This window comes from Prunus dulcis, chromosome 5, assembly GCF_902201215.1.
Source record: "Prunus dulcis chromosome 5, ALMONDv2, whole genome shotgun sequence".
In the NCBI taxonomy this organism is placed as follows: Eukaryota; Viridiplantae; Streptophyta; class Magnoliopsida; order Rosales; family Rosaceae; genus Prunus; species Prunus dulcis.
This window is the reverse complement of record NC_047654.1, coordinates 5,619,723-5,684,256: the sequence shown is the minus strand read 5'-3', so window position 1 is coordinate 5,684,256 and position 64,534 is coordinate 5,619,723. Positions and strand designations below refer to the sequence as shown.

Below are 64,534 nucleotides of genomic sequence, written 5' to 3'. Positions count from 1 at the left end.
GCGGTTTTCTATATAAACCGTCGTGGTTATTTCAATTCTTGTCATTAAGTAGATCTACCGACGTAGGATAAGAAAATCAAAGAAAAAAATTGTTAACAAAAATTCTTATTAAGACGACGGTTTAAATTAAATGTACGACGTATAAAATGAATAAATACGACGTTAAATTTTATAGTACGATTTAAAGATAACGTCGTAGAACTATACGAGAATGGCGTCGATATATTTATATTTTCCGTCGTTGTAAATTAATTTAATACGGCGATATTTTGTATTTTAAAGCCGTGGATTTGTTTGTAATTATACGGCGTCTTATACGAAAACCTCGTCGTGTTATTTTATGAGTAAAAACGGCGGCTTTTATTGAAATCGTCGTCTTTACTTTCTACGTCGGTCGATTCATAACTTCTGCCGTTCTTTGTTGGCTTTGATTTTACACTGCGGAAATCTGTTTCAAATAGACGTCGGTTGTTTAATTAGGTACGTCGTTGTTTTTGAACAGCCATTTGAATCTCCATTTTTTAGTTGTCTAAGGTGGAATTACACGACGGTGTTTTTAGAACCGTCGTCTTTTTAAAAACCACAACGGTTTTCACTTAGACCGTCATTGTTTTCTGGTCGTCTTTTTCACTTTTTATAGTAGTGGCCATACGAATCTTACCACATCTGTTTGGGTCACTGTCTTGTAAGCCTCGGCCTCCACCCATTTGGTGAAGTAGTCAGTGGCCAAAAGGACGAACTTCTTACCCCCCCCCCCCACTGCGGTGGGAAGTGGTCTCATGATGTCCTTCCCTCAGCGGGCGAATGGCCAAGGCCCTACAACAGGATTAAGTTCCTCGGCTGGTTGTCTAATAAGGGGTGCATGCCTTTGACATTTGTCGTATTTTTGTGAAAATTGTTCTGCATCGCGGGCCATGTAAGGCCAAAAATATCCATGGGTCAGCGCTTTGTGGGCTAAGCTCCTCCTACCCGTGTGGTTCCCACACCTCCCTTGGTGTATTTCTTTTAGCGCCCATTCGGCTTCACGTGGATCGAGGCATCTGAGATATGGCCATGAAAAAGACTTACGAAAAAGTGTGTCATCTATAATGGCATACCTTGCAGCCTTTATTCGTAATTTCTTTGCCTCGATTGGGTCATTGGGTTGGGTTCCCTTTGTGAGATAGTTCATGATTGGAGTCATCCACGTTTCTTCTTCGACATCAATCCGCATAACTCAAGGACCAGTTGGTATACTGGGGCTCGATAAGAGTTCCACCGGGGAGACCCTCATGTCTTCCACCGATGTTGATGCGGCGTGGGCCAAGCGATCTACTTGAACGTTCATTTCTCTTGGTATCTGTTCGAACTCTATTTTTTGAACGTTCATTTCTCTTGATATGCCCCCATTCGTTCATCCTTAGTCGCGTATTCATTAGTTATCTGGCCGACTATGAGGCGAGAGTCGCTATGGACAACTAAGCGTCCCACCTTCAGTGTCCTTGCTAGTTGGAGTCCCAACACTAGGGCTTCGTATTCCGCCACATTGTTTGAAGCGGGGAAGTCTAATCAGACAGAATACTCCACGAGAGGACGATTCCTACTCCGGCTCCTGCCTGATTAGATGATCCGTCTACATACAATTCCCATTGGGCCTTGTCCAGGTTTGTTGCTTCCTTGACTTCATCGTGATTTTCCTGTTGTTTGTCAGGTGGATAGCATTCTACTAAGAAATACTTGACCCTTCTGGGCTGTCTGAGGTTGATATCTAATGTCGAATGCTCCGAGCTCGATGGCCCACTTTGTAACTCTTCCTGAGAGGTCAGGCTTTGACATGACCGCTCTGATTGGTTGGGTCGTCAATACTATGATCGTGTGTGCCTCGAAGTATTGGCGAAGTTTCCGCTTGCCCGTCACTAAAGCTAAAACGAGTTTCTCAGCCAGTGTATATATTTTCTCGGCCTCAATTAAGCTCTTGCTCACATAAAATATGGGTTGCTGGATTGAATTTTCCTCCCTTAGCAGTACAGCACTTATAGCAATTTTAGTGACAGCCATGTATAGGTACAAAGGTTCACCTTGCTTTGGAATAGTCAGGGTCAGGGGACTGGCGAGGTACTTCTTCAGCTGCTCAAAGGCTTCTCTTTGTTCCGGGCCCCATATGCTTCTATCCTTATTTCGAATTGCCTGGAAGAATGGCTTACAACGATCCGACGATCTTGAAATGAATCGGCTGAGAGCCGCTATTCGCCCAGTCAGAACCTGCACATCTCTAGGCGTTCTTGGATCAGGCATATCCCGCAGCGCCTCCACCTTCGATGGATTGTGCTCGATGCCTCGCTTGTTCATTATTTGCCCAAGAATTGCCCCGATGAAACACCGAATGCACACTTCTTTGGGTTAAGTCGCATGCGATACCTCCTTAGTATGTTAAAGACTTCTTCCAGGTGCTTGATATGTTGGGATTTTTCCTGGCTCTTGACGACCATGTCGTCGATATAAACCTCCATCATTTTGCCGATCTGGCTTTTGAACATCTTGTTCACTAATCTTTGATACGTCAACCCTGCGTTCTTCAGCCCGAATGGCATCACTGTGTAACAATACAAGCCTCGCTCGGTGACGAATGCCGTCTTTTCCTAGTCCTCAATTGCCATTGGGATTTGATTATACCCCGAATAGGCGTCCAGGAATGAGAGAAGTTCATACCCGGCGGTGCCATCTACCATTTGATCGATCTTTGGTATCGGATAACAGTCTTTTGGGCACGCCTTATTCAGGTTAATGTAGTCTACGCACACACGCCATCTCCCATCCTTTTTACTTACTACCACGACATTCGAGACCCAGGTCGGACACTATACTTCTCGAATGAATCCTGTCTCAAGTAATCGGTCCACTTCATCGCTAATAATTTGGTTTCGCTGAGGTGCGAACCTCCTCTGCTTCTGTTGATACGGGGGTGGTTTGGATCAGCGTTCAGCCGATGACACGCGATCTCCGGGTCGATCCCCGGCATGTCTTTATGTGACCATGTGAACACATCCTTATTCTCTCTTAATAACTCCATTAGTTGGTCTACCTCATCTTTAGATAGGAGGGAGCCCACCAACACTTTTCTATCAGGGTAAGAGGGATCCAGAACTTCTTCCTTGAGTGGTTCGATCGTCGGAAGCTCTGAGTTATCCTCTTCCTCTTGTTCTGGTGGGTCCTCTATTAATTGCTATAAATCCTCGCCCTGCTGCGGAGTTGCAGCCTTAAGGTTAGTTGCTATGTTGTAGCATCGTCTGGCCTCCACTTGATCCCCCTTGATATCGATTATGGTTCTCCCATCTTCAGACATGCACCTCATCACCTGGCAACGTGTCGATGCTTCTCCATCCATTCGATGAATCCAGTTTCTTCTCATTATAGCGTTATACGTGCTCGGCGCGTCTACAACTACGAAAGTAACAAATAGGGTCTTACCTACGGCAATAACCGGTGGAGTCACGTCTCCAATCGGTTGAGCTTTTGTCCCTTCAAACGCGTAGATTGGTGTTGGGTTTGGCTGAATCTCCTTTTCATCCAGCTTCATTCTTTTGAAGGTGCTCCAGAATAACACGTCTGCGCTACTTCCCCCATCAACATCACTCTTTTTACCATCGAATTGGCAACGCAGAGGGTCACCACTAACGCGTCGTTGTGAGGGAACTCAATTTCCTCCATATCTTTCTGCGTGAATGAGATGACTTTAATCTTCTCCAAGGCTTTGGCAGATTCAGAAGCAGATGCGATCCTGTTTATGCGTTTCACCTTTTCGGCTCGTCTTTTTTCGAATCGGGATCGAGCCTCTTTTCCTTCCACGGGATTCGGTCGACCGTGGATGGTGTTGATCTCCAGCAGTTCTTCATTTACGATATTGCTGGTCATTGTTTTTGACCGACCCTATTCATTTGCCCTATTCTCAGGTTCAGTGCGGTACTGGGATAACATTCCTTTTCTCAACATTGCCTCTACCTGGTACCTGAGACTTCGACACTCATCAGTAGTATGTCCAAAGTCGTTATGATGGGCGCACATCTTGTTCCTGTCTCGCTTTTCTGGGGATTCGCGGATCGCAGACGGCGTTCGAAATATATCTTTGCCCTTGTTCTCGTGAAAAAGTTTGGCTAAACTCACCGTGAGCCTGGTGAAGGGTCGGCTTTGCCTAGGTCCGTTACTAGGCTCTTGTCTCAAGGAATATCGCTTCATCTCCACCTTTTTCTTCGATGGAGGCTTTGGGATCACAATGGTGGAAATGGCTCGTTTTGACTGGGTGAGCTCTTCTTCTTCTAGTCTGATGATTCCATCCGCTCGGGCCATTACTTCCCTCATATCCACCGGTGGGGTCTTCACTAGAGACCTGTGCATCTTTGTTCCAGGTATGACCCCCTCGCGAAATGCCAATGAAGCAGTATGAGAATCGCACTCCTCAAGAGTAGACATTTCCTCCGTAAAACACCTCAAGTAGTCTTTAAGGCTTTCTCCAGTACTTTGCTTTGTACTAAATAGGATCATGACATCTTTTCTCCTCTTTTGATTGCAAATGTACTGAGATATGAACATTTCACATAGTTGGGTGAAACCGCCAATAGACCTTGGTTTCAGCTGTCTAAACCAGATCAGGGCCGATCCTGACAAGCTTGAGGGGAACAACTAACATAACAGGGCCTCGTCATCTCCTTCGAGCACCATTTGTTGTTGGAAATGGTAGATATGCTCAATGGGATCGGTAGTACCCTCGAACAGCTTAAACTTAGGTTGGGTGAACTTAACTGGCTTCTTGGCTTTCAGGATGTCTTCCGTGAATGGCGACTTGCAAATTCGTTTCGCCGCCTCCAAAGCTAGTTCTGCGGGTGTTTGCGGCTTGTACCCTCTGACAATCTTCTCGATCTGATTGCGCAAATCAGTGTTCTTTGCCCTCTTCGCCATTTCATGAAGATCGCGATCTTTGTCTTAATCTTCTGCCATGGCCTTGTCCCGAACGATCTGATTGCGCAAATCAGTGTTCTTTGCCCTCTTCGCCATTTCATGCGCGATCTTTGTCTTGATCTTCTGCCATGGCCTTGTCCCGGACGCTCTGGAGGTGTCTCCCTCAGAGATCTCATGTCTCTGCTTCCTCTTGCCCTATTTTGGGCCCTCATGGCGAGCAGTGTTCTGCGCCTTCTCCAGAGCTTTCTCCGCTACCTTTCTCGTTTCACGCAGCTCTTTCATGATTTCCCTCAATTGGATAACAGCAAGGCTTGGTTCCCCATCCTGGGAGTTGGACCTTACGCTTCCAGTTCGGGGAGTGGACGTCGCATTCCCCGGGATGGAAGTGTTTGGAGTTCCCTGTGCAGGTTCAGTCATATTTATGATCAACTTTGCGAGATTCCCATAGACGGCGCCAACTGTTGGAGCAGGATTTCTTTCAAGAAGAAATACCTCCACAGGTTCTTCACTGAAGTCCGCACGCTTCCTTGGTCGAAAGAAAACTCCGGACTTTGTTCCCGAGGTCGAAAGATGGAAGAGGGGTGAGTACCTGCAAAAGTCACTCTGACACTCAAGTCAGTATTTGTACAGCGTACTCTTAGTGTTTAATTCAATTTTTGTCCCCTTTGGCTGGAGGTCTAGCCAGGTTTTTATAGCGTTTCGAGTTCTTGGGTTTGGCCATGCTTTCCTAGCCTTGCGCATCTCGTCCCCCACTTCATGGTAGTGGGTCAGATGAGTTGTAGTGGGATCAGATGAGTGATTTGCGTCATCCTCGTTCCGCACTTCTCTAGTGGGAGGGAAGCTCGATCATCCCACGTCTTTTGGTTGTGGCATATGGGTAAGCTACGTCAAATGAGATTTGGTCCCCACAGGACTTTTGCAGGTACTCACCCCTCTTCCATCGTTCGACCTCGGGAACAAAGTCCGGAGTTCTCTTTCGACTAAGGAAGCGTGCGGACTTCAGTCAAGAACCTGTGGAGGATAACATAGCATATCTACGAAATTTAGTTACAAACGAAAAGGAAGTTCAACGGAATAGAAATAAGTAGAAGTTTCCCCTACACAAGCTTGGGCTCGGAGTTCATGCCTTGATACGGGCGCTTTTATAACCTCATTAACCAATTATCCATTACCAAACAAATCAATTTTCCACCAATATCACTACTACACCCAATATCACAGCATCAAAACAAATCCAAGTTTTCAACAATATGCCATAAACACCATTCAAATCCCACATATTTATCATTGGCAAACAACGCCAGTAATACTATCCGGTGCTGTAAGGCCACAAGTAAAATATACACGCAAACCCATAATTCTTGGAAACTTAACGTGTACACACAACCTTGGAAAGGTCCTACAACCACTCTAGTACCTTCACAAAGGATGAGACGGTCCCAAAAGACACGTGGTCAACAGTTGGTCAAATTCTCCTTTTTTTTTCAATCGGGCCCTCGACCTCCGATTTCTTACCTGACAGTTCCTACAGGTTCAACAAAGTTCACTAAACACGTCTTGCAAGTTTGGTCCAGAACAAACTGTCGGATCACTCGCGATCGCACGATAGGACAGTCACAGTTTTACATAATCTTTGAATCAGTGATTCGGAGCATCTGGGACCCCGATTCCCGATCCGTGAATTCCTACACAATCCTAGAGGAACATAGATCAACATCTTTGTATGTGGAGCCGATCTGAGGGTCCGAACATATCGAACCAGGATAACGCCTAATGTGCGTAAATTCGACTGATCATCAAATGATATCCAAATTAGAATCCGAGCATACTGTCGTGCTCGGGACAACAAGTGGATCATTTCAGGACCATATGGGCGACCCAAATATGGCCCACGCACCTGCAGCGCGTGGGTGTCTTGAGAAAATTCCGGCAACATGAAATTTCTCAAAACACCTATCAATACCTATACCTACATGATCAGGACAACTAGTGGATCGAGCTTCAAAAACCCAAAATTGATCCAAATCACCTGGATAGACAGCTAGAGCTCATTGAGAGGATGATGCACTTATGTTAATCTTAACTTCTTCGTTAAAACTCCGATTTGAGCCCACTACGTGTTTAAAATTCGTATCGACGTGCTCTACGCAATAGTGCCATTCATTCCCCCAAATTCCTATCGGATTAAAAGTGATCAAAATAACCCTACCCCCAAGGGGCAAAATTGTAATTTTGCAATTAATTAAATTAAATTAATTGTAAAGTTGGGTCGGGATGTTACATATAGCTCTCTATCTCCCTTTTCCTTCTAACCTCGTTTAATATATTATAAAAACATTATAAAAGATAAAACAAAGGTTAATCTCTTGAATTGCCCCGTAAACTTGTACATAACTCTCAATTGACCTCCTGACCTTTTTTTTTTTTAGGGAATTAAGGGCTCGAATTAAATTTTATCATCAATGTTCCCCCAATGTCAAAATTCAAACATTTCATCCATTAATCCGTCCATTAGACTCACGTTGACTCTCTTTTGAGGGTTATTTTGGTCATTCAGCGCCCTTTTGAGGGTTATTTTGGTCATTCGGATAAGATTTTCGGTTTTAAATTTCAAATAAATTTCAAATTTCAGATGAATTTCAAATTTCAGATAAAATTTTCGCCCTCTAAAATTGCGCCACGTGTCATCTCTATTTGCCTAAAAAAGTAGTTGTAATTCATGTTTTTTATTTTATTAGTTGTATTGATTTTCTTGTAGCGAATAAAGAAAACATTCAATAAAATACATTTTTATTCAAAACATTCCATACATAAAAAGCAAACCACAACCAAAGCATAAAAAATAAACAAACCACAACCAAAGCATTAAAAAAAAAAAGTATAACTAAAAATACAACATAAACATAATAAATAAATAAAACATCTTCACTTCACTTCATTTACCTTCATTACCTTTCATCGCCCATAAATGCTCCATGAAGTCAACTTGACGTCATTCATGAATATACGACGATTGCATTTCCGTGTATCGATCAATCATACGGGGCATGAAACTACCGTCCCTAACCAACGGTTCATGCTGCACTGGTTCTCCATTTGGCCCCATGGGTTTTTCCTAAATTCGTGTCAAGGCCGTGTTCATGGGATCCGGTTCGTACACGTCTGCAGCATCGTAATCATACTCATCCTCCACAATCATGTTATGGAGGATGATGCATGTCATCATTATGCTCCTCAGCACCTCCTCATCAAACAGACGTTCTGCGCCCCTAATAATAGCCCACTGGGCTTGGAGGATACCAAAGCACCTCTACACATCTTTATTGTAACCCTCTTGATATGTAGCAAATAATTTTTGCTTCTGGGATCGGGGATGTAGAATTGATTTCATAAATGTGATCCACCTGGGGTAGATGCTGTCAGTTAGATAATACCCATTATGGTAGACGGTATTGTTGATTTCATAGATGATATTCAGGGCTTCACCTCTCAAAACATCATTGAACACGGGGGATTGACCCAGGACGTTCAAGTCGTTTTGAGATCCGGCAACTCCGAAGAAGGTGTGCCAAATCCATGTATCAAATCCAGCAACGGCTTCAAGGATGATATTTTTCTGCTCTTTTCTATTTCCATAATCTCATTGCCAAGCAGTTGGGTAATTCTTCCATTGCCAGTGCATGCAGTCGATGCTACCAATCATTCATGGAAATCCTCGAGCTTTGGCTTTTTGTAGAAACCGTTGGCGGCTACTATAGCGCTAGCATTCAATTTTTTTAAACGTTGGTAAAAAAAATTCAAACCGCAACAGCTGACGCCACTTCCTGCCTGGGCTAGCTTTTGTTGCTGGAATATAGTACCTACTGCACAAGTTGTGGTTATTGCTAAAGGATAGATGAAGCAGGAAAGCAGCCTCGCCGACCAATAAAAATCGCAATAACAAAACAAAACAGAAAGAAAAAAAAAAGAAGCAAACCCATTCTTCTCAAGAGCAAGCTTGGCAGCTCCAATGTTACCTTCACGAAGCATGGGAAGCTCAGATGGAGACCAAGCAAAGTAGAACCCATCATCTCCACCGTAACTTGCTTTATATTTTTATGCTGAGGAAGCCCCATCTGGTTTGTGAATTTTTTTATGTTTGAATTGATATTCTCATCAGCAAACTCATCTTGGTGAGTTTTGACAGAATCTGTTGTTACTGGCAAGCTGCTATGGTGGTGGTCTCTGCAAGGCTGAGGCTGCCAAATCGATGAAGACCCAAGGAATACATCGAAAAGCCTGGTGAGGTTGACAATGAAGAACCCGCTCTGAATGACCAAAATAACCTTCAAAAGAGAGTAAACGTGAGTTGAATGACAGATTAATTGATGAAATGTTCGAATTTTGATGGTGGAAGGAATATTGATAATAAAATTTAATTCGAGTCTTTAACTCGCTAAAAAAAAAGGTTATGGGGTAAATTGAGAGTTATGTACAAGTTCAAGGGCAATTCAACAGATTACCCTAAAACAAAAGCAAAAATAGAGTTACCAAACATGCACTTAGCTTATCAAAAGAACTTGGGCTTAGATGTGAATTAAAGAGAGGCCATGATCAGCAATGACTATTAAAAAGTTTATTAAGAAAAGGTTACTTTATGTTATAGTCTTTACAGATTGACCGGTAAAGTTGTTGTAGTTAGATTGTTGCTGTCAGAAGAAAGCCAAATAAGATTTCAAAAGCTCCAATCTGCTTTGGCAACTGGAAAATCCCAGACATGTTTGGATTTTTAACAAGTTCACAAGCTAAGAAAGACAGGAAGACAAGAAAGAAGCGTACTGGCTCTACTACCAGTAACAAAATAAAAGCTGTTAGAAAAAGCTTGAAGGTAATTGAAAACTTTAATTATATTTATTTGGTTTTTAGATCATTATTTATGTTGTTATAAGAGTCACATTTGCTAATTAGTTTGAAAATTCAATCTAAACTCAAATCCTTTCAGGTGCAAAAGCAACGAGGAGTTTTTTTCCAAGATGTACTCATCTACAAAACGAAAGTGAAACTTTAAGTTAACAACCTATGTAATTTATTTATTTTTACAAAGACCATTTTTTCTTGTAAACAAGCCAGTGATCTGCTTTTTGGCTCATCGCTCTTTCCTTAACAAGAATATTATCGTTTTTTTTCATTATGACAGTAAAATTAGGACGAGAAGCTGTGACGGAATCCCAAGTTCCGAATATCGTACAACAATTTAGAGGATATAAGAATCCACAATAAACTAAGTAATGATTTTTCAGGATTCACTTAAGGGTGTAAAGAACCTCATGGAATCCTCCATGGCAGAAAAATTTGGTACAAAGTGAGCAGCCGAAGAGCTACAGATTCATGCGTTTTAACACACCACATTCCTCCCATTCTAAACCACTCAAAATATAAGCAGGTCTTGACCATTTTCCATGCTAATTTGTCCCCCCTTTACATCCCGTCTTTGAATTCCTTTTTTCTTCCCATGAACAACATTTTTTTGTTGACAATGAGACAACTGCCTCTGAATTCTGTGTTGCAAAATTGACTGTTAAAAGCTGCTCACGTCTTGGGTTGAACAGGTTTTCCTTGTGTATAACCAAACAGAACACGTATGGCTTTTAGAAACAAAAACCTATTGGGATCTCTGCTGTCGAGTATACTCCCACAGAGCAATGGCGCCGCTGACATGAACGTTAAGAGATCTAACAACTCCCAACTGTGGAATCTCAAGGCAAGCATCCAGAACATGTATGATATCCACCGGTATACCTTCCTTTTCACGCCCAAGGACCAGTACCTGTCCAATGGATGCAAATGAGTAATGCAACAATGTCTCATGATGGAAACGAAACACCTTTTACAAATTCCATTGAATAAATAGCTGCCACGACCCTCGATATTACAATGCAACTGAGAAGAAGAAAAGAATAACAATAGAAAGAACAAATAGCTTTTGGGAAATTATATACACTATGGTTACTTGTAATATCCAATTATGGACACTATGGTTACTTGTAACATCCAGAATGCGGCAACTATGTTCTCTACAATTTTTTTTTCAGGTTAAAGGTATACAAGCACCACAATGATATTGTATATACACAGAAGAAAAAAAAGAAAAAGATTATATATATCATGCATTGCAATATGGTGAACTGGACTTTCCCAAATGCAATGCAATGACAGTCAGCAAATTAAAATGAAGGACTGGGTTCACAGAGTAACACACCGTCTTTTTAGGAAAGATATGCTGGTCCAGAGGTATGCTATTTGCAGTTTGCTCTAGTCCCAAAATTGAGAAGCCTTCTCGTTTCTTTCTCTCAAGGAAAACCTTCAAACTATCCACTGGGACTTCGATCATAGGAACCCACTTTTCTGCGGTCACACTGGGGAAAAAAATTGAGGAATTAATTTACTAAGACATTCATTTGAAAAATAGAACACACAAAAGTTTTATTGGGTAAACTAATAACCAAAATATACCATACTGTATCAGATGAGAGGGAGATCAGTTTGTGTCTCATAACAAAAATAGTAGACAAACAGAACCTAATTGGCAAGATATACATTTATATAATATATATTAGATAGTGGATAATTCTTAAATGAGGATCTAGAAGGTTACAATTATTGGACAACATCTCTATATGAGCCCCATATCTCAAGATTGGTCAGCGACCGTAATCTTACTTAAAAATAAACCAAAGTTTCAAGAAACATCTAGTTTATTGCCCACCAGAAATCCATATATTGTGCCACCAAGTGGACCACCAGAGTGGAAAATTTTGTTTTGCAAAGTAATGTGGGGGACAGTACAGATGTACCACCATTGGGAACCTCCAGGTTAGAAGGAGAACTTTAGCGAACAATTAACATTATTTTGGAATTTTTTGGGGGGTTACTGATGAAGGATCATGCTCCACATCTCAGGTGTTACTAAACCCTGAGTTTACCAAACATACCATTTTCCAGTTTACAGTACCAGACTAGATTTCAAGCCATTTTAAACTCCAGAGATCACCAAAACACAAAAAAACCAAAAAAGAAAAACACGAAGACTCCGTATGTGTATAGGTATATATATATATAATGTAAGTTACAAATGGATGGTACAGAATTATCAACAAACCTGATGAGTTGGAACTGTTTGTCATGTACTATGTTAGCATCTGCAACGACCAAACTTGATGCCTTGAATACCTGGCAAGAACATTGATGTATGAGAAACTGATCTGAAAAACTGTACACATAATACAACAAGCAGAAGAGTGGGAAAATGGCCTTTTTAGTCCCCATCACACACCTCACAAGTTCGTGCCAGGCCAGCAAGGTTAGGTATGCGATCAAGCAGAGATGCTACAAGGATAAGATGCTGTCTGCTTGCTCTCTCTCCCTCCGCTGCCAGACTTCTAGACTGCAGCACCTGAGCAAGAAGCTTATCGTCCTTCTCGATTTCTGTTGTATTGCACATGAGATTAAATTAATTTAAATTTTTTCTAGCAAAGCCTTTTAAGATAGATGGACAGTGCTATGGAACACAATATCTGTACAGTTTCCAAACCTATGTGCCATCTTCACATTGGGTTCTCTAGCATTGTCCCTTTCTTAGTATAATTATGTGATGTGGTTATAACATGTGCCATGTGGATCGGGAGAAAAAGTTGAGATAAGTAGGCATTTTCCATTAAAATTTTGACTTTTCACAAAACAATTAGCACCTTATAAGCTATCCGTCCAAGTTTGTACATACCCACGAGTTGTTTGTAAGTTTCCTGGTCGCCCAAGAAGGAATTAACAGCCTTGTCTTGCTTCTCACGTTTAGAGAGGGTAATCTTTTTTTGAAAATCCAGTGAAATATCTTTAGGCAGCTGGGTATGCAATTTTCCTTCCTTAGCATTAGACAGTATTTTTGTACAGTTTTCATCTTCATCAGATCTTAGGCTTTCATTCTTAATAGTCACGGCATCTTTTGCCATTGAACTCCGAAGTTCTTCTCTAGCATCCTGCAATACTGGAATCTGAGTTACCGAACATAGAAGAAAACTTCACGAGATAATGAAAATATACTTACATTTAAGAAGTTGAGCACTTGCTCCATAAAGGACATTGGTACACATTCAAACTCGAGTTCCTTTAATACAACAAAAGAAGATTTGATTCAGATACCCCTCAAGCAGAAACAAATACTGACTAGCAAACATAACGATTATACACACAGCTTGAACTGACAATAACTGTGAGGAGACAGCTTGTGTTGTTTTCTACATGAAAATGAAAGCATCTTATTCTATATGGAAAGAAGATATGTGTTCTCTTCTTGCTTCATATTTTGAGTCGATATCTCATATTTGATTATGCTTTAGATTCGTGTTTCTCTTCCCAGAAGGTTTCATTGTTACTTATTTCAATTGAAAAATACTTTTAAAAGAGGAAAAGATAGAAATGCAAAAGTAAAGGGAAGTTGATAAGAACTGCTATGCTAAAAGTATTACTTAATGCCAAACATATTATAACTTAACTATCACGAACCAAAGACCCACCTCAACCCGGTTAACAAAAATCCCCGCAGGAGTGGCAGAGCTATTCGGACTGTAGGCATCAAGATATCCTCCCATTGATGCTCGTAAGCTGAAATGAAAACAGATCAAATTAATGTCAGATCTCACTATAATCATATGTATAAGAGGCACAAACAAAAGTCTGTTTATTTAAGTTATGCTTGATCGCAAGCAAAACACATACATTTGTACATATGTTTTGCATTGAAGTTGATTGACTACCTTCTCTACTATTTTTAGTTGCTAAGTGTGTACGTGGCGTTCAAATAAAAATAGCTGTTGAAATATGATTTAAGTTCATAGAGGAATGGGACTAGGATTGTATATTGAATTTACATTTTCATTACATTTGCATTTGAAAAAATTATTTCTTAGAAAACAGTTTGTCTTTTAATGACCGATCAAAGTTACACTCAAACAGCATTGCTGGCTTTTACTGACCAAAACAACAAAAGAAAAAACAGATAAAAATTTTAAACAGGATTATTCTTCCAATTTAATGAAGTAATATGAAAAGATCTAAATATCATATTTGGAATAATTGACGTTTTGAATTCTTGTAATGGTAAATTTGTGAAAAAAGTGAAGGTGCTCTTTGGAAGGCTGCCCCTTTAGGCTTCCTGTGGTATATTCGGAGGGAAAGACACGTACTTTTGAAGGTATGGACAATTCCGTTATGGAGATCAAGGCATCCTTTTTTAGGTTTTTGCTTGCATGGATGCATAGTTCTTCAGTTTTTCTTTCACCTCTTTTCTGGATTTTATAGATTATTTCTCTTCATGATTAGCATTGTATATTTTTTGTATAACTGGAATTTTCTGTTCTCTTTTTAACAAATTACTATTATCAACAAAAAACAATCTCGCAGCAAATTCAATGTCATTATACCCCGAAAACAAGTATTGGACCCACAAACTCCCCATGAGTATCCCAGATTTATAATCAATTAACAAGTTATGTTTTGAGTAAGCAAACTTGGACCAATAGTTTATTTGAAGTTTTTGTAATGACAAGGAAACAAAACTTGACAAGGTTTATTTGATACCCTATTTTCAACACGTTTAATCATTCCAAACATTACCCCAAACATATAACGTAGGCACATAACAGCAGCCACTGCCGTCACTGCCACCACTGCCAGGTTAATTGATGAAATTGCACATCAGACATAACTACAGACTAGTATCAATTATTGAGAAAAGCTAGCTTAGGAGATAGATGTTTCAACTTTTTTGCTAGATAAAATGTTTGGAATAGATTATTTGTATTGCCTGTTTTATCACAATGAAATAATAAGAAAGAAGGTGAAGTACACTTTAGTGCGGAAAATCATGTTGAGATGTCATACCGCATACAATCAGAGTTCTTTTCCAGGTAGGATTTCAAATCTTCAAAGCACCTCTTCTCTAAAGTCATAGTTTCAGAGGCTTTAGAGTCTAATGGAGGAAAAAATTTGCAAAGAACTTGGTAAACCAGTAACTGCAAAGTGAATCAACTCACAATAAATGAAAAGGCATTACACACAGAATAGAAAGAATAGAAAGGATTCAGTATTCATCAACTTTGAATCAGCCAACCTGGGCAAAACCACGCAAGCTGTGGTGATGTGAGGTTAAAAGTGGAACTATGGGAGGAAGTAATTCATTCAAATGCTTGTATTGAACAGCTTGAGATGCATGGAGTATGACATTGGCTGCTATAAATACATAAGAAGAGAGCGCCTGCATTTAATGTCTAATAATTAGTAGAATAGAGATCTACCATACATCAAAGGATATTACCCTAAGGGGAGAGTATATGTAAAAAGTAAAATTCTCAAAATAAAGCTATAAACTGCTAATAGAACCAATGTCATGTCAATGGAAATGTAATGTTCTATCTATATGTACCCAAATACAAGGAATTAAAGAAAAGTTAACTCTTCTTAGTGAGAATTGGATACGTGCACTAACAACGATCAAGTGGAATGAGAGCCCATGAACTATGAATTTCTGCTCAATTTATGAGTTTATGATATTTCTTTTCTTTATTTTCAGTCTAGATGTCTTTTGTCCTAGCTTAGAGCAAATATTCTATAATTTTCAACAACTTGAATTTGCATAAAAGGGAGATTCTAAATTATGTCTACAAGAAACATTATGTGTATGTGGTCGACAGGCAACTGCAATCCCGAGAAGCTCTTCAGTAGGTATCATGAAAAATGTAGTTCTTAAGAAATAGTGTTCCCTTATAATATATCTCCTGCTCCTAAATATTAAGATTCCAAGAGGAACTAAAGGTAGCACTTTTCAACCATTAAGAATATCAGAAAACCGCAAGAAAAAGAGATTGAGAAGAAAGGTCATAAACTCATAACGACTCCAAAAGAATATATACCTGAGGCCGCATCTCATAATTTCTTAACACAGGAACTAGTTGCTCCCCAACCTGCAATCCAGCAATAATGTAGGAATTAATAAGTGTGGTTCTTCGATTTTTTAAATCCCAAAAGCTTGTTCAAAAACTTATGGAAGACAAAAATCAAGAATCCCAACAGCCTTGAAAGACCTCATCCTTGAGTTAAGGTTCTGGATCCTAACTCCACAAACATAGTACTCATGCTTAACACTATCAATTCATGACTTCCAGGCTGCATTTTGGACAACACCATTCAAAAGAAAAAGCCAATCCAAGTCTAACCACATGATTAACCAGTTAATTAACTACCTGCTTATCGCAAACCCAAGCCTGGTTACTTTGGACTGTTTACTTTTCAGTAAACTGTGACTTTTTCAGCAAATTAGGTACAAACGTACACATTCCATTTTTCTCGTTCCAGCTGTACACCACCCAAGTATAGTGTGGGTGTGAAATCTGAACTGCCCAACATATGCCAAAATAAATCATTGTCGAAACCTTGGCATATGTTGACCTAGGTTTTCATTTCATTATTATCATCAGAAAAGCAATCTTTAACCAAGCATTAATACTGGACATGGAGAAAAAAGTAGGAAACTGAAAGCAAAAACTCAAGACAACTTGACGACCACAAACAAAGAAAAAAGGTCAAGACAACTTTTAAGTTTATTCTCATATTCCAATATCAACAGGCACAACTAAGGTTCAATTACAATGGGTAGCCTCCATATCTCAGCAATCCTTTTTTTTTTTTTTGGTTATAAGGTAAACAAAAATCCCACAAGTACAAGTAACTAATGAAAATAAATAAACCCTGCTGTAGCAAATAATTAGCCTAATTATTGTTTTGCTCCTACACCTAAAATAGGTGCATAGACCACCAAGATTCCCATTAACCATATTTTTTTTTTACTCTAAACATCAGACCTCCAATATGTGAGCTCCAAGATAGCTAGGAAAAACATGTTATGGTATTATCATGATGACAACTGATAAGATACATATGTATATACAGTCCCGCTCACCTAAGGACGTAAAAATGAGGTCATGTGAGGTCCTCTTTAATAAAAGCCCTAAAATTAATCTAAGGGCACATATACTTAATAATCTTAACCCTCACTCATGCTCCTCTTTTTATTTAAACAATCTCTTTTAATTTGCAAAAAGAAAAAGAAAATGAAAAAGGAATACATGTTCAACGCTTTTGTCTCCTTCCTCCCCACCAATCTTCTCCTCCTCATCCTCTTCTCTCTCGCCCTTTTTAGGGTTTGACCCTCTTTTTCAGTCTCGTTGAACCAAGCTTTTCAAAGGCAACTTCTTCCTGAGTCTGTTGATTAATTTGATTTCAAATTTGTTCTTTGAATTTTTTTCTTCTTCAGAAAATTGGTATTAGTCATCAGAAAACAATTTGGATGTTCTTTCTTTGATTGTGTAGCTTTCTAATGCAAAAAATTTGGATGCATAAGGGTGTGCCCCCCTTAGTGTTCAAGAATCAGGAATTAAATTCAAGATGAATAAAGGGCATACCCTTGTGGTTCCACCATATTCATTAAGAACCACGGCTATATGAACCTTTTGGATGCGAAACTCAAAGATGGATTCAATCGAAATCAACCCATTGGATATTTAAGAGACAAAATTTTCTGAAAATTTTTTTTTCAAAGAACCAATTTGAAATCAAGTTAAGCAACAGCAAGAAGTTGCCTTTGAAAAGGTTGGTTATGCCTACGTATGTTCAATGAGGCTGAAAAGAGGATGAGGAGGAGAAGATTGCTGGGAAGGGTTTGTTTGAGTAAAAAGAGGAGCATTAGTGAGGGTTAAGATTATTAACTATATATGCCGTTAGATTAATCTAAGGGCTTTTATTAAAGAGGACCTTACAGGGCCTCATTTTGAGGTCCTTAGGTGAGCCGGACTGTATATATATATATATATATATATATATATATATATATATATATATATATATATCTAGTAGAAAATATAAAAAGAGCATAGAGTCCACAAGTGCTAATATTTTATTAAAAACCCAAGGGAAAATATACTGTAATAAAAACCAAGTGGCACAGAAGATGTGTCTTAAATAACAAGGAAAAAAAAGGTGTACAAGTCCCCTTCAGAATAGAGCAATAAACTTAAGCACCATACCAAGTAAAATCGAGACAGCAAAAGCATCAGATAAACCATCCTAAGCCGATTGTTAATCCTTTTTCTCTTGCACTGCTATTAACAGTCAACACATAACTATGACCTGAGCTGAACCAAATAAGTAAGTATTTGCTTAATGCAGAAGCCTTTTCCTCTACAGGCTTGTGCATGTGGCTTGTAAAGTCCACTTTCAGTTTCTCTACAGCCTTGTGCATGTAGCTTGCAAAGTCCACTTTCAGTTACACGTCAATTTATAGAAAACCATTTTGCTATCCGAGAAACAACAAGTCACATTGCATGTGGAAATAAACATCCTTAAAGCCCTTGATTAACAAAACTAAACACACATACTCCGCTCCCTCTCCTTCACAATTATTATGAAAGTGAAAGAGGTTGTTTTTGCAATGTAAAACCACTAAAGAAAGCCTTACCAATGGTGGGAACTTCAAGTACATATTAATTGCGAATGTTTCCAAGTATTGACGAACTGCAGGTAAGTTGTTCCTCTGCATTAAATTTACAAGTAATTAATTTAAAAATAACAGATGTGTACCATCATAACTGTACAATTATAGAAGCAATAAAAGTGAACACTATCACAGAGGAAACCCTCTCCACTTGAGGGGACAACCATTACAAAAACAATTATAATGTTGTAGTCCCTATCACAGAGCAATGATATGAGACAACGTTTACTTACATAGAGGGATAAGTGCAAACAGTGTGCAACTTCCGAAACTATATCTTGACAGACGAAACGTGACAAAATACATATCATTTGCCACGCACGTACCTTACGCCTGTGGATCTGTTAAGATAAACAAAAATAAAGAAAAAGAATAAGGAAACATAACAAACAGAGAGGTTATAAACACCATCCAACCATCCATAACCTATATTCTTATTGAATAAGCACAATGTTGACATGTCTAATTATTCATTCAAGCATCTTCTACAGTAGGTTTAGAAGATTTTACACAAAACAAACAGTTGCAGATTGTGTTCACATTATTATTTTCTCAATGACATCTTGCACTAGTCATTCACAGAAATCCCATTCTAAATCTATCTTCAACTTAAAACAATTGCCCTGGCTCAGTAGTTTCAGCTGAGGTCCCTATTCTCAACAATTTAAAGGGAAAGGATACTCACTGCACTGTACTTCTTGTACAGCTCCTTTGCAAGATCCTTGTCGTTTACCTACATTTGCAAATGATCAACATCAGCACACCATTTTTACAACCTTTAGCCATTCTGTTAAACAAAAGTAATATGCACCTAAACTTTTTTTATGGAGAATGCACTGCATGTAATGTAACTGGAAGTCTGTAACAATAAAAATCATACAAGCTAGCAACAACGACATGATTGACTGAATGATATATTTAATCATAGGAGTTGAGAGAGAGAGAGAGAGAGAGAGAGAGAGAGAGAGAGAGGATTCCAGTGTCAAATCATTTTATGTGGAAATTGTGTGGGTCCAGCAACTAAAGGTCCTAATAAATATGTAGACCTTATTTGGGAATTAAAGTACACGAAAACCATACCTAACCGCAACCCTTACAAGCGAAACCAAATAGTAGGCAAGCTTAAATAATCAAATTAACAAACTGTGACAGCAAAAGTGTAACAGAGTGGACTCAGTGGAGCAAGCAATTAAATTTTTTGGGAAGATAAGAGTCCAACTATGCTGGTAGGTCAACCTGCTGTATCTTTTAGGACACAGGAAAGGATAAGAAGCGAAACAGAAAACACATGATAAGCAATGAACGCAATCCAAAAGGTATTTAAGACAAAAAAAAAAAAAAAGCAGATGCCTTTACAGGAATAAAAAAAACTGAAGGCTGCAACTGCAAGAAAATATTATTTCATTAGCATAAGGTTTTTTTTTTTTTTTGAAAGAAAGTTCTATTAAACACAAAATACATGGGAAAGCTATAAATTAGAAGACATGGAAAACATATTAACAAAATGAATACCGCAGAATCTAGAAGCTCAAGCAAAAATATTTTTCCAGATTCCAAAGCTGCATGGCAATCTTCATTTTCATTTGGTGATCCCACCAAATCGGACAAGTCTGCTAGCTTGGAAAACAGAACAGCAACAGAGGCACGTGCATACAATTCTGTGTTGATAAATTCCTGAGAATAGATTCCAGAAAATATTTAGACTACAAACTTCAAAACTCCCTAAAAGGTAACCTGGAGAGATTAAAAATGCCTGAAATCAATCTGAACCAGAATAAGGTCTCTTTATGTTGTGATTAAAAAAAAAAAAATGAAGTTCAAGTAAGGTCCAAGCAAATAGAACAATATCTCATGCAGACTTATCATACTTGTATATGATTTCCTTCAAAGGTCCAGGTCAACAACATGACCCAGTTAAAAAAGAATATTAAAACAAACTACCTACGACAAGCAAGTTGCTTCTAAATGGAGAGCCGACTTATATTGAAGTTTCCTAGTTATGTGAAGCTAAAAATTCTATGATAACCAAAACTAGCTTCTACTATTGAAAATGCCCCAAAGCTACATATGAATATCAATGAAGTTATTCCCTTGTCAAAGGTAGATGATACGTCTTCATTGCCACAATATATTACCAACATTAAATTCAATTACTATGTAGCCTACTTTGGTCAGCTCAGTATCAGGGCCTTTTGCCAATAAAGAAACTTCAGTCCTTGTGTCATGATTGTCAGCTAATTCACCTTCAAAGTCCTCATCAAATGCAACTGGGGAAAAAAAATCATTTTACAAATCATATTCTATGACAATGGAAAACAATATAAATATCAACACACCTTATCATATGAGATGTGTAACGTTTTTTTTGACAAAGAGAAGTTTATATGAGGTGTAACTCACCAGAACCATGTAGTGACAGCAGCTTCAGCTCCTTCACATAGTACTTTATAATCCTAGGATATGATAGACACAGCCCTGTTAAGTGTAATGCAGAAAGACGAATTGTACGGGGACTTTTTGTGCCTTCCTCAAGAATTTTCTCAACAAACTGTCAGAAAAAAATATGTTAAAAGATGATGCTCTTTTTTTTGAATAGAAACATTTTTATTCAAATTTGTAAGCATCAAAACAAGGGCATTTAGAACGCAGATAAAAAGAAAAAACACTAGCCGGTGAAACAGACACAAGGCCACTCAACACATAACTAAACAACCAAACATAAAACAACCCCTTAAGATACTACGGCCAGCAGATTGCACATAATTGTAGGATAGGGTACATCCTTAAAAGCAAGGGAAGTTGATACCCAAAGGGCAGCCCAAAACTTCACTCTATCCCATAACTCTGCCACTCCCACTCCTTTATAATCCTCAAAGATTCTCCTGTTACGTTCCAGCCATAGGTTCCAAACCACTGCCTGCATCAGACTACCCCAGAGAATTTTGGCTTTCTTTCCCCTTCCCAAAGCATCAATTCTGACGGAAAAAAGTTCAAAGCAGCCTTCTGGTATTACCAACACCGTGTTAACTTCCTTCAATAGTGTTTCCCACAACTTTAGAGAGAAAGGGCAATGAAGAAGGAGATGGTCCACGCTCTCCCCTGCCTTATTACATAGAGCACACCAGTGAGGGCTAATGCACAAATAGGGACAACATCTCTTTAATGTATCACCTGTATTTAGTTTTCCCAACACCGCTTGCCACACAAAGATCTTAACTTTCGGAGGAGTCTTGGCCTTCCAAATTTGAGTGTACGGGGAGAAGATCTCCCCCTCACCACAATTCTGAATATGAGAACAGAGAGAATGACAGGTGAATAGACCAGAGGGGTCAAGCTTCCATCTTCTCTTATCCAGTCTGGAAGTGATCAACCTCACACCCTCCAATAAATCCAACAATCTAGCCACCTCCGTTATCTCCAATTCATTGAGATTCCTCCTGAAACCAAAATCCCAACTGAGAGGGAACCCATCCGAGCCCGTAAAAGAGGAAATATTGTGGTTTTGCTTCCTGGACAAATTGAAGAGTCTTGGAAACACCTCTTTCAAAACACTACCCCGGCTCCAGTCATCCTCCCAAAATCTGACCCTAACTCCACAACCTACCACGAAAACACAGCCTTGAAGAAACAAATTATAGCCGCTAGAAATGTCCCTCCAAGGGCTGCGACAAGATCCCCGAGTCGCAGGTTTAGCATCCCACCCATTTATATCCATTCCATAAATACTTCTGATCACTTTATGCCAAAGAGCATGAGGTTCGTTAGGAAACCGCCAAAGCCATTTTGCCCGCAAAGCCGCACTCCTAGCCCTCAACGAACCCACCCCTAACCCTCCACAGAATTTTGCCTTGCCCACAACCTCCCAACTCACAGCGTGGGTTTTTTTTCCCATCCAAACCTTCCCACAAGAAATCCCTCATAAGCTTCTCGATTCTATTGGCTACTCCAATGAGAATCCTGAAAAGGGACATGTAGTAAATCGGAATACTACACAACACAGCCTGAATCATTGTGAGTCTTCCCCCTTAAAAGATGATGCTCTTATGACCAACAAAAAAAGATGATGCTCAAAACATTATACTTATCAAGACAGGATCAATAACCTTGTACACTCGTAATCAACAGAAACAACATAAGTGTGACTCAACATGCGCACACACGATACATAAATATACAGCCATCATAGGGGAATTTTCCCTTGCCAAACTGTAAATCTGGACCAGATTCACAATTTGGCAAGAGTACATTTTCATGTGTAGGGTCATGTTCAAGGGACAGTTTTCGACACAGTTTTAGAAACATTCTTAAACCATATACGTTTTATCATCTAAGAGTTGAAAATGCATTTGACACAAAACATAAATTTTCTTTATTATTATATTTGGAACACTAGACAAACTGTACAAGATGTGTTTAGTTCCTTCACTTAGCCCTCTTCTCTCTCTCATACTATTTTCTTCCTACCTATAACCTTCTCAGTTCCTTCACTTTCTTCCTCACCGAAACTCATTAGATATGGCTATCAAATCTCATTGATCAATATTATGTACAGGCCAATCAAAACAAAAGATTTCAAATTTCACTTCAATTCTCCCTCTATCTTCTCTGTCTTCCCATGGTTCTTAATTAATTGATTTTTCTTCGTTTTTCTCATTTGCGGTCACAGTCATTTGGACAAGTGTAATTTAGGGATACATGTTCTGGACTAAGATGTAAAAGAAAGGAAGCATTTGTTTCTGGAAAAGAGAAGAAAGGAAATTAAAGAATGGGTTTCTAAAAGAATTAAGTATAATTTGATAAGGAATGTCATACAGTTTCTAGAAAGGAAAAAAAATGGGTTTCTAAAATTTTAAAGTTTCCATATCTGCAAAGCTTAAGTTTGATGTCAGATTTAAAGGAAATTACAAGATATTTCAATTTGATAAGAAATGTCAGAGAGGGGACATATGGTTAGCGAGCACATAATTGAATTTGGTGGTGGCCGGAAGGGCTTAGACCAAAGCGAGAAAGACTCAGACAGACACACAGAGAGATGCCGGTGTGTGGGTGTCTTTTCTTGCCACCTGCACATTTTCTTTTCATTTAAAAGTTCCCCCAGTGCACTCTCCAACTCTTCATTTAAAAAATCAGATCATCCTACTAGTCAGAATAGGTTCCTGATATTGATTCTTATCTATAGTAGACAAAGAACATGCCAGATTTTTAACAGGGAGGAAGGTGAAAGAAAAACATGGTGAGAGACGGGGAGAGAGAAAGGATTAACTACAAAGGAGAAGGTGACTGCACAAATTATCTGAAGAAAATTAAACACGCCTCAGGCAGTGTGTTTAATGTTACCAATAAAATAATAATAAAGAAATTTTTGTTTTGTGTCAGATGCACTTTCAACCTTTAGATGATAAAACATCTAAGGGCTACAAAGCTGTGTGAAAAAGCTGTGCCAGATTCATCTTCAACCCCATCGATATATTATTTGGGATCAAAAGTTAAGTTTTAGTTTAACACACTTATTTAAACACCTCATTAGAGAATGGTTTATATATGTAAACACGTACATATATATCTAACAATATATGTACATAGTTGGATGGATAGATAGATAGATAGAGAGAGAGAGAGAGAGAGAGAGAGAGAGAGAGAGAGAGAGCACACACCCACTTCAGAGGCCCAGGTGCACCGTCAGTTATATGCATGCTCTCATCACTAAATAGGGATGAATGCAGAACAGAAGACAAAAGGGCTGCAATAGGTGCAACCTTCCGCTTGTTGCAACTGACGTGCAATATCCAAGAAGACTGAACCAACTGCCACATCATCTGAATTAACCAAGAGTCAAATGAAAGTTTAGCTATTTCACTTCAACAAAACATAATCTAAAGAAAATGCTATAAAATGGTACTGGTGACTTATAAACATTCCATTACTTCATAATCTCTTAAGAGGATCATTTTTGCCTTGGAGAGAGAGAGAGAGAGAGAGAGAGAGAGAGAGAGAAAGAGAGATAAAGGGCATTTCAACACAAAGAAAGCAAGAACACAGACAAACAATAAAACCACCCTCAGTCCTCCAGGGACTCGTTCTACCATTTGACACCAATGGAACAAAAATATCAGCTTCACACATGATTAGCTTATGCCCTAGGCTTGAAAGCTTATCTTTGTCCCCAGGTTAATAGAACTAAATTAACGGGTCAAATCTCAATCTAAGATTCCCCCAGTACCCCCATCAACAATTCCCTTCACAATGACGTTTACACTGAATTAAGTACCAACAAAGTTACAAGGACATTAAATGACTGGAACATATATGCAATTATACCACTCCAAGAGATACAGCAGGCATGAAGTAATTTTTATGCAATTCTTTTCTCATAAAGGTGTAACTTTCAAAGCCCAAGTAGTTTTCCAAAATCAGTTGAAAACTAAATAGCAACATACAAAAACAAATTTAAACATTGAGTTTTGTATTTGAACCTCACCCCACAATATTTTTAACACCATAAACCCCAGTATTATCCTTAACGAAACTTAGTACACAGTCCCAGCAAAAACTTTATATAAAAAAAGTTTAGACAAACCTAGCCCAAATCCTCCTTCCTCTCCCACCACCACTGCCTAACTGCTCTCTCTCTCTCTCTCTCTCTCTCTCTCTCTCTCTCTCTCGGAAACGAGAAAGAGAATGAGAAAGTGGAGAAGAGAGGAGAGAGAGAGAAAGAGAGAGAGGTTCGCAGTGGTGGTGGAGTTTCCGGCAGTGGGGGGAGGAGGAGGAAGGAGCTGCTGGGATTCTATGTTCTTTTTTGTTTTCTTGTAAGTTTTAAAATAAAAATAAAAATTAAAGGGTAAATTTGACGTTTCATGATAAAAGAAGTTAGCTGGGTGTTCTTAGACATTTGTCTAAACAGAAACACTCTAAACATTTCTTTCCCCTCAGAAAATCCCTTCCAAATTAATGAGCTCTCTCATAGGCCACAATATGGCCTACAAAAGTTTTATACACAATATGTAAAAGGATCAGCACCTAAATTAGGATGCCAAAAAGGGAAAGTGGTTCACAATGGGACTGGAAAGTATTAATAGTTAAATGGTAATTGACGAGTGAAATTCCACAGAAATATATCCAGGCTGTCATTCAGCTGGTATCACAACCACATGCTACCCTACCATGACACAGAGCATCCACAAGCACAATTCTAAGAGTTTGGAAACAAACCTGGGCATCCACCCCATCACATAAGGAGACAAGTAAACCAGACTTTCCCTCGGCAAATAGGCCCAAAACTAATCGGACTGATCTGAGCATTGGTAAAACAGAACCTTCCCCAGCGTTCTCAAGGCTGCAAATTTATATAGAAGAAAGGTGGTGGGTCAAAAAGGAATACATAAAATCTCCATCAGCAATAGCCATTATTATTACAACAAAACCATATTCGGACAGCACACAAGAGAGTATCTAAAGTATATTTCTCCAGTATTCAGAGAAGCGATGCAAAGAGAGATCTTTCTTTTCCTTTAATTTTACTACTACAAAAAAACATTTAGACACCAGGCAACAGCAAATGTTTGGGCATGCTTATGGGCTACTCTTTCTCCAGCCTTTAGGGATCTTTCTTTTTTTGTAAATTTATTAGATTGGGGAGCAGTGGTTGGATAGAGGTGTATTACATTGTAGGAGGTTGTGTTTGCTTTGTTATGATGGCTGTATTATTTCGTTGGTGGACCTCACTCTGGTTCACTCAGTTTTGTATTGCGGATTTTAGCTGTTTAGTGAAATTTGTTTCTTATAAATATATATATATATATATATATTTAAATGAGAAAAGTGATTCAAAGAGATCTTGAGCTATCCACCTGTTCTAGAATAATATATTGCCCCATTGAATTAATATAAACACTAATTATTAATAAAATAAATCAAACGATTTATGCACAAACTGCTGAATTTGTTTGTACAAGACAGATGCTAGATAACAGCCCTCTTCCCAACCACCAAAAGAAAACCCAACAAAAATTAGATCTCTAATGGGAAGAAACCATAACGAAAGCGGTACCATTGAACTCTTCTCATTTCGTACCTCTCAAGAAGATCAGTAAAAATCCATCTGAGAGCAGCACCTGAGAAGAAGAAGCTATAGTCCTCCAGATGAAGCCCATTTTTAAAAGCATAGCTAGGAATTGAAAGTAGGGATTCTAGGCACATCCACTGCATCAGTCACAGCAAACCAGTTAAAATCTTGTATTGAGTTAAATATCCATAGACAGAATAAATTCACCTTTACACAAATGACAAGTACCAGCACTGAAATGCAAGAGAAAATTAGGAATGATGGAAAATAATATTTGATGTATTAGAAGTTTAGAGCAGAGAAACAGAAATAATAAAAGACTCAGCGACTTATTAGAAAATAACAAGGCCACATTTGGCTGTATTATTTACAAAATTTCAATGTTCCATATGGTATGAAATGCACTAATAAGACAAAAATCTTATCAAAATCTTTGACAATGTGTTGCTAGGAAATTAAGATTCCTCACCTTCCAATTCATTAAAACTGCACGTCGAGTCCGTACAAATACTCCAACTGCAAGGAGATTATTTATGTTCTGAAGAAAAGAAAGAACCAAGGAATCTAACAGAGGTTTTCCAATTGATGATAACAACAAGCTGTCATATTTCTTGACCAGACCCAAAGCTTGAGGAGAAAAAACAGACGCTAGTGCTGTGAGGGCAGGAGCTAATGCTTCATATGCTGCAAGACATATTTCAGCTCCAGTCTGCTTTGGAGCATACAGATAAGCCACTAAAAATAGCTCATGAAAAACTGAAAGTCTTTATAACTGATTCTTCATATAACACAATCTACAACATACCTCTGAATTACAAGCTGGAGAGGAAACAGTTTTCCAATAGAATTCCCACAAAAAATTATAGGCAAGGTCAAGTGATACGTGGCTTTTAAATTGTGCACACCATGATGAGATAGTTGCAAGAGCCTTGATGGACATTATCTACAACAGAAGGAAGACAGGAAAAGAAAAATCAGCAACAATAAGATGTGCTTCGGTAAAACCACTATCATTAATGAGAAGGCAACTTAATGGTTAGTGAAAGCTCACAAGATAAAAATGCACATATTCAAAAAAATGCGTGAATGCTTTGGTGAACGGGAAAAACAAAGTAATAAATATTTCTTTGATATTATAATCTAAAATGTGAAACTCCCATGAAGGGTAAATTAATCACCAAAAAAGATGCAAGAGCAGAAACAAAAGCATGAAAAATGGAATACACAAGAATAATTACTACAAAAAGATGCATCAGAAGGTGCATGAACAACAAAACATTGTTGACTAAGATAAACTGTAAACACTTGAAGTCACCAGTATTGAGATAAAGATGATAAGCGAGGGGAAAAAGAGGATCATTCTTTAACTCCACCATGCAGGAACCTATAAAAATATTAACTAGTCTAGTCGTACTAACACAGAACTGCACCCACCTTTTCAGATGAAGAAGTACATAACAATTAGGCATTTTAAATGAAAATAGAATGCACACAATGTGCCTTTGTTTGCAGATGATCCACTGCATTTCAAATTTTTAAGTAAACCAAAGGTAAGTAGTAGGACACAGAATCATACTGCTTGCAACACCGGAGTGGTGGTTGAAGATGATAACCGGCGTTGACTAGGACCTCCAAGTTTTCCTCTCACAGAACCAGGAAGGATCGCATCTGCCATCTTAATGGTATCAGTATATGAGAATATGGAACAAGACAAGTTTGCAAAAGAGACCAACTCTTCCTGCAAGCAAGACAAACAGAAGACAGTGACAAGTTAAAGGAGAAGCATATTATAGAGGAAAAAAAATTATAAGCTTGGTGCAATTTGGTCTCCATACCATTATAAAAATAAAAACGTTGGTAAACTTTTGACATAAATTAAGAGCATCTGCATGACCAAACTGATCAATTGATTCAAGCACATGAAATTCTGATTTGCCTCTAACTTTAGAACGATACTCATCAACTCTTTCTTGCATCATCTGGAGCTCCAGAACCAAGCTCAAGGTGAGGATGAGAAACTTCACAGTTATTTGGTCCAACTTATTGTTTTCTTGGCAGAGCTCATGACCATGATTTTGAATAAACTGAATGCATCAGAAAAAACATAAAGTCAAAACCTCATCCTGGGAAAAATCATAAAGGGTACTTCCACAGCAATACTTCCACATCAATACCTGACAGTAGGATAAATGTACCAAATTTGGTTTGTCAAAATATACTGACCAAAACTGGAAGACAAAGGATGAACATACAGCAAATCACAATTTGAACACAGAAAAAGTCTTACCATCAGTATAGGTATCAATTGATATTCCTCCTTGCATGCAAGAAAAAGCACTCTTGCCCACCGCTTCGCTTCAAATTCCCATGCATCCAAGTCTTCATCATCAAAAGTGATTGAATCATCAACCATGTGACGACTTGTAAACCTATTGGGGAAGTCATGAATACTCTTAAGAAGCTTCATTTCAGTACTGAAGCAGTTGGCACTACAATGCTTCTTCCCACACCCCATAAGCCATTCTTGTAGTTTAAGTCTTAAGGAACCTAGAAATTGGGGTGGGGGGGGAGGGGGAGAGGGGGAAGAGAGAGAGAGAGAGAGAGAGAGGAGTGTAAACGTCTCACAAGATTGCATACATCAAGTCTCAATATCCATTGATGGTAACTTTATGACTACTCACACTTTCTTTCTTTCTTATTAATTAATGTGGCAAAGTTTATGGATCAGTATCACATATTCAGTACCAACAAAATATATATTAAGGACCACACGGATCTTGAATGCATGCCAGTATATGTATCTTCATGTACTCATCTATGATGTATGAATATAATATATGTACAGGGTAATGTTCTCTTACTAGACTTGTCTTGCTGGAAAAATGCTTACGTTATCAGACTGAATCTGGACAAGAATCAAATTGATCAATGGTCCAGAACACAGATGTTGCCACAGAGTCTGGAACGAGAACATTGCCATGTATATACATATGTATAATAAGTAAGAATATGGCATTTACTCGCACATACATGTAATTGTGTATGTGTCTGACACACATGCATAAAATGCATAAGTAATTTCACTATTTCACAGATAAATAGAAAATACTGGAATAAAAAGTGAGCACAATAAAGCATACCACCAAAGCCAGTGAATTCCCATGGAAATGTTGAAATGAAGTGCATAAGTATATCAAGAGGCACATCACATGCACACACCACTGAAGCAGCAGAATCCAGGACTTTTTCACAAACTGGAGCCATGAAGATGTCCGATCAGTTATGCTCTGGCCTTTTAACAAATAACCATTGCAATGCAAATATTCAATATAAAAGACAATATATTATAATCTAACCAGATTAGTGATTAGAGACCTCGAAGACGATAATTAGGATTGAAATGTTGTTTGCTGCTCTCAATAACAAATCTCAAAGCATCAAGCAAAACAACTTTGTCATTGCGAGGGGAATTTCCCACTTGGATCATGCCAGGAATTGCATCTTCAGACCACTGTGCTTCACTTTCATTATCATCTGCTATAACTTGACAAGCAGTTGAAGAAATGCATTCAGCAAGGCACACCAATCCAGCTCTACCAAATGATTGCACCTTAGCAGTAGATGCTAAATTGATCAAAAATGCAACGCACATCCTGCAACCATAAGTAACAAAGAGTAAAGCATATATCAACCTCATTAAGCCCAACAGAAATTTCTCAGAGGACAGCAATTGAACTGAGCAAAACACTGTCGTGCAAGTTGTAAAAGTAATAAATGAATGATGCAATTAATTTCCAGCCCCAACAATAATGTGCAAACTAACTTTTGATAAAAATAAAATAAAATCTTGTAAAAGGTGAAACCCCAGTACATGGAAAGTGTACAAGAGAAAAACCAGAAGAACTGAAGTGTACAACCTAGCAGCTGCAGAATAAATAAGTCATCCAAACAAGAAAAAAGAAAGGCGGCACAAGGTAGACACAACAATAAGGAAAATGTAAATATTCCGAAACATTTTTGTTCCAACGGATTAAGGACACTAATTATCACATTCTGACAGTGCCAAGGAAGATCTCGTAATCCACTTGCCTAAAATTTAAAAGAAAAAAAACAAACAAATGATAAGAGTGCAACACCTAACAAAAGCAGGAACTATTACAACATATGAATCAAACGTAACAAACCAAAACATATAAAAACACGTTCAATCAGGAATAGCGTACACATTTTTAAAAGTAATAAGCCCAAACAAGATTAGCAGAAATCAATTAAAAAGCAACAGAGACTTCCACAGAAAAGGCACTAAATTTGCAGCATGAAACTTTTTGATTTCTAAAGAAACTTTTTGTTCAAATCTGATGAACAGAATTCCACCACCCCAACTAAATAAAACAGTGGACCAGATGTCCACTTCACTGCAATACAACAAAATCCCACCACTCCAACCGAACAGAACATAGCACAGCTCTAAAGAAATGAAAAGAGCCATTGTCACAGACCCCAATCCTATCTCGCAGCAGCTCTCCAATCTAACCCTATGAAAAGGAAAGATAAATCCCTAAAAGCAGGTGTCCCGCAGCCTGTGATGACAACCAGGATCGAACTTCCTCCCACACCACCTTCACGTCATCCCCCATATGACCCAGACTCCATCCAAATGACGCAAAATATGGCTACCACAACACAGTTCCACATCACTTTTGCCTTCCTTCCCCCCCAAGGGGCCTTCAATTTTTCACAAGAAAATAAATCGCTATTATATATATATATATATATATATATATATATATATACATATATACAACTCTGTGACTATGTAGGTATGCATGCATTTATTACATCCTAAAGTGAGTACAAACAACCTGCATATCATGTTATTTACTTGCACTACAGTTGAGGAAATATTAGCATATAAAAACTCAATTGTCTATGTAACACTGCCAATTAAACCAGAGAATAAGGCTGACATTACAATGCAATTACCCAAAGAAACCTACTTCAGAGGTTCAAGTGAACACATTCTAGAAAACTCAAACTAAAATCTAATTAGATTTCATATGAGAAACCTCTTCTTCTGTAGCTCTCTATTATCACTATATTCATTGATGAAAAATCATCAAGCAGATTGTAGCATACCCCGCATTCAAGCAACTTGTATATTGGTGTAGAAACCTAGCTGCACCCTCAATTGTCATTGAGGAGTATATTCCTTTTACACCTATAAGTGAAACAACAGAGTAGTAAGTCAACCTAGTGGGATTATAACACTCTTAATCAATATCATTGCTTAAAGGATTATATCAGGAAGAATGCAAAATGAGATAATAATGTATCCACCACCATGATATAGAAGATTAGTAATCGTTGCAAAAAGTATGATATTTGAACATAGAAGCATGACCTATAAAATAATGAACCATTACCTTATAAGACTAAGCAGTGACATATAATATGATACAAAAGTCAAATATGCTGAGTTAAGTTGTAAATGCAAACTCAAAAAGATAACAAACCAAATTCTTTGTGGTGCACAGGGTCATTTATCCCTTCCATCAATGGACCCAGAACAAAAGATACAGGCACTGATTTTGTATGAGTTCCATAATTCTTCCAATCAATGCCCAAAAATGACTGCATGATCAAGCACCTAACTGCATCATACACAAAAAAGAGAATTATGTCTAGATTAATTTGTTTCTACAAATAAACCAGAAAAAGTTATTTAGAGTAAACTAACATTCCTATTAAACTAAAAATGATTATATGGTTGAGCATTCCAGTCACTATTACCTTGAGGATTGTCATGACGAAAACCCCGTTCCCACAAAATAGCTAACCAGTTAAAGATTTCGCCTGGGGTTTCAATATGGCTTTGATGAACTGCTCCAGTGACAGAGGTTGTAATATTACGATGTGTGGTGGAGTATTGAAGCAACAGAGATACCTGAAAAACAAAATTAGTTATAAGATGGGGTAATCCAAAATGTTGATAAGATTGTAACCTGACCTCATCAATGCCAAACCATTATTTTACTTTTCCAAATAAGTAGTAAGTTATACTCATACAGACATTTGATATAGTCTGTAATAACCATATCTCATCTGGAGAAAGTTAGAATAGGTACATGGTGACATGAAGAGCATGATAACCATCTAAACACACCTGGGAATTCCACACTGCTTCAACCAAGTGAGTGCCAAACTCTTCAAGCATTTCATATAGCAGTACAAATGCCTCCCACTTCTGGCTGTTCAGACAAGACCCAACTTGGCTGCATATTTTCCCCACACCCAGTGACTTTGCTTCCTTATCAGCCCACTGTTCCCTCTTTGTCATGCCAGGAGGCATTGAATGAATTTCAGGTAATATCATCTCCTCTGAAACAGGGGACGATTGACCTGCTTCATTTATCCGTAGTGCTGTCTTGAACATATGCAATGACTGCTTCCTCACTAAACTCTCCTTATCAACCTGAACAGTGAAACGCAGAAAATAAAAATAATTAAAGATTATTATGATTTTGAACTGCTAGATTAATGAGCTTATCAATGAATTCTAAATAATAATCGAAAAAAGTGATAATGCAAATACCAAGCCTTTTTTAATTTCGTCCCAAAATTCTTTTTGAGCTCTTATATCAAATTCTTCCACTTTATTACTTGTGTCAACATCTCCGCATTCTTCTGTACAAGAGTAAAAAGACAAATACAGGGACAGTACACTATAAGCATCTCTTCTCTCCACAGTTCCAAGAGAAAACAGAAGCCCACAGCACTTCCAAATTTTGTTAAAGAAACTGTTCCTGGAAGACAATCACATACATTCAGCTGAAACGATATATACATACATAAAAGAGTATGCACATGTATATATAAAAGAAAATATGTATACGTATAAAAAAAAAAACCATATATGCATATACAAAACAATATATCTAGAATGCTGGTGAAACTAGGAAGACAAATAAAGACTAATGCAGTTGGAAGAAATTTTTGTAACTACCTTGAAAGTATAAGGGTCTGCCCATGTATTGAGATTTCAAAAGAGCAATAAGAAGAAAATGCTTTGAAAATTATTGGGAGGAGAAAGCCAGTTGCACAGGACCGGTGTTCCAAACTTTGTAAAAGCAATCGTTCAGTCAAGCTACAAAGACCCCAAGTCAATTTACCAGCAACATTTTGAGCATCAAAACACCCATTTGGAATCATTGATTCTGAGGATGCGGCTGTTTTCATGCTATGAAGGGCAGCATCAAGGATTAAGGTTAGAATGTGGCATGAAATTTGCAGCGAAAGTGACCCAGATTGCGACGGGCTGTGTTTTTCACTCATCTCCAAATGAGTTACAAGGTCAATAGATCCCAGCACCCACTGAAAGATATCTGGTACCTCATTTTGAAGCATACCCATAGAACTAGCAACTACTCTTAGAAAATAAGGCACCAGGGTTGCCTCCACAACTACCCAGGTGTTTGTCTCGATCACAACACATATAAATGATTCTGTAACCTAGTACCAGAATTGCACAAAACCAACACCAGCATGCACAGCAAGCAACAGCTTGTTACAAGATGAAATTTCGTAAGGACAGCAAATTGACAACAAGAAGCTTTAAAAAGTCTACCTGGTTAAGCATTTTGCGGTCAAATATATGCGCTATCTTCATCAATGGAAGAAAACTTCTCCAAATAAATGATTGCAAAGCATCATGATTAGAACCTACAGAGAAAATATATTCAACAGTATTGAATAGAATATTTAGCCACAACACAATACTTATACACTTTGAAATAAACAGTAAAGAGCCTCTCCCACTATATCTTAGCAACGAGAATGACGACTGAGTAGAAATTAAATTATGATTAAGGGCTGGCAATGAAACCATAAAATAAAAATTACAACATCGGGAAACAGAAAGATCAGAGCATTAAGACAACATTCTGGCACCCGCTTGCCTAATCTCCAATGAAAAAGTGCACACTTTAGGTTTAGTTGCATGCAGTTCAAGAACAAGGGGCCACTTGTGGTTTAGTTGAAATTGAACGTACTACTGGATTGAAAGTAGTTTACTCTTTGCTTGTTAATATACTTAACCAGTATCAATTAAAATAGGTTTACGTGTAGTCAGAAATTTTAAGAGTATAATTTTTTTTTTTTTTTTTTTTAAAACCTATCTAGATGAAACACACAGGATGAAGTTTTGTATTTCAAATATCAAACTTGGTCAAGCAAATAAGCACTTCAAAGATCCGTACTACAATTTATCAGAAGATTATATATATTTCCATTATCACACAACATGGTGGAAACCAATCAGAACATCACTGTACCAAACTCAAATTTAATTGCATCAAAAAACAATAAAATCCCTTGGGGTTAGCCCAAGTGGTGAGGAAGGGTAGGGAAATGGGTTAGGATTAGGATAGGTCCAAAGATAAACAATAGTGAAAATCCAACTGACATTAAAGCCACCTTTCACAACCATTTGATATAAAACTCCAACCATTGTATAAGAAAATAAAAACATTTCTGAGATGGAATTAGGGACATGACTTACCAAATTTCTTTAATAGATGGCAAAGTGCACTAACCAATGATGCCAGATAGTTACAGTGATTGGAATCCAACATCCCATCATGTATCTTAAGATCCTATACAAAATAAACAAACCTGACTAACCATTAGCTCAAATTCAACCACGCTAGTTCAGTAAAATAGCAAGCTGGACAATAAATAAACAACGAAGTTCAAGAAATCATTCATGATTTCATCTCATGTATTTAAATCAAAAGCCCACCTCAACTAATCCAAATTAATCATTCTAGCAACTCGGTATTACTCAAATTGCAGACATATCAGCCCATTAAATACAAAAGAAGCCCCTTACATATTTAACTTGGCAATTTTCAACAAGAAAGCTGGGTAGGGTATATATTTTATTGGAGTCTTCCAACTTTTTGTGGCATTTACTATGAGTGTATTTATGAAGTGGAAAGGCTATCATCAGATTATCATTTACAAAAATGTGTGCCAAATCGAGGACTTGAGTTTCCATGAAGCCACCCAACTTGTCTAAATTTCTTATGTGCTTTCTTGGGTATTCGACATTATTTTCTTGACTATTCAAGATAGGAAAACAAAGAGTGCTCTGTCTGTACCACAAACATAGTAATGCAGCATTTTACTACGAAAAACTCAAGCATTATGTCACTTAACTTACAAATAACCAAAAAACCACCTCAACTAACCCAAATAATCATTCTAGAAACTGGTATTTTTCCCAATTCAAACGAACAGCATTCCGTTATAACCCAAAAGAGTGACTTTATCTAACTCAATTGGCATTTCCTCCACAAGCCAACATAGCAATGCAGCATTTCAGAAACTGAGTATTTGATTAAGTAAATTAATCATACCTCAGAGAGCTTGGGAAAAGTATCAAGAAGTGAGTCAAAAAGTGAGGAGGGAGATAAGCCAGAAGAAGACAAAATGCAATCCAAGACGGCTGGAACAGCGGCTTGAGGTACTTGATTGAAGCTAGTGGACAGTGAATCGATAAGAGCGGCCATAGAGCCTGTTTCTCTTGTAGACATTTCTTTCAGAAAGAGTTCAATTGAAGTGGTTCTGATAAACCCTAGGGTTTAGAATAATTAAACCGGGAAATTTCTACACAGAACTTCTTCTTTTTTTTTTCTTTTTTTTTTCGGTTCAATTTTTATGAGCCTTGTTGGTGGAGAGACATTAGAACAAGTGCGGGTATTCCCACGCCCTTATTCAATTTTCACACCTATTTTATTTTCAATGTTTTAAAGACAAATTTACCTTTTGTAAAATGATTTTTAAGACAAGAAAAAACCTCAACTTAACCCACCTATTTTACCATTTGACAAAATAAATAAATAAAAGGGCTTAAGAACTCCTCATCCCCAGAGTAATTTCACTTTTTTTTTTCAAGTTTTTTTTATTTCTGGGTTTTTCTAGTACTCTGTTTGAGTGACTGCTGAGTGCTTGAATTTTTTTGCATTGATGATTGGTGATTGGTGATTGGGATTTTTCATATTTGATCACAAATGAAGCCGTTGACTTGAGATTTTGGAGGATTGACTTTTGATTCAAACCGAGTAAATAAATTGATTTGTGTGCGTGCTCTGTCCCAAAGATGGAATTCTTTTTTTTTTTCCTTCGTCAAATCAGATTATATGCTAGGTATACTGAGTTAGAGTCAGTATGGCATTGCAGTGCTGTGAAAATAATCGCTATCAGATTTGCTATAAGAGAAATCAGCTGTGAAATAAAGCAGTTTGGCGTTTGGTAAACTTTCTGTTAAAAGTGTTGTTGGTACTAATTCCTGCACAATTAGAAAATGATTCACGCATAATCATTAAACCTAACGCCTCTTCGAAACTGATTCCCGCATAATCAGAATATGAAAGCACCTCATTAGCTGCTTTCCCTTAAAACTTTCTCTCACAACAATTTTTTACAATAAGTGATTTTCTCATAGTTTACCAAACGGGCTGGACTTCCCAAAATTTTAAAAAAATCACTTATGACCCCAAATAAGCAATACAAGCACTTAGTTTGATTTGCATTTTGATGCACACTTCCAAGCACTTCCATTTCCCATTTGGGCATTTTTCTGAACCTTTGACATGAGACCACTGTCATTTATGCATTCTTAGTTAACATAATTGTGGGGTCCTTGTGGTCAATTAATGGCAATTCACATAGCTTCTCTGGTGTTCCGAATGCAATAGCTAATCTTTGAATATATGGTTTACATAGTTTTATATATAATTTTGAGGTTCGTAAACATGATGATATTCATAATCTTAGTAATTTGCGTACTAGGTTGGTTCTATCATGTACGATTAGTAAAGAGAATTTGCTTGAGTTAATAATTAAAGGGTATTTTAGAAATTGTCTCTAACAGTTGACTAACAAATAACAAACAACATAAGTTAGTCCTAATTAATGTGTCTTCTAGGGTTTCTCGCGAGGAGAAAAAGGATGTCTTCTAGGGTTTTCTAGAGCTTTTTTCTAGGTTTTCTTGACTGTGACGGCAATGGCGCAAGATCTTTTGAGGGCATGCAGAGAGTACTGAGCCAAGCCTGATACAACAGACTTTTCAACGACGCATAGAGGAACCAGAAAAACGATTTGGGGCTCATCTCAATCTGTTTGAAAAGGATCGAATTCGGGTTACCTTCGAGGAGGATGAAATTGATGATTTGTTGTTGGGATCTCCTTATACGATGGTTGCAAGCGTCCTCAACACGAGGATTGTGAATCGAGAAGGCTTTTTGGGGGTTTTTACTCGGTTGTGGAGTGGAACTGATGGAGTCTCCATCAAGGAGATAGGTGAAATGACATTTTTTTTTTTTTGTCAATTTTATGAATTAGAGCGATAAATATCGCGTGTTGGACATGGAGCCATGGACCTATCGTGACTCTAGTCTTGCTGGCTGAAGTGCGCCATGATGTTGACGCCCGTATTGTCCCCATGACCATGAAGGTTTTCTGAGTGCAAATAGATGGCATCCCGCCCTTTAATATGAAGGCGATGGTGGCTAGAAAAATCAAATCTCTGGCAGGGCAAGTTCTAAAGGTTGATCAATCTTGGGGGAGGGATTGTATTGGAAGATTCTTATGGGTCAAGATAAGGATGGATGTATCGCTACCGCTCATGGGAGGGATATTCATGGGATTTCTAGAGGAACGGGCCAGATGGGTGGATTTTCGATACGAATATCTTCTGGAGTATTGTTCTCATTGTGGGTGTTTGGGGCATCCAATGTTGAGCATACGCAGCTAGGGACGACACCAGGAGAAATATGGAATCATTAAGGGAGGAAAAAAAAGTATTTGTAGGTCTGGAGGCTTTGACGAACCTCTAAGGCTGGGCGTTGAACGCGGGAGGAAGACGACCACAGTACAGTGGTAACTCTGACGACACTGGTGAGGAGTGTAGTAACAGTGGTCAAAGGAGGAAAGGTAAAGCAAAGGAAGAGGAAAGATGGCGCACTTGAGGAATGGAGGGTTCTGTCAGAAAATAACATTAGAAACTGCAAGGTGCGGAATTGGAGGACACTGCAACTTCACCTTGTAACCGGTGTTAAACTCTTCGGGCCTTGTGAAGTGGATACAAAAGCAGTGAGAAAAGGAGGAACGCTAGCGGTTGATGAGAGAACAGGCTTGGGAACTTGGTCAGAAAAGTAAAGGTGAGGGGGTTGATGGCTCCTAGACTATCACATCATGTACTGCCTCTTCTTCGGCTAAGCCAGGCACTATTGACGATACAAGGGTGGCACGTAGATCCTTAAAATTTTCTGAGGAGGATTGGAATGCTATCAACATGATTATGGTGATAGAGATGGATGGGGATACGAATATTCAGATTGACAACGGTCAACTTGAGTTGCTTACTATAACCATGGGAGAAGAGGTACTGAGAAACTTGACTCAAGACTCTGACCCATTTAACTTGGGGTCAATTATATTGGGCATATAGAACTAGAGCCCTGGGGGCACAAGGAAACAAGGCCTTAAGCGGGGATGAATGGATGGCACGTGTGAGGGTGACAAGCAGAGTAGGGGTACAATAAGGATGGGGAGTGGTGGGGATGACGCAACAGTGGAAAAACAGAGACAATATACTTGTGACTCTTTGACTCAGGTAGTGGAGACCGGCCTAAACGGGTCTTCACGTGAGCCATGACGGCCATCGTATGGAACTGTCAGGGTATAGAAGGTAACCTGACAATTTCAAGCCTTAAGGAGCAAGTTCAGCTCCATACTCCTAAGTTGGCGGTGCTTCTTGAGACAAAAAATAAGGGGCATCACTGTAGTTTTCTCAAAAGACAACTTGGCATGGAATTTATGCATGTGGTGGAACCAAGGGGGTTAAGTGGTGACATTTTCTTCCTCTAGAAGGAGAGTCATAATGTAGTATTGGTCAAGTATTCAAATTTCTTTATTGAAGTGGTGGTTCAAAATATGGAATCTAATTGCACTTGGAGGTTTTTTTTAACTATTTATGCTAGTACTGATGCTCGTATCCGGAGGAATCAATGGTGCATCTTGTAGGAGTGTATTAGTAAGTGTAGTGAACCATGTTTACTGATGACGGATTTTAATGATATACTGGCTATTAAGGAAAAAGATGGAGGGAATGAACTGACAATTAGTAGCCTGCATGATTTTTGATCATTCGTGGTTGTTAGTAATTTGTTGGATTTGGGCTATGTTGGTATCTTTTTACTTGGCAAAATCGCAAGGAAGGCGGGTTTATTTAGGAAAGACTGAACATGGGCCTATGTACCGACACATGGATTCATTTTTACCCGAGTGCGAAGGTACTTCACCAACTAGTAGTAGGGTCCGATCATAGCATGCTTATTCTACAAACAAACTCGGTGGTACAGTACGAGAAAAATAAATTTATTTATGATCCCAGATAAGGGAATGGTGCTAAGTGTAGAGAAGTGGTAAAAAAAAATGATTGCATAAATCATTCACAGGTTCTAGAGGAGCACAAGTTTTTGAGAAAATTCGATGGGTGCACCTAGGCCTTCTTTAATGGCGATGCAAAAATGGGGCTAATTCATGAACTTAGATAGAAACTCTTACAAAAGAATTACACGAGGATTACTAGTCTCCATCCTTTAATGTGGAACAGGTCTGTCGGAAATAGAAAGAGCTTAAATGAGCATTAAAAGATGAAAAGGCTTACTGGAAACTTAAGTCAATGGTACAATGACTTAATGAAGAGTATATGAATAAAAAGTTCCTTCATGCCAAGATGGTGGCATGGAGACGACGGAATAAATTAAGGGGATTGGAAGACCCAAGCGGATCATGGCATGAAGGTCTTGCTTATATTAAACACATTGCAGTATCTTACTTTAAAGAGCTCTTTACTACTAGCCACCCTACAAGAATTACAGAGATAATGAGGTGTGTTCAAGAGAGGATATCTGCACAAGACAATCTTCTTTGGACACAGCCTCTGGATGCGAATGAGGTGGTTTGGGCAATGAAGCAGATTCACCCCACGAAGTCCCCGAGACTAAACAGATTTATAGGTAGTTTTTATCAACATCACTAGCATGAGGTTGGATATGATCTTATTGGTACGGATAAGAGTTTCTTTCACTAAGGGAAGCTGATGCAGAAACTCAATCACACTCAATTGTACTTATCCCAAAAATTGCTAGTCCACAGAATATGACTCAGTGGCGTCCTATCTCTCTGTGTAATGTGGCTTACAAGATCATTTCCAAAGTTTTAACGTATCGGTTGGAAAGGGTGGTAAACAAGGTTATTAGCATCAATCAATATGCTTTTGTGGCTAACCGACAGATCACTGAGAATATCTTGGTAGTGCATGAAATTTTACATTCTATGAAGAGGCGGAAGGGGAAGGAAATATTGGATGGCTCTCAAGTTAGATATGGTGAAAGCATACAATCGAGTGGAATGGTCTTTTTTAGAAGTAATGATGAAGAGCTTGGGCTTTGCTGATATCTTTTGTCAATGGATAATGGCTTGTGTTTCATCAATATCCTATAGTGTCTTTATAAATGGGGACCCTTTGGATATATTCAGCCTACCAGTGGGGATTTGACAAGGAGACCCATTATCACCATTTTTGTTTTCAGTTTGCGTTGAAGGTTTTTTAGCATTGATTAAAAAGCATGAGGAGATGCAGACGTTATATGGATTCCAGCTCACGCCCGATGGTATAAGTATCTCTCATATAAACTTTGTAGATGATTCTATTTTATTTTGTAGGGCAAATGAGCAGGGGGCAGTACGAATCCGTCAGTTGCTAAAGCAATATGAATTGGGATCTGGACAAACTATTAATCTATCAAAGAGTTCTTTACTTTTTAGTAATAACTGTTTGATGGGTATTAAGCGGGAGGAAATATTACAAGTAAGGCAAAAGGAAGAATTTGGGAAGTATCTGAGGATAATTGCATATTTTGGTGCATCCAAGAAGAACGTATTTGAAGAAGTATGCAACAAGGTTACCACAAAATTGACAGGTTAAGCATAACAATATTTATCTGTGGCAGCGAAGGAAATTATGCTCAAAGTCGTGGCCATGGCCATGGCATTGCCAAATCATGCCTTTTCATGCTTGAAGCTACCATTTGGTTTGTGCAACGAGCTTAAAAGACAGATTGCAAATTATTGGTGGAAAGAAAACGAAGACATTAAAGGGAATCATTGGGTTGCTTGGAAAACAATGAAGAGGCTAAAGAAACATGGAAGCATGGGTTTCCGCGATCTGGTAAATTTTAATCTAGCTATACTTGCAAAGCAAGCTTGGTGGATACTAAAAACCTCAGGTTCACTCTTAATGCAATTGTTACAGGAAAAATATTTTGAGGGAAAGGTGTTTATGGTGGCAGAAGCTGTATGTGGTTCATCGTGGGGATGGAAATGAATTTTGTAGGGGCGAAGAGTATTGGAGGTAGGAGTACGTTAGAGAATTAGCACATGAGAGTTAGGGAAGATCTTTGGCTGCCGACACCGTATTCCTTAAAGACACAATCTTAGAATCCTGAGCTGCCATTAATGGTTAAAGGGTTTATTGATCCATTAAAAAAAGGTGGCTTACGGAGTTGGGCAATAAAGGGGCCGGGGAATCGAGCAGCACAGAGGCTCACACATCTCTTTGGAATAGTATCTGGAAACTGAATATGTCCCCAAAAATCAAGTCCTTCATTTGGCGCGTTTGTAGGGGAGAAGAGGTCGTCGACAAAACTTAGGGCAGAAGCATGTCCATAAAGATGATGTATGTGGCTATTGTGGTAGTGAAGGGGCCAAGAAAGCTTAGGAGTGCTACTTTTGATGACTACTGGACGAAATTAATCCAAATATATGGTAAAGAAGACCAGGCAAATGCTGTTTTGCAAATGATTGCATATGGTCTTTGGAGAATCTAGAAAACCACAATGCGGCTATCTTTGAAGGAAATGAGGTATGTCCAATTGAAGCTATAAAGCTTTGGCAAGCACAAGTCCATGAGTTTCATGAGTCACAGCACAAACATGTGGCGCTGGCCAATAAACAGCCCAGGCCACCTAACCAGGTGCAAACACAATCTCTATCTTGCAAAAACCCAAGTCTAGCTTGATTAAAATTAATTGCGACGGAGCCTGACAGTAGCAGACCATGTGCGGTGAAGTTGGATGAGTGGTTCATTCTTCCTTAGGCTTACTACTCATGACAGGAGAATTTGGTAACATCCTATGTGAATTTGCTCTCGTGATGGAAGCTGAAACAGTTCTCGAAGCAATGATGGCGGTGATGGATGTAGGGGTCGACAAAGTTATGGTAGAAACTGATTGTCAACAGCTTATTAAAATGTTATAGGACAAGGACACACTTGATATTACCTTAGAAGGGTTAATTCATGATATTAGGTACTTATGTAGTTCTTTTGGTTTAGTAGAGTTTACTTTCGGGCAGCGATAATGCAATGATGCAGCACACTTGGTTGCATCCTTTGTATCTCGAGTAAAGGGTACTCACCGGTGAGATAAGATAGGCACTGATTAGCTATTTGATACTTTAGCTAAAGATGTAAACCTTACTATTCGATATCAATAAAATCTCTCTTATTGTTTGCCAAAAAAAAAAATTAAAGAATTAAAAAAAAACAAATAATTATAAAAACTTACCAAAGAGTATTTGTTTACCCGTTTTGTGTTTGCTCCTGTGATGGAAGGGTAAAGTTTCCCATTGCCTTGAGAACCATTGACTGGTCAACAAGTCAACTTTTTTTAGTGTGCGAGCGTGCCACTGCTAGCAATAAAAATTCTACTAGACTTCTTAAAAATAGATAACTTGTGCCCCAAGTTACTGATTTCTAAACAAGCGATTGTGAATTTAGGTGAGGAATATCTCCCAAGTAAGTTCTTTTCCTGCCTCAGATTGGTGAGGACTTCACAATTTATCACAGTACAAAATTGGTAGTTCTGGATAGAATAAATGATAATAAAGTGGACTGTTTTAGGCAGAACCGCCTTCTACAAAACCAGAAAGGGAAAAATCAACTCTAGAAAGACAAAAGATAGTTGGAATTCCATTTCTGCCTGGATAGAAGCTTCCGATCCGGATTGGACTGTGTATGTCTGTGCTAGACTGGATTGTCAACAACTTCAACTGCTTGGCTTTAGCTGTGAATCGATACAAAAGTTCGAGTTTGGCAGAGCTTTAATCTATTTCAAGCCCTAGAAGGCTTTTTGAACGAGCAGAATTGCAGCCTCTTCAGTCTGAAAGGGGCATAAGTGGCTGGATTTGAGGATTTACTGAGCTGGAACTGCACTGTAGTACTTGTTCTGCTTCATCAGGGCTCTCCATAAATTTGTTGAGGTTTTCATGTTTGTAAAAAACTCAAACTCTGCTCGTCTTGGCTTTTGCTGAACCAAATTTGTAACGAGAGAAGTCTCGTTTTGAATGACTTATTTCTCTAAGTCTGAACTTGGAAGTTCTGGTCTACAGCTGGCTTTTTTTGTGGCTTAAATGAGCTTTTGGTTGCTCCGGTTTGTTTGAAGGTTCTCAGAGATCAAGTGATCATTTTGAGTTTTTGTCTTTGGTTGATTTTTTTGGTTGTTTGATTGATTGTTGAGTTGAGTTTTTTTGCTCTATTCACCCTCTCTTATATTTATAGGAAATACTGGAGTGGGGTTTCTAATTCTTTTAATAATGGGCGGCAAGAATTTCTCAAAAGATCTTTCATTAAAAATGCAAAGAAAAGGGGATTCTGGCAGATAAGCTCTCAATAGTCAGCTCCAAGGTCAATCACTTCTCTGTATTTCTTGAAAGAAAACCTAACCCTTCTTCCAATTTAACTGCTCTCTACAAGAGCTCAAACTGTGATGGTTAGTTTGATTTTCTAGTTTGAACAACTCCCTGTTTCCTACTTATCTTTTTTTTGAGAGCATAGCCTGCGTATCCATTGAAAGATGGTGCCTTTTTTTGGAGCAGAAGCAATATCTCTGAATATATAAAGAGGTTTTGATTTTCTGATGGTAGAGATTCAGAGATGTCCCTTTTCTTTTACGCCTACTCTTGTCAACTCTTTATCAACCCAATTGAAAATATTAACTTTTCAATTTTTTTTTAAAAATAGTCACGTGGGTCTGCCTCTGATTTTTTGTTTTATCTTTTTCCACTTGACCACGCCATGCCCAATTTGGGTTTCTTCGAAGTCCAAGTTATCCTCGTGGTTTGGTAGGTCCCGGGCTGGGCTTCTTTGGATTTGGGCCCTCGATCATAATTTGAGTCCATACTGCCTGGGTCTAATTTTGCCTCGTCCTTTCTAGGCCTCCAGTCTGTTGGACTGAGTGTGTGTCTTGGCCCAATTTTTAAAGGAACACTGGTGGTTGCCCAAAATTGACATGGGCTTTTGTTTCCTTGTGCTGGGTGTGCTAAATTAGGCCCAAACAGTATTCCTCTAGTAAGGCATGAGATACCCTCTCTCACTCTTGATTATAGTCTTGTTCTTATCCAAATTTTTGTTCCTCATGAAAGTTGGGAGAGTATAATCAAACTTTTGAAAACACATTGTCCAAGGATTAGCCCCAATATCAATACTATTACTCATATTCAATAAAATGGCTTTAGGAGCGTAAAACAACATGGTGACATACACGTGAGGTTAAATTAAAAGATGTATTTGCCTTCTTCTCATATTGCTTAAACGTATGCCAACCTATCCTTTAATTATAGGTTTAAATCTAGTCTTTTTGATTGGATGAGGATGTACCATTTCGTGTATCAGATTTGTACGGGGACATACTATTTTGCGAGTTGAATTTGTGCTCATCGCTTTTTGATAATTGGATACCAACAGTGGATTGTACCAACTTCATTTGAAAATAAAAAAACGATGAGGACAAATCTGATATGCAACAAGTCTGAACGAATGTGGTTTTTCTTGATTATTGTCTTGTCCTTATATAAATTTTTCTTCTTCATGAAAGTTGGGAGAGTATAATCAAACTTCCGAAAACATAATATCCAAGTACCAACCCCAATATCAATCCTATTACTCACATTCAAAGAAACATGCTGAAGCGGAAATGGAAATTAGTGCATTAATATCAAGAACATTCAACTCTTGTATAGATAGCTTTTTAGCAGTTTCTAATTCTTGAGGTCTGATCGGTTGAATTGCAGAAGGAGGCACTATTTTAATAGCGTGTGTAGAATCACCAAAGCTATGTTTATTTTTTATTTTATTTTTATAAAAAGAGGTTGTTAGTTTCGGTTAAAGGAGAAACAAATATGTATGTTAGCATAAAAAGGATTAAAAATTATACATCACTTGGTATGTGTCCAATTCTTGTATATTCGGATTGATAAAAATAAATGTCGACACGCTACTTTTAGAACAGTTTTTTCTGCGCGTTTATAAATGACAAATTAGATTTTATTTTATTTGAGATGAAGCGTGAATAATTGAAAGAAGGAAAAAGAAGTTGGATACCTTGAAATTGTTTGACTTTGAGGCTTGTAAAAACTGAAATTATTGGTGGTGCCAACTGCTTTAAAGCTTGGAAATCAAACGTTCTTGCAGTGTCTGCCCATAGTGTTATTCTAACATCCTCTTTTCTAGATGATCAGATGTGAAAGAAAAAATATTTTAGTACGAAGTATAATAGTTTGAAAATTTATAAACATTTTGTTAACACTTATACCTGATATTTTGAATGTAAACTTCATATTTGCTTTCAAGTCTTCCGTTGCCAACCATTTTTTCTTCTAAAGGCTGTATAGCAGTAATGTGTCTCAAAACATCTTGCAATTTAACAAAGTAGCATTATAAGTTTATTGAAATGCATAAAAATTGTTGATAAATGCATATTTTTTAAGAATATGTAGAGTATCACCTATGAGGATGTCATTTCTGTCTATGCGAGAGAACAATTGAGCATAATCAAGAAAATAAAACCGATGTCATGGAATCTGTGGGTGAACGCCTAGTGAAAATTGTTCTTGCAATGAAAAACAAATGTGCAGCATGTGGAACAACTCTATGTGATGTTTTACTGCAGCCGGAATAAAAATGTGTTATCTCAAAAATATAGTCATGTTTTATCTTTCCACCAACCAAATCATAGTCAATCTCTTTGACACTGACTTGTATCGCATCTATCTACATGTTTGAAAAAAGAAGAAGAAAAAAGTTAATAAGAAACAAATTATACTTGAAAGCAACAAAATACAAATATAAGAGAAGCATGAGCATGTGTATAAAGTATCATCATCAGATAACAGAAAAAGAAATTTGGTGAAAAAGAAAGAAAGCAATATAAAACAGCGCAACACCATAGACTTAATGCATTAGCATATTTGTTTTAAATATAATGTACAAGGTGTAGAACTCGACTTATTTAGTATTGTTTCAAGTTGTGTAATGTGTTTCATGCACTCGGTGAGCATCAAGAAAAAATTAATAAGCTTCAAACTTTCACCACAAAGCGTAGAACGAAAAAACAAAACTGCGATTCTTTATTGAATCTATTTTTACCATGATAACCAATTAGGTAATCAAGACATACATACACATATATAAAGGAAGAAATTTTTGAAAATGGCAGGTGTTAGATTGTAAAATTAATAGAAAAAGTGGAGGAAAAATACCTGTGCTAAGAGACAGATATTAATGTTGAAAATTTTCTACTCTAATTTTAAAGTCAGCTAATACATTTGCTAAAACTAGATTCAATTTTAATTAGTTATGATAACTTCATTCGCAAAGAATTAAATCCAACTAGATAAAATTTTGCTAATACATTTTCTACTCTGATATACGAGTCAACTAATACATTTGCTAAAACTTGTTCAACATTGCCTCTAATAGTTGCCAAACAAATAACTGCACATCAGAAGTTAATCGCCCTACTAACTCTGTTGTGTTTGAGATTACATTTGAATTATCCAGCATTATGGCCAGCTTTAGAAAAGGAAGAGGAATTTATGAAATGTATTACAATAAAATACAAAACACACTACAAGAAAAAAGGTCTGTAGTGACCAATTTCCTTGTGATCAAATTAATACTGGTCACAAATACAATAAATTTAATGACTAATAATACTATATGGTCACTAAAATGACTGGCATCTAATTTTTATTTTTTAATGACCAAATTTTCTTACCAGTATTTAAATTAGTCATTGAAAACAACTTAAATTATGTTATTAGTGACGAATGCATATACTAAGGTAGCCTTCCTTCTCTTTATTTGATACATCAGTGACGTCCCCTCTTTTAAACCTGATTTTTTTTTTCAAAACACAGAGGGTACTGCATCAAATATGGGGAAAAAAAAAAAAAGACGAAGCGAGACTAGAGAAAAATCAGAGCGAGCGAGATCAGAGCCTGAAATCGGAACACGAGACCAGAGCGAGCTAGGTTTTCGTTTGTTACTCAGGTAGAGCTTGATTATAGGTTCAATTTTGATTTCTCTTTGAATTTCGATTTTGGTGTTCGATTAGTTTTACCGCATGAAAATGATTGTTACTATGGGGTTCAGATTTGTTGTATTCTCTTATTATTTTGCTTTTATTTATGATTTGTATTAGAATCTGATTTTGATTTCATGTTTGAACACTTCTTTCTTAAACTGAGCAACGGAGCAATGATTTAGGGTTTAAAAAACAGAGATATGGAAAATTTGGGAAAATTGGAGAGAAAAGGAGCGACTCTTGTTAATTAGTTTATCTGTAGTAGAAGTCTTGCTGGATTGTAGATTTTTTACATTGAATTTAAGTGAAATTGTCTAGTTGACATTTGGATTCAGATTTGCATAAAAATTGGAGGAAACTGGCCTGGTGTTCATGACATGCGGGATTTTGCATATGCTTGTCATTGGTAAATGTGATATCAATTTGTTTCTTATGATATTATCTGGTCTAGAAAGCACATTGGTTACTGTTTTGGAAAGGATCTTTAAGACAAATATGGTACTTCTCTCATCCAAAGGATCTTTAAGACAAATATGGTACTTCTCTCATCCAAGTATATGATATGCCTTTGTTTCTTGGATGTATGTATTATGTGTCTCCTAGGATATAGTTTCTTAAACATTTCTCTTTGTTCTTACTTCAGCTTTTCATACAATTTGACCTAGCAGCAGAATCCCGAGAAGTCAGATCTTCAGCAATTAAAATGGTATGCATAAAAGTTGCTTATGCTTCTTTTAATTTACTTTGAGAGGGATGAATGGTATTGCTCCTAATTAGAAAAACTACTACTTTATTTGGCATATTGTATACTTGCTTTCCAGATGTTCCTTCTGCTATCTTCTTGAATTTTTTTCGAGGGGTTCATTACTTAGTAGACAAATTTTAGTGTGGCCTGGCATCATAACAACCATTATCAAGTTACTTAAATTCTGATAATTTAAATGAAGGAGTTGTACTGGTTTTTGGGTAATTTGATTGAAGTCTTACAGAAAAGAGCAAGCTTCATGCTCATCAACCAGGACTTTTCATAGGACTGTCCTTGACAAGGTAAAAGGGACACTCTGCATGTTTGACAATGTTCTCATCATTATGACCAAAGGGAGTATGTACATTCTTAATTTGGAGGCATGCATTTGCAGAAAGTTACATGCAACTGATGTCGTTCAGTGGTTTTCTAAGTTATGATGTTATTGCATTGTTTTATGGAATATTTTCTTTTGATTAGGTTTTAGGTCAATGTAAATGGCATATGTGACTTGAATTTGATTTTGTTTATGGGGAGTGTATTTTGCACAATCTTAATATATTTGTAAGAAACTGGAAGATGTATATTCATCAATGAAGAGGAACTCCAAAGACATGTTCTGATATGATTATTTTTTGTTGGATGCCATTTTTCTTCAATTGGATCGACCAATGCACAATGTTCAGATTGTTTTGTGGTGGATGCCCTTTTTCTTTTTTCTAATCATAAGGTGTATGATTCACAGTTTTAGCTGCAGGTTCAGTAGTTGCAGGTAAGTCTGATCCAAAGGTAATTAGACACTCTTTCCTTTTATAGAAATTGTTAAAAAATTGTCTCATATTTATTCAAAATGCAATAATATATGCTGACTTTGTACATTACTGTTTTAGTTGTAACAACGTTGGTTTCTCTACTGAATAAACTTAAAATCTTGTCTTATATATGTTCATTTTAAGCAGTGATGAGTATTTATTTAAATGATCTACCAGTGGACAACACTTAAAGGATCGGGATTCTACTCAGAAAAATTTGACTCTTCTTGCCAGTTTTGCTCGGCAGGGAAGAATGTTTCTTAACCTTCCACTCTCTGGGCCAAAAATTCATGAAGAGGTATGAATCTCTTTGGTTTGTTTCATTATTTCACATTTCACTATTTTGGTTTGATCTGCGTCAAGATCTTGCTACCTTCTATTCTATGGTATCTATCCTAACATTTTGCCATAGTTTTTAAGGGCCTTAATATCACAACAAGGCATAAAAAATTATTCACAACAAGCATTTCAACATATTATGGTTCAGCAGCATAACTGCTTCAATCCGAGCATCATGCAAGAGTTATGTGGCCTAGCTTAAGGTGGTTTTACTTTTCTATATTTCTTTCTGGGTCTAGAGGGTTAGATGTTGATTTTGCATCTTATACGTATGCTTTATCTATGTTGGACAGAGCCTCTAATTTATTTTCTTGCTAATGATATATGTATCTTTATTTCAATAGTGGAATACTGGTTTTGATTGTAATTAATGCATTTTTGTGATGCTTTTAGTCACTTTGCGAAGAGGAGCATGAAAATGCCAAATTCCTTAATGCTAAAAGAGAGCTCAGTGATGAAAATGTCTCTTAATATGAGAAACAGCGGAAATCTTATGAACAATTGCACCACAATGTCTCATTGTAAGCTTCTTTACATCTTTGCTGCCATTTATTTTCATTTTTTAACTCATGAGTTGGTGGTAAACATGTGGTAAAAGAGTTGAAGTTGCAACAAGATGGATAATATGCTTGTTGTTGAAGGTTCCACCAGAAGAGCAGAAGCTTACAGTCAGTCAACTGTGATGAATCATATTTTTATATTTTTAGATCTATTGACATATCTAGGTTGGGTTGTAGAGTCATCTAGGTTTGTTTTTGCGAGAGATGTATGTCTAGACTTGGATTTGAATTTGTTCGAACTTGGATAGCTTGTGAGTTTGGTGGAAGAATGTTGATATTTTTTTAATGCAATGACTTATTTTATACTATTTTTTTATTATGAAAATTGTTTCCACAACACCATGTATGAAAAGAATTAGATGTTATTTCATATATTGGTAGACAACAAAGAATAGGGAAAATAAACCAATTAGTTACGAATTTTTCAAATACATTAGTGACCAACTAAGTAGGTCAGTAATTTAGTCACGTGACCCACTTTTAGTAACCAAAATATGTGTTTTAGTGACCAAATTGTAAGCCTTTTAGTGATCAAAGTTGTAGTCACTAACGGCTTTTTCGTTAGTGACCAAACAGAGGAAATCACTAATTCTTTGGGTTATAGTGACCAATACTTGTAGTTGGCCACTAAATAGAATTTGTGACGAGCTTCTAGCGACCACCAATATTTAGACATTAGTTGTATTCAATGACCAAAATCGATACTTTTACTAACCAATTTGCTGGCCACTAATACACATTTTTCTTGTAGTGACAATTAGTTCACAAGATCTTGTAGTTGAGTGCAAGATTTGGAAGTTTACCTTGACTACAAATTATTCCACTGAGAGATTTAGTTATGATGGTCAAGTTCCCTTTAGAGAAAATGGTTTAGCTAGAGATGTTAAGGTGATTTATGTTAGAGCACTAGGAGTATATAGAGCACGTGTTTAACATGATACATGCAAAACCTGGAGACATCTTATACCCATTTTGTTTTTCATTTTTCAAGTAAGACTTCCGTGAGAATGATGATGAATTTTGGGGTCTATGTTATGATAGATTAAGCGAGAATGTGTTATTTGTCCTTAAGTATTTAAAGTTATTTTTGTTACATTTTGCTTGTAAGAATTGCTATTGACAAGTTTCTATCAACGAATGTTGTGATACTATGAAATTGTTAATGATGATGGGGGTACGGGTGGTGTGTTATGATTGGTTTAACTTTAGGTTTTTTTATTAGATGTGGATGTACCATTTTGCATATTTTATTTGTACTAGGATTTATCATTTTGCGTATCAAATTTGTACTTATCACTATTTGCTAGTTGGATAACCAATCTACGGTAAAAAAAAAAAAACTGTTGGATCAAACCAACTCCATTTGTAAATTCAAAATAAGATGATACAAATCCAATATGCAATAAATCTATAAGAATGTATTCTTAAATTTCGTTATGCTATTTTTTTTCGGTAAATACCATGAGGTGTCCCCACACCCAAAGGGTAGGATTGATCCCCGCTCGATATTTCGTCGATATTATCGATATTTTAGACTATGGTTGCACCTCAATCAATTGCATATACTCATCAATCAATTGTAGATTTGTTGAGATTTCCTTTAATAGTATCATACGTGTGGTTTCTTCTCTTATACAAACCACCATGAAAAAGACATGTTCCGTGAATAGTAGAAATTGCCTCTAACAAACAAATAACTGCACAACAGCAATTAATAGCCCTATTAACTCTGTTGTATTTGAGATTACATTTGAATTATCCAATATTATGGCCAGCTTTAGAAAATGAAAAGGAATTTATGAAATGTATTACGACAGAATACAAAACAATTAGTTCACAGGATCTTGTAGTTGAGTGCAAAATTTGAAAATTTCCCTTGACTTCAAATTCTTCCACCGAAAGATTTGGTTCTTATCAGAGGCGGACGCACGTTGGGACAACAGGGGTCGTCCGGAAGGCTGGAAATTTGGAAAGGGACTCCAAGAAAGCCCCTTTGGACAGCTGCTGGAAGCCCCCTTGTATGCACACCAAGTGATTTGTGAAGTCTGCTGCGCCTTGCGCGTGCGCTGCGCATCCTTCTTTTTAAAACGAGCCTTGCCAAACGACGTCGTTTGGTCGAAGGCTCAGTCAAATTTTTTTTAATTGACCTGGCCTCAAAGCGACATCGTTTTGGGCTAGGTTTTAAAATAAAATAAAATTTAAAAAAAAAAAAACAGAACACAGCACAGCACAGATTCATTCAACTCTGCCTCCAAACCCTTCATTCCCAATTCCATAGCTCCTCTTCCCACCCTCTCAAACCCTAACCTCTCCCAACCTCCCAACCTTCGACAATCTCCATCAACTCTTCGTTAGTGGCCCAGTGCCGATCACCACCACCTTCTACCGCCGTCTGCCGCCCATTTTTTCAACTACAAGTAAGCATGGAAAATTTTATATTAATAATTATAGTGATAATATATATTGTTGATATTGATATTTTTTTTTATGTAATGAAATTTATGGATATGAATCATATTGATTGATTGAGTTTATGCTTGATTGAGTTTATGCTTGAAATTTATGGATATGAATCATATTGATATTTTTTTTTATGTAATTAAATTTATGGATATGAATCATAGTGATAATCATATTAATGTAGATTGATTGAGTTTATGCTTGATTGATAATATGAATTGATTGAGTATATTGAATATTGATTGCTATTTGATATGATAATTTGGTATATTGAATATTGATTGATATGGGTTTAGGGAGTATATTGAATATTGAGAGTGGGTTATTGAAATTTTCATATTCATATGATAATTTGGATAAAAATTAATGATTGATTGAATTAATTGATTTGTAGATTTATGGAACGATTCTTTAAAAGAAAATTATCTACGGATAGTTCTTCTCTGTCTAATCCGGGTAGTTCAAATGCAAGACCAATTGAAGTAGATGAGATCTTAGCTAATCTTCAAGCAGACCCTGGACTAAGAACTCGAATGGCGGATTATAGTCCTAATATTCGGGATGAGATCCGAAGAGCATATCTACAAAAGGGACCTTGTCAACCTAGAAGTTATAAATTCCCACAAACTAATCAATCAGGAATTAATAGACGCTTCATTGCTCATTGGTTTGATGATCATGATTGGTTGGAATATAGTATTGCTAAAGATGCTGCGTTTTGTCTTCATTGTTATCTCTTCAAATCTAATTTTGATCAAGTGGGTGGTGATGCATTCATTGGGGTAGGCTTCAATAATTGGAAGAAGGCGAAAGAAAGATTTAACCTTCATGTTGGACCGGTTGGTAGTGTTCACAACCAAGCTAGAGAAGTTGCTTACAATTTGATGCATCAAACTACACACATTGAAACAATTGTGATCAAGCAAACAAGCCAAGCTCGCACGGCTTATCGCACTTGCTTGAATGCATCACTTAAGTGCACTAGGTATTTGTTGCGGCAAGGGCTTTCTTTTCGTGGTCATGATGAAAGTGCACAATCAAGTAATAAAGGGAATTATTTAGAGCTCTTGCAATTTCTTGCGGATCATGATGAAAAAGTTAAGGCCGTTGTGTTGGAAAATGCTCCGGGAAATTTAAAGTTAATAGCTCCTTCAATTCAAAAAGATCTTGTCAATTCTTGTGCTAAAGAAACCATTGATCTTATCTTGAGTGATGTAAAAGATAGATATTTTTCAATAATGGTGGATGAAGCATGTGATGTTTCAATAAAGGAGCAAATGGCGATGGTGTTGCGTTATGTGAATGACAAAGGACAAATAATTGAAAGGTTTGTGGGGGTTCAACATGTAACCGACACTACTTCAAGTGCACTAAAGGAAGCAATTGATGAATTCTTTTCTTCCGTGAATTTGAGCTTTTCCAAGCTACGAGGACAAGGTTATGATGGAGCTAGTAATATGAGAGGTGAGTTCAATGGCCTTAAGACAAAGATTTTGAGAGAACAACCTTGTGCATTTTATGTTCATTGCTTTGCTCATCAACTTCAACTAGCTCTTGTTGCGGTAGCAAAGAAAAACATTGATGTCAACTTTTTTTTCACAACGGCTAATAGTTTGGTTAATGTTGTTGGAGCATCTTGTAAGCGTCGCGATGCACTTAGAGCACAATACCAAGAAGAGCTTGTGAGAGCTTTTGAAGATGATTGTCTTATAACAGGGCGGGGCTTAAATCAAGAAAGGACTCTCAAACGTGCCGGCGATACACGATGGAACTCACATTATGGTACGTTGATTAGTATCATTTCTATGTTCCCATCTGTGGTGAATGTGCTTCAAATGATTGTTGATGATAATCCTAATGATAGTTCGGGTGAAGCCTATAAGTTATGGAGAGAAATACAATCTTTTGAGTTTGTGTTTCACTTATTTGTAATGAAAGCTATATTGGGAATAACAAACACTTTGTCTCTAGCATTGCAAAAGAAAGATCAAGACATTGTGAGTGCAATGAATTTAGTGAAAACATGCAAGGAAAACCTGCAGTTGATGAGGGATAATGAGTTTGAAGAATTGGTTGAGCAAGCATCCTCGTTTTGTTACAAACATGATATTATAGTTCCTACCATGGATGAGGAATATGTAATTCCAGGGAGATCACGGCGTAATGCTCCAATGAAGACAAATTATCATCGTTATCGTGTGGAGATCTTTATTCATGTAATTGATGGGCAACTTGCGGAATTAAATGATCGCTTCAACGAGGTAAGTACTGAGTTACTTACTTGTTTGGCATGCTTGAGTCCAAAAAATAACTTTGTGGCTTTTGACAAACGAAAGCTAGTTCGTCTTGCTCAATTTTATCCTTATGATTTTTCGGATAGAGACTTATTGATGCTTGAAGATCAACTTGGTGTTTATGTTCATCATATGCGTTCGAGTAGTGATTTTTCTCAATTGGAAGGGATTAGTAGTCTTGCGGAAAAAATGGTGGAGAAAGGAATGCATGAAATATTTCCTTTTGTGTATTTGCTTCTTACATTGGCTTTGGTTTTACCGGTTGCAACTGCATCAGTGGAGAGGGCATTTTCCGCCATGAATATTATTAAAAATCCACTTCGCAATAGAATGGGAGATCAATGGTTGAATGATAGCTTGATTGTTTACATTGAGAGAGATGTTTTTGCTTGTATTGATAACGAAATTATAATGCAACGTTTTCAGAATATGAAAACTTGTCGTGGACAATTGTAACTTGTATTATTGGTTTTGTTATGAATTATGAATGGAAGTACTATCTTTCTATCTTTTTAGCATTATTTTCTTTGTAGAAAAATTTCAGAACTTTTACACTAAGTCCCCTTGGCTACATAATCCTGGATCTGCCACTGGTTCTGATGGTCAAGTTCCCTTTAGAGAAAATGGTTTAGCTAGAGATGTTAAGGTGATTTATGTTAAAGCATTAGAGGAGTATACAGAGCACGTGTTTAACTTGATACATGCGAAAGCTAGAAACATCTTATACCCATTTTGTTTTTGCTTTTCAAACAAGACTTCCGTGAGAATGATGCAAGTCTTTGTTTCAGCGAGCTTTTGATGAATTTTGGGCTCTATGTTACGATAGATTAAGCGAGAATGTGTTATTTGTCCTTAAGTATTTGAATTTATTTTTGTTACATTTTGCTTGTAAAAATTGCTATTGACAAGTTTCTATCAACAAATGTTGTGATATTATGAAATTGTTAATGATGATGGGGGTATGGGTGGTGTGTTATGACTGGTTTAACTTTAGGTTTTTTGATTAGGTGTGGATGTACTATTTTGCATATTGTATTTGTACTAGGACTTATCATTTTGCGTATCAAATTTGTACTCATCGCTATTTGCTAGTTGGATAACCTACAGTAAAAAAAAATTGTTAGATCAAACCACCTCCATTTGTAAATTCAAAATACGACGAGTACAAATCCGATATGCAATAAATCTATAAGAATGTATTCTTAGATTTTGTTATGCTATTATTTTTTTTGGTAAATACCACGAGGTGTCCCTACACCCAAAGGGTGGGATTAATCTCCGCTCGATATTTTGTCGATATTATCAATATTTTAGACTTTGGTTACACCTTAACTAAATCATCAATCAATTGTCGATTTGGTGAGATTGCCTTTAACAGTATCATACGTGTGATTTCTTTTCTTATGCAAACTGCTATGAAAAAGACTTGTTCCATGAATAGTAGAAATTGCCTCTAACAGTTGCCAAACTAATAACTGCACATTAGCAGTTAATAGCCCTATTAACTCTGTTGTGTTTGAGATTACATTTGAATTATCCAATATTATGGCCAGCTTTAGAAAAGGAAGAGGAATTTATGAAATGTATTACAATAGAATACAAAATAATTAGTTCACAGAATCTTGTAGTTGAGTTCTAGATTTGAAAGTTTACCTTGACTACAAATTATTCCACTGAGAGATTTGGTTATGATAGTCAAATTCTCTTTAGAGAAAATGGTTTAGCCAGAGATGTTAAGGTGATTTATGTTAGAGCATTAGAGGAGTATATAGAGCACGTGTTTAACTTGATACGTGCGAAAGCTGGAGACATCTTATATCCATTTTGTTTTTGCTTTTTCAAGCAAGACTTCCGTGAGAATGATGCAAGTCTTTGTTTTAGCAAGCCTTTGATGAATTTTGGACTCTATGTTATGATAGATTAAGCGAGAATGTGTTATTTGTCCTTAAGTATTTGAATTTATTTTTGTCACATTTTGCTTGTAAGAATTGCTATTGATAAGTTTCTATCAACGAATGTTGTCATATAATGAAATTGTTAATGATGATGGGAGTATGGGTGGTGTATTAATCCCCGCTCGAGATCTTCCAACAAGTTTTGAACCCCTGCTATTGAGGCACCAGGTAGCTCGCCAGCTGGAGGTGGTAATTTATCAATCGCACCACACCTTGTGGTTTATGGATTTTGTTTTATGTTAACATAAGAAATTGACTTCATATTTAGGGTTCTTTAACTTTGTTTTGGAACGGCAAACACAACATCCTCCATAGCAGTAAACACAACATCCTTCTCTAGAGAGATAAATACAACATCCTCCTTTAGAGCGATAGACACAACATCCACCTCCAGAGCAATAGAAGCAACATCCTCCTCTGTAGCTATAGAAAACAACATCCTCCTCATGTTCATGTAGCTTGTTCTCTTATGAAAACCGCTATGAAAAATTCATGCTCCATAAGTAGTAGAAATCGCCTCTAATAGTTGCCTAACAAATAACAAACAACATAAGTTAAGACTAAAGAATAAAACAAATAATTAAAAAAAACTTAACGAATAGTATTCCTCAAATAAGGAACGAGACAACCTCTCTGACTCTTGATTATAGTCTTGTTCTTATTCAAATTTTTGTTCCTACATAAAAGTCGATAGAGTATAATCAGACTATCCAAGTACCACATTCAATATCAATACTATTACTCAAATTCAAACAAGCAATTTGCTTGCATAAAAATAGCATCCATGGGCATTCCTTAATTGTAAGCCAACTTATCCTTCAATGATAGGTTTAAGTATTATCTTTTTGATTAGATGAGGATGTACTATTTTGTGAATTGGATTTGTACTAGGACATAACATTTTGCTAGTTAAAATTGTATTTGTCATTTTTTAATAGTTGGTTACCAAAGGTGGATCATACCAACTCCATTTTTAACATAATGTTCTCTATTTTAACATGATGTTTGACTTCTTCGTTTTTACATCTATATGTATTTATGCAACTTCATTGTCATCTTAGTGTTGTTTCTAGGGAGCAAAGACGATGAGGTTGCTTTTTTTTACGTCGTCAAATTTTTCTACCAAAAGGGGACTAGAACCAGGAAGAGATAGAAAACAAAAAGAAATAAGTATAAGCACTTAGATAATAAAATATGCAGAGCTTATGCATGAATGAAATTAATGCATAAATGAAAATACTGAAAATAAATATAAATGAAAATACTGAAAAATAAATATAATAGAAGACATAATAGAAGACATTTTGATACTTACAAAAGTCTTGCTTTTATTGATAGATAGCACTCATTATTTACATTGATAGTTTTCTTTGAGGGAGTCTCAGAGAAAACTTTGCAACTGAAAAACTTCGGAAAAAATAACTTCAAAAGTAGTCTGCTTACAACTGAGGCCTAAGCCTTCTTAAATAAGAAAAAAACTGAACTATTTGGAACATAGGATGTTGAGAATCTTTCTGTAGAAGCATGAGATTTCAGCTGGATACTTTAACTCTGGCAACTTTAACTTTAACTTTTACTTGTCGAGGAATAATGACTGTAGAAGCATGCGAAATCTTTTGATTGCTTTTACTGAATGCTTTAACTCAGGCTTGTCGGGGAAACAAATAATGGCGCTTGTGGCTAATCAAATCCGAGGTCATACGGATCCTCACTATCTTGATAATCGGCCCACCGCTTTGACTGATAAGGGCGCTAATGGCTGCTAGGCAAAATGGGTTGACTGGCAAATGACGGGGATTTGGGAGTAGCATCACTGTCCTCATAATCATCCATTTGAATAATCCATTTGAGAAGCTTGGAGAATCAATTGTCTGGCTAGTTCTTGCAACTCAGATTTTGATTTTCCCTTGAGTGAGAGAGAAGAGTGAGTGGAACCAACTGGAGAAACTGGTTGGGGTTTAGGGGGATTTGTGATTTGTGGAAAATCCCTATAAACATATTCTGCTATTCTATCAACTTTGAATTTATCCCACCATTTGACTGAAAATTGGCGAGACATAATTTTGTACCTGATAAGACCATTTCAAAATCCAAGGAACTTTATCCCTGGCGATGAAAATGAGTAATTTGGGGAAAAACAACTCTTGCTTATTAAATTTGTATTTGCCGGAAAAATAATTGGTCAAATTATGGATTTCAGTGCGGAGGGTTTCGGCAATTGGGCCATGTTTTTCCCACCAATGAAGGAACCAATAAGGAAATGGACTCTTGAATTTACTATCAAAATTGATGAACCAAGAGTGGCTGAAGTCAACAGTTTGATGGAGAAATATGGTGTACCATGCCTCAATGTAATCAGCATAGTTGTAGGGATCAGTGGATTGGAGGTGTTTCAACTCATAAGGATGGCAACTGAACTCTTCTTGACTTATAATTTTGTGAATGTAGAGCGAATGGTAGAGAATGATGTGGGGCTTTTCACGATCTTTAATGGGCTTAATTTCAACTGATCCTGTCTCATGAAGAATGTCCCTATAGTACTGCAGATTTTTATAAGGGCAGGGAGGAAGAAAATGACAATTGGGCGGAAAATAAGATCTGACAATTGTAATTGGGTCAGGAATACCATCATAAACTGGTTCAATTATGAAGAGGTGAGACTTATCTTTGGGGAGGTAAGGAGATGACTTTCTAGAAGGAGAAGGCGACTGGGAAGACTGAGAAACTGAAGGAATGATCTGGAAAGGATCATAACTAGAGACCAAGGCAGACTGGTAATTGGGGAGAATTTGGCCAACTGTGGTTCCAAGACTGGAGAACCGATTATTGACTTGAATAGGAGAGCATCCCAGGAAAGGGACAATCTGAGAGGGCGACTTTGGTTAGACTGGATTCATGGAAGAAGGAAGGGCTCGGAGCGATTGAGGTGGCTTAGGCTGACTGGCTAACTCTTTTTGCTTGTCTTTTTTGGGTGCCATTGTTTTTCCTGCAGAAATTCTCGAGTAAGAAAATCATGAATTGAATTCTCACTACCTCTCAAATATTCAATATCAAAATAAAAAATACTTAAAATAGCTTGCCAACGTGCAAAGATTTGTTTGGATGCAATATTTTGAACATCTTGTTTCAAAACATGCTTGGTAGACTTACAATCAACTCTAACTAAAAAAATTTGATTAAGCAAATCATCTTGAAATTTGGAGATGCATAGTACTATAGATAATATTTCTTTTTTAATAGTACTATAATTAAATTGCGATAGTGTCCAAATGCCAGAATGAAAGCGAATGATTTGTTCTGGGAGATTTGGATTGACTCTTTGTTTGAGAATACCTCCATAACCAATATCAGAGGCATCAGTTTCAACTATTTTGAAGGAATCAACTGAAGGAATACCAAGACAGGGAAGTGTCCTGACATTGATTTTGATTTATTTGAAGATTTCTGTATGGACAGAAGACCAAGGAGGAGGGTTATCCTGCAACCTATCAAACAAAGGCTTACATTCTTTTCTCATATTTTGATAAAAATCAGACAAATAATGGAGAGATCCTAAAAACCTCTGAAGCTGACTCTTATCAAGAATTTGATTAGGGAATTTATCAGCAAATTGAATGACTCGGTCAATTGGACTCATCTGTGACTGGCAAATATTAAATCCAAGAAATCGAACATTAGTTTGAAACAACTTGATTTTCTTAGTAGAGACAACTAGACCATTGTGCTTGACTATTTGGAGAAACTTATGCAAATCTTTCCACTGTTGTTCTATCGACTCGAAAAAGATTAGAACATCATCATTATAAACAATAGAAAACTGACAGAAGGGATTGAATATTTCATTCATTATATTTTGAAACTCACTCGGCGCATTTTTCAAACCAAAAGGCATTACATTCCATTCATAATGACCAAAAGGAGCGACAAATGCAGTTTTATACCTATCTGACTCATCTATTTGGATTTGCCAGAAACCACTCTTCATATCAAATTTGGAAAAGACGATTGCTTTTTCTAATATGTTGATTAAGTCTCTCTTATTAGGTATGGGATACCTAATCCATTCTAAGACTAAATTAAGGGGTTTATAATTGATAACTAATCTTGAGGCTCCTCTTTCGAACTCAGTATTTTTCTGGACATAGAAAGCGGGACAAGACCAAGGCGATTTACTCTTTCGGATTATTCCTTTTTGGAGCAACTCAATTATTTCAACTTTACAGAACTCCATTATTTCTTGACTCATTTGGATTGGCCTGGCTTTAGTGGCGCTATTTTTCTCACTAAAGGTTTTGACGTAAGGAAGACTAACAACATGTTGTTTCCTATGCCAAAAGGCGTTAGGCAAATCAGAACATACTTCATTCTTTAATATATTCTCAAATTGTTGGATTTGCAACTGTAAGGATTCATCAATAAGTTGTTGTTTGACTCTTTTGAATTTGACTTGTTCCTTAAGAAAATTCAACTAATTATTTTTTCTATGAATTTATTGAATTGTTTTTTAAACTGAACTCTTTTGGAGAGCTCTCAAATTATGCAACTCGGGCTTAGTTAAGAATTCAAATTTGACCTTTTCTCCTAAATGAGTAGAGATAACACCATCATATGCTACCTGGAAATGATATAACATGGCAATAAAAGGTAATCCTAAAATGACTTCATCAGTGATATTTTTTTACTAAGACAAATGAAGTTTTGAAGCAAATTTTGTTTTGACAAACATGGGCTTTGGGAATTTCATAATTCAATTGCAGCGATTTTCCTAAAGCAGTTCTAAGCGATTCTTTAGACTTATGATAATATTTAGTGGGAATTAAACCTTCCTGAATACAATTAAGGTCGGCCCCTGTGTCAAATAGGGCAACTGTGTTGAACTCAAATTTTTTGATAAATATTGTGACTTTAGCATACCATTTTCTGAAAGTGATGTGTTTGATTAGGTTACTTGCTTGATCATTATTTGAAGGTTCTTCATCTGAGTTGTTTGGACTCTCGGCTTGGCTTCTAAACTCAGAACTTTCTTTTTCCATTAAGCTTATCAAATTTTGTTTAATTTCATAATTCTCGGCTTGCAACCTATGACTCATCTATTTTAATTCAACTATTTCTCTTTTGACTATTTTAACTTCTGATTGTAAATCCTGTTAGGTAACTTCCTTTTTCTTATTGAACCTTTCTAAAGTTGTAGTTATACTGAATTTTTTGGGGAACAGACTGGCTTGGACTCGGACTTTCTTGGCTTATGACTTTTCTTAACTTCTTCAAATATTCAGACATTAATTCGGGGTTTTCAACTTTACTGATTAAATCAATTAACAACTCTTCTTGTTCTTCCTGTTTAGTGGGGACATAAACAGATTTTAGTCTATCACAGCATTTATCTGTACAACCAAACTGGACTTTAGGCGACCTAGGCTGGGAATCTGAAGAATGATAACCATCTGACACAGTGCTAACAGCTATAGTTTCAACTTCACTAGACTCAGAATTCCTTAGTTCTAATACTTTTATTAACTTATCTTTGTCTTCGTCTGTGATTTTCAACTGTTTAATTGTGTCTTTTACTTTGCATTCATTAGCATAGTGACTGAACTTTTGACATTTATAACACTTAACTCTTCTTTTGTCGGAGCTTTTCTTAAAGTGACTATTCTTTTTATTTTTCGGTGCTTTTGACCAACTTTTCTTAGGGTGAAATTTCTTTTTCATGTAAAACTCATTATTATCATTATTATGTTGGAAAGATTGTTTCCTACGTGAATAATGGCGACTTTTTCTAATATGACCAGGGTATCTAGGCTTATCTATTCTAGAGGGAGGAATACTAGTAAGACCGTATTGTTCACAGAAATTTCCTAACTCATACTTAGCGGATTTTCTGTCAGACTGTATTTGTCTACCAATTTTCATATCAACAGACATTTTCATACCAACTTGATTAATTGTGCTAATTACGTTTCCATAGGTTAAACTATCCCAATCTATGAAACCGTGATCATTACTGAGGTCTGTATGTATTTTATGAGCAAACAGGTTTGGAAGACCATTAATGAATTTTTCTTTCCAAAATGGCTTATTACTATCACCTCTTAGCATGACTCTGAAAATGAAAACATCTTTCTACCATCTAAAATCAAACAACTTAGGACAACGGAGATTACTAAGTTGATCACGGATTCTAGCAGTAGTATTACTGGGGTGTTCTAATAAAATGTTCAATTATTGTGTAAAACAAAGTATTGACTCCATCTTCTATACCTTGACCTATTTGTTCTTCAAATATAGGGAGACCATCTTCATTAAGTTTGACTGCATGAATTATGAGATTTTTCAACTCTATGGTTAAGTGTTGATCCCACCAATACCGGAGAGTTCCAGTAAATCCTGTCACGAGTAAAGGCACTATTTCTGACTGCCTAAAGCTGTGGTTGGTGATATAATTATTAGCAACCATGGACATGTGTTGAAGTTTATTAAAGATTTCTTATTCAGACAGACCATTAATGTTCCATTCATACAATTTATCTGAAGAAACTGAAAATTGACTCTGGAAATTTCGTTCTTCAAACTGGATGTCTGGGGGTGTTGGCCTAGGATACCAATTTTTAGTTAGACTAGTAGGATTGACTTGGTTAGTTAATCGTTTGACTTTCAACTAGTTATCTAATTCCAAATTTTTAAAAGCATTTTCAATTTATGAAATATTACTAGTTTATGTTTCCATACTGACTATTGATTCAGATTCGGAATCATAAGGGTTTGCAAAAGAATTTAGGACTTTAAGACCAGATTTCTCATATTTAACTGGTATCAATTGTTCAAGCATTTCTTCTATTTTTTTAATTGTCAGCTTTATCTAAAGGGTAGGACTTGTTTTAAGATCCTGGAATTGAACTAAGGGTTTTTCAACTTTAGCTTTGGTTTTGTTATCCTGGGGTATCAACTTATCAACTTTTGTTTCAATTTTATCCAACTGTTTTCCTATGACTATTAGACTCTGGTTGTTATAATTATTCTGCTCAATTAGTTTTTTGTCTGGATCATTTTTCTCAGGGACTTTGAAAGGACTAGTAGGTATCTGGGTTTTCCTGTGTTCAATTATTATTGTTTCTACTGGAGGGTGACTTGCTATGACTTCTGTATCATCAGATAATTTCCATTTTTCTTTCTTAAAGTTTTTATCTTATTAGACATGTAGTGGCTTTCTACAAAATCAAGATAAAAAATTTCTAACTTAGCTGTGCGCAAATAGTCTTTCCATTCATTAAAGATTTGGTGACACTGTTCTTCACTGGGATAGGC

At 37.0% G+C, this 64,534-nt stretch overlaps 3 protein-coding genes across 5 annotated transcripts; 1 reads left to right on the top strand and 2 right to left on the bottom strand.

Annotated features, from left to right (window-relative positions):
* Positions 1–3,906: 3,906 nt before the first annotated feature.
* LOC117628892 lies at positions 3,907–4,932 on the bottom strand. The gene is made up of 2 exons (XM_034361442.1): positions 4,740–4,932; positions 3,907–4,634 (listed from the first exon to the last, which is right to left on the bottom strand). Exons 1-2 carry the CDS (start codon positions 4,930–4,932, stop codon positions 3,907–3,909), a joined length of 921 nt encoding a protein of 306 aa, XP_034217333.1.
* Positions 4,933–10,071: 5,139 nt separating this feature from the next.
* Positions 10,072–36,249, bottom strand: LOC117628553. 3 transcript variants are annotated; one of them, XM_034361034.1, is made up of 36 exons: positions 35,990–36,249; positions 35,131–35,224; positions 34,198–34,292; positions 33,577–34,082; positions 33,166–33,376; positions 32,737–33,045; positions 32,364–32,517; positions 32,087–32,224; positions 31,710–31,791; positions 29,949–30,226; positions 29,714–29,827; positions 28,861–29,120; positions 28,409–28,657; positions 28,150–28,311; positions 27,379–27,516; positions 27,043–27,282; positions 26,583–26,710; positions 25,721–25,844; positions 24,166–24,327; positions 20,912–21,059; positions 20,678–20,778; positions 20,024–20,185; positions 19,197–19,244; positions 18,745–18,852; positions 18,476–18,550; positions 15,876–15,926; positions 15,077–15,220; positions 14,848–14,978; positions 13,482–13,569; positions 13,013–13,072; positions 12,692–12,944; positions 12,245–12,396; positions 12,071–12,141; positions 11,171–11,327; positions 10,574–10,738; positions 10,072–10,469 (listed from the first exon to the last, which is right to left on the bottom strand). In XM_034361034.1, exons 1-35 carry the CDS (start codon positions 36,164–36,166, stop codon positions 10,574–10,576), a joined length of 5,535 nt encoding a protein of 1,844 aa, XP_034216925.1. In that variant the 5' UTR covers positions 36,167–36,249; the 3' UTR covers positions 10,072–10,469. The 3 variants fall into 3 exon arrangements, 2 of the variants coding, with proteins under 2 accessions (XP_034216925.1, XP_034216924.1); XM_034361033.1 differs by having other exon boundaries at positions 10,072–10,738; XR_004585975.1 differs by lacking the exons at positions 10,072–10,469; positions 10,574–10,738; positions 11,171–11,327 and having other exon boundaries at positions 12,660–12,944.
* A 17,129-nt stretch (positions 36,250–53,378) lies between these two features.
* Positions 53,379–58,995, top strand: LOC117628891 (zinc finger MYM-type protein 1-like). Its single transcript, XM_034361441.1, has 4 exons — positions 53,379–54,444; positions 54,532–55,692; positions 55,808–55,920; positions 58,750–58,995. Exons 1-4 carry the CDS (start codon positions 53,379–53,381, stop codon positions 58,993–58,995), a joined length of 2,586 nt encoding a protein of 861 aa, XP_034217332.1.
* Positions 58,996–64,534: the final 5,539 nt, after the last annotated feature.

Coding starts and splice junctions, on each gene's coding strand:
- LOC117628553 (XM_034361033.1), bottom strand. CDS start 36,166: ATGTCTACAAGAGAAACAGGCTCTATGGCCGCTCTTATCGATTCACTG. Junction 26,711..27,042: donor CAGTTTTAATGAATTGGAAG/GTGAGGAATCTT, acceptor TGACTGATGCAG/TGGATGTGCCTAGAATCCCT. Junction 10,739..11,170: donor ATATCTTTCCTAAAAAGACG/GTGTGTTACTCT, acceptor TCCATTGGACAG/GTACTGGTCCTTGGGCGTGA.
- LOC117628892 (XM_034361442.1), bottom strand. CDS start 4,932: ATGGCGAAGAGGGCAAAGAACACTGATTTGCGCAATCAGATCGAGAAG. Junction 4,635..4,739: donor TAAGTTTAAGCTGTTCGAGG/GTACTACCGATC, acceptor CAAGCTTGTCAG/GATCGGCCCTGATCTGGTTT.
- LOC117628891 (XM_034361441.1), top strand. CDS start 53,379: ATGGAACGATTCTTTAAAAGAAAATTATCTACGGATAGTTCTTCTCTG. Junction 54,445..54,531: donor TGGAGCTAGTAATATGAGAG/GTGAGTTCAATG, acceptor AACTTCAACTAG/CTCTTGTTGCGGTAGCAAAG. Junction 55,693..55,807: donor TAACGAAATTATAATGCAAC/GTTTTCAGAATA, acceptor TTTTCTTTGTAG/AAAAATTTCAGAACTTTTAC.